This window comes from Schistocerca americana, chromosome 7 (assembly GCF_021461395.2).
Source record: "Schistocerca americana isolate TAMUIC-IGC-003095 chromosome 7, iqSchAmer2.1, whole genome shotgun sequence".
NCBI lineage: Eukaryota > Metazoa > Arthropoda > Insecta > Orthoptera > Acrididae > Schistocerca > Schistocerca americana.
In genome coordinates this window covers 197,087,478-197,159,566 of record NC_060125.1, presented here as the reverse complement: position 1 = coordinate 197,159,566, position 72,089 = coordinate 197,087,478, and positions in this window count along the sequence as shown.

Sequence of the window (72,089 nt, the reverse complement as noted above, 5' to 3'; positions counted from 1 at the left end):
TGAAATAAAATCAAGGCTCTTATAGTTCAGTCAAGTGAGTTGAAGAAAAATTACTTTCAAAGCATGTAGAAAACAGTTGTGATTGTGCGTCATGTTACACAATACATTTAAGTATAAGTCCATTTGCTGTAATTGACCATCTGTTCACAAAGACAACGCAGCGACATTTCGTTGGGCAATTACAGTGTTGCAATTTACGGGTCATTTGGGGCGGCAACAATATGAAACAGAGAACATTCTACACCTAGTGGTCCGAATGGTATCGACTTTAACGATAAGTGCTAGAAAGTCAGTGGTAAACCTCTCACTTAGTTACTATAGCTGGTCTATTGGAGGTTCATAACACACCATTTACGGGGTTTTCAAGTTAATAAAAAGACCTGGTAATTTGTGGCCCTAGGTGCCACATCATATTGTTAGGTTTGGCCCTTGAGCAAAAAAGTTTGACGACCACTGTCTTAGAGGATGATGCACGTTTGAATGGGGGCACCATGTCCATTACTCCACCCAAAATTAACGCAATCAGTTATGATAAAGAGACAGTTTTTCTAAGCACATAAGACTGTACGCAAGGAAATCTTCCAGTGCAGATCGAATAATTCGTCGCATTGAAAATGATTAGTTCCCACGATTCAGTGTTCCCGAGTCGTTCACGTCCGATAATGCTTCAAAATTTACACGACACCAATGGCGTGCATTCCTTGTTCGCCATGGTATCAAACAAATTTTGATATCCTGATTCCAGCCCCAATCGAATCCTACAGCAAGAATCTTAGAGAATTTAACAGATTTATAAGGACGTTCATTCCGAAGAAGCAGTCTATGTGGATATACTTCGTAACACCTTTCGAAGAAATCGTAAGCCACCTTCCCCATCTATCGACCGGATGCACGCCTCATGTCAAGATCAAAAGAAAGGGATGAGTGGACAGACTCTCTTCCAGAGTTACAAGACAACGAATCGCACCTCGATACAAAAATCAGGCAAGCTTTATTATCATTCAAAAACGATTGCTAACCTCCGAAAAAAGGCACTAGATAAGAAAGTAAACAGAGTTATCGATTTCAAAGAAGAAGAAAAGGTATTAGTCAGGACCCACTTTCAACCATCCCTGTTGTTAAAGACGAATCGTAAGTGGCAACACGCTTATGAAGGTCCTTTCCAGGAAACCACACATAGGTAGCTATTTGTTATCTGACTCTGCCACGAATAAAATCAAAGGATTGTTCCACCTTCATGATTTAAGAAAATTTTATAACGCCAGGAATGAAGTTAATTTAAGCTGTAAGAAAATTGTAAGGTATTGGAGATCAGGATTAACCAATGAGTGACAAGAACTAAACTGAGCCGACTACGAACGTTAACTGGTGCTAAAAAGAAACATTTTGTATTAAAACAACATGTCTGGAAAATAAAATACAGAATAGGCTGTAGACAAGTAATTATTTTAATAAACTTTATGCAAGCAGGAAAAACATGTCCCAGAGGCGATTTCCAATTAAGTTAAAAGTTACTATGTAAGGAAAATGGTGTACTCGAGAGATATTAGCTCCGAGATACTAAAATGAGGAAAGAGGAAGGAGTGAATAATGCACGTCTCTCGCCTAATAGTAAAATGAAAACGATTATATGCTCTTAGTATTAGTAAGTGAAATTTAATCGAGGACAAATCAGTGACCTGTTTTGAAAGAAAATAATTAACGTCCAGACAAAGAAGGAAAGTAGTGTGAAAAGATTTGATTCCATGAGGTTATTCCCTAATTTAAAACACGAAGTTAATAAGGCACCACCCGTTAGCACAAAGCAGTCGTTAAATTTAACTTGTCAGTTCCAGCACAGTGCTGCGCCAGCGAGAGAATAACATCTCTTTTGAAGTAAGCCGATACCTAAGATTAAGTATGAACAGATAGATAACGCAGAGCAATCATTTTTTAAAAAAAATCTGACGCTAACCAAAAGTAAAAGAGTGATGGAATAAAAAGGAAGCTAATTATATAATACAAAATAAGATGAGGCCAAGCTATAAACAAAGCGAGGAAAAGAACGCACGTGTAACATGGTTTATTATGGCAACTTCACGGTACTGTATAGCCTCAGCGGTAACTGCAAACTCGCAAGCTAGCAGCAAATAGAATAAGAAGCTCGCCCAAGCTTTGCAGATTGCCACAGCAGCAGACAACAACGATCTATTAAGAGGCTTATAAAAATACACAAATGACAATTAATACCCAAATGCGTAATGCATGAACTTGACTTAGTCTAAGAAATGAACAAGAAGTAGTAAGAAAGCTGCAGCAAGTTGCATATTGAATAAATATACTTGAGGTGATAAATTTATTTTAAGTGCGCTCTGCAATGTTAATTGTTTTCTCTTTGATTATGTGAATCATGAATCCCATTCCTAAGTGCAAATCCTTTGAGATCCTTGATTCTATACATTCCCCAGGTTCAACTCGTAGAGATGGACTTGTGCTTGGCAAGTGGGGCACTACTTACGAAAACGAGTAGGTTCGCGACTCGCAAATTGCTTTTGCATTGTGTAATGTAAATTAATCTTCGACCCCGGTTGAGGAGTAATTTAAATTTCGTCGACGATCGGCGAATAGGTCAGCTTTGCCCACTATTCTTTTTCGACTGTTTGTATTTCTACACGAAAGCAAGAGGCGGATATATTGCTTCCAAGTCTGTCCTCGCGTTTGTTTTAAAGACAAGCACACACGAAAGAAACTTTGAAATAAACGAGGCACTACTCACAAGTCACTAAGTAAGATAAGCATTACAAACGTGTTGGACCTTCAAACTGAATAAACAAGCATGATAAAGATTACTATGAAGGAAATTAATTTGTAAAGGAGATTGGAATGAAGTCAGTCAAAGAAAATGACTTTTGAATGTGACCATAGGCGCAAATGGTAAATGGACGAATTAAGAAACAGTTGTTCTGATTCAAAGTGGCCAATTAAATTAATCCTAGATTTTAAGTGAACTCTTGTGAATATTAGTACGTAAGGCAACTTGTAGACACAGTGTAATGTTATGAAGTGAGAATGTCAACGAATACAACGTTCACGCAGATGCTCACCACAGTGCAAGTGAAGTTGTAAGTTCGATGATTTTCAGTGGCATTATTCTACTGCACAATACTTGTGAGAAAGTTCATCGATGTGTGCGACGAGTCACATTCCGTGTGATTCCAGACATGCAGAAAAGAACCACAAAGCCATGATCCGACGAACAAAAGCGACGCACGGCATATCAAACGCGATATCAATGCACCGCAAATATAAGCTCTGGTAACGTGCCCGCGCAGACTGAATAATAAGACCGTTCGCAACACTGGAGGCCGAAAGCCACCGTGTAACGAAATAATTCAAACATTCCACCGCCAACAGTCGTTGCTGTGCGCTACACCCTGTAGCAAAAACATTGTCAACCAGTACTGAAAACAATTTTTGTATATACCATGAACATTCTGAGAGACTCTAAGATAGAGAAATTAGCGTAATTAGTCCAGTGACTGATCATTTACAGAAATAAGTCACAAGGTCACCACAGAACACTGTTGAAATGCAAACTTTAACGAAAGGTCACGATTCAAATGACAAAAAGTACACGACAAAACGTCAAAGAATCCCATCGTCTCTATATCCCATCCCTCATGTATATAAAATTAGTTTTATACCCAATTCTAATATAAGACATTTATATGTTTCATATGTGAAATAATTCGGAGAGCCACTCTCCAGCCCTGAAAGTGAAAGATACAAACTTGCTTGCCGAAGCCGTCAGCAGTGGCCGCTCTACAATCCAAGTCTATGATAAATAGTGTATGCGTAACAGAAGTAAATGCATAATTAAATGCGACCGACCTAATGGTGCTCGACAAAACGACAAAGGAATAAATTGACGAGAGGACGAAAATATAATGAATACCATTAAAAACAAAGTTATATACCAGCTGTGATTCTCAAATTACTTTTGCCGTGACGAAAGATGAAGCATTATTTTTTTTTATTGTAATATCTGTAAATATGTATAGCTATAGCTTTAATTTTAAGAATCATCAAGAAAGACTGAAACCACGCAAGGACTGAAAGAAATACAGAACAAATTCACACTGATCAACGGTCAGTAATTGCAAATTGTAACGTCAGTTCTTTTATTATAGAATGAATATGAAATGAAAACTTTTTTTAATTACCTGTATGTTACATCCGAAAATTACAAATATTCTAATGGGCATGAGGATGAAAGTAATACTTTCGGTATTCCTTCCCTCCTGATCGGAGGCAGTATAATGTTGGTTATTTTCGCCTCACAAACAATTAGTATACGCTCAATAGTAAACTCCTGATGGACTGAAATTATCAAACAACAGTAGTGTAAAAGAAATGGACCGTCGCATAGCAGCGACAGAATCTGTTATTCTTTATCTTTGCCGCTCCGGAGTGGCGGCTGTAAATCTCTACGTACACGTATCGATCAATGATATAAAAAGAACTATGTTTTTTCAAGACATGTGAGGCCTTGAGCGCTTCACCTTTTACTGTTTCTATTCCTTGAAAGGCGGACGCGGACTTGCTGCGTTCCGCAATGTATTTTACAATTTGAGCAGAATAGTCTGTAAATGTGCTAATTGTCTTCTCAATCAGAAAACAAATAGTTTTATGAAATTAATTACGAGCAGTCACCATCAAGAGGACATAAATCTCAAGTATTGCCTGTGATGTGCAAGGCTTTTGTTAATACGCACCAGCTATTGTAACTGTAATATAAAAAGGTACGTAGCACTAAAAACGTGTGTTATATATGAAGTGTGCCTATTTAGACACATTATCCTTAAGTACCTCCATCTCCTCATTACTTGAACCTTAATCATTTTGTTCCAGTTTATCTCCAGAAATTAAGGTCACGCTGATTGACCGAACGCAGCATTGAGGCAGGAGGAACATTATCGTTTTCCTATCATTTCTGAAACAATTCTTTTCAATTGTGTAGTGTTGATTTCTTTTAAAGTCAGTAAATCTTTTGGTCCCATAGTGTCGATCCAAGTATGACTGCATCGCGGTCATGAAAACGCGTGGAAATGATAATGTTCCTTCCAACCAATCTCAAATAATTTAATCGGCTATATATATATATATATATATATATATATATATATATATATATATATATATACATATATATATATATACCTTCAGTCTGTATATATATAATACTACAGACTGAAGGTCATTCCTTCCACTTTATCCCAGTATACGGTGAGAAATTTGTCTATATCGAAAAATGGAAGGCAATGAAAATGGAGCTGACAAAGCTTAAGTCTGTCGTTATTTCATGGATTCAGTCAAGAATATACCTTCATGGAATTCATTATCTGCACGTGGTGACTAATACTGACGAAATTTGGGATAATATCATTATCACGGCGCTGTGAAATAAAAACCTCACCTTTTGCGCAAATTCTCTCACTGTTCTGAATGAGGTGTAAACATTTTACCCATCCATTCATTTTATGTAAGTTGGCAAGATTTGGTGACCACTGTCAAAGTAAATATTCTGGGTTGTTTGGCCGTGGCAATGTGTCTTCTATACAACTGACATTCAGACCATTCCCGCTGGGATCCTCTTCTGGATCTTGTGATGTTCATTGTAAGCAACACACCTCAAAGAATAGCCTGCCTTTCTCTTATAAATCGAAGATTTCTCGTATTTGTGCTGAATCACTGAGGGTTATTAGAGAAATTTGTGAGCTCCCTTTGGTCGACCATCGTCACTGTGTAGAAAGCGAGTTATACCGAGCTTTTTCTGAGGATGAATTATTGGGTAAACATTCTTGCGGTTAGCAAAAGTTGAGCGTCGTCAATAGATTCTTTGCACTTCTCGCGCACCGTGGCTGCGTATTCACTTCCTTGTGGCGGGAAGTCACGAAGCCGGAAGTCTACTGAGGCTACATTCGGTCTTGGAAATCTCAATCGCTTCTCGGAGGTTTTTCCCACACATGACGGTTGTCTTGGCCACCAGCCATACGTTGTTGAAATCAATGTATTGGTTCTGGTTCTCCTGATGTTCCGTCACCGTGTACTGTTTGTTCTTCTTTCTTAATATATTATTTTCCAGTCCGTACCGTATCTCATGTGTACATTCTGCCACAGGCACACATCATTTCATAGACTTCTTGGAGCACGAATTTTATCTCAGATCCCCACTTCCTCAGCACAGGCGCGAGAAACTGCCTTTCATAAGAGAACGTGACACTGGTGTTTGACAGTGTTCAGCTAACCATACACCACAAGATCCAGAGGATGATCCCAGCAGACGCGTCGATCCGTCGATTTTGTAGAAGAAATGTGATGCAGCCTACAAAACACAGAAGTTTACTTTTTTTTTACAGCGTTCTTCAACACAATGGATGTGAAAGTCTTACGTAGCAACTGTGGGAATATTTCTGCAAACGTAATTTTTATAACCTCTCTACACGCTTATAATTTTTTTATCGTCATCCCCAATCGAGAATAGAGTGTAGCCACGTAGAAACCTTTTCGCCTTGCAAAAGAATCACCTGTTATTTTAAAAGTATTCGTTTAGAAACAAAACTCTCGTTAATTTGATCGGCGCCTGAGTATTTTCATCAATAACGAACGCTACCATTTTGCATATTTCAGTAGTCAACAAGTTTAACGATGTGTGAACAGCTCCTCTTCATTATTCATAGAGTGCTGATGTTACACCATATTATTATAGGCTGAATTGGAATCGCTGTCGCTAATTGGAGGACTCCATTTCCCGTAATGCGCTCCATCTACATAATGCGGTAACAGGCAGCTTCACACCAATATTTTGAATTTACGTTCGTAATCGCTCCGGGATGTGGAATGTAAATATACGTTCGTCTCTCTCTCTCTCTCTCTCTCTCTCTCTCTCTCTCTCTCTCTTACACACAGACAAATGGACACACACATACACAGAGTTTTTCCTTAACAAGAGTACATTCGCAGAGAGTGAGAGCACATGCAGCTCATCCACATTCTGAGCGTGCTCTAATAGTCCCGAGGTTGAGAACCGTAAACCCAAACAAGAACTCCAGTACTATCAGCATTCTACCTCAGCTACACAGGAATTACTTCCTCCCTTTTCAATTCGTCTTCAAGTTTGACTTTAGGCATCTGCACATGAACTAAGTTCCGTACTCATATCTGATGGACTAGAATATTGCCGACAAGTTGAAATTTGGTTGTTGCGAAAAGTATTTAAAGTGAAATGGACTTACAGAATGAGGACGGTGTAGTAATTGTAAAAGACTGGTGGAAATGGTAAGAATGGGGGACAGGTTGTAAACGCTTTCCATGTGTATTGGTAATGCTTTATTAGAATGTTCCGTCGCACTGTCTACACCAGCATATGACGTATTACTACGAAGCGCGTTGTGCGTGGTGCAATTCTATGTTCGTTACTGTCCAACCTGAGCACGACATAGTTTATATCAGCCACTGACCTGTCGACGGTACATGGGTTGCAATCACTCAGTGTTCACACTGCAACAAGTCGTAGCTGCAAGTGTTACCTACGCAGGTAGTAAAGCGAGTTTCGAATATCATTCCCCAATCTCAGAAATTAATTCACGTAAGTGTTTCAGTGAAAAGTCAACTGGATTGTGCATTTGGAAAACGGTTAATCAGACGTGTGTGGCCAAAACTAATACTTGACTGTTTTTTATTGGGCCAGGAAATTCGGAATTTGTTGCAACACAGAACCACAATATAGGTGACAAATACTTTTGACCTAATGTCCGTTTACCCGTTTCTACACAAGAGGCACAGTTTAGTCTGGTAGTGTTATCATATTTCCTCAGTTGCGCCTAGAAATACTGCAGGTGACTGCATTTTTCACTTATTAGTGGATACAGCACACCTGTCTAACGGTATTTCCATTCGATATTTCACGACGCTGAAGCCGCATGTAAATTACATTAGCTGAAGCCTTACAACGTTCGCCATAACACGAATTTGTTCCGATACGGTACTGTCCCTCTAACGTGCGGGACTCGACCAAGAATTCTCTATCCTGTAAGTGGTCTACTGCATGCAGCTGACATGTTCCGTCGCTTTGTCTACACCAGCATATGACGTATTAATACGAGGCGCGTTGTGCGTGGTGCAATTCTATGTTCGTTACTGTCCAACCTGAGCACGACATAGTTTATATCAGCGCTTCGGCTGTAATTGTGGAGGTAGCCTTAAGCGCCTATGTAACACATTTTCGTTTGAATTATGTCACCAACATATAACATCTCATTTGACAGATTTATAAGGTCACAGAAATTCGAAATTTGGCTCAAATCTGCGTACAACCTTCCTCTGTAATGCATCAAACAACAAGGTGTCGAAAAGCGAAAATTAAAAAAAAAAATCACCACAATTCAGTCCTGTATCATTGTGGACGTGTCGGCGTACAGGAAGGTCACCACACCTCCTCTTAGCCGCATCGAAGCCCTTCTGTTGGCGCCTTTGCAACGGAGATCAGAACTGGGACGTCCAGTATTGAAACCATGTGGTTTTCTTATGCGTGGCCGAGGATATCATTTCGGACACACTGCTGCTCGAATCGACACGAAAATGGTTCAGCAGGTGTCATAAAGGACACATTTCACGATCTAAAGCGATAGTTTGCAGCGTGATGTGTAACAACACCATGTACTTAGCAATCTTCGATACTGCTGAAAGCCCCAGAACCTTCTCAAAGGACTTCGTGGGACTACAGTCCCACTGAACACGATCTCACTCATTTGAAAGTAGCGTGAGCGAAATTTTTGTTCTGGTATTCTGGGTGGAAAAACTGGGAGTCGTTCACAACATTTCGACAATATTTAAATGTGATCCGAAACACTAAAGGGCGTTTATGGCTTTTCATCCCTCCTTTCTCGCGCCCTCCTGTGGAGTGTACAGGGGAGGTTTCAAAATTGATTCATGTGTGAGTAAAATTGTGTCTTTAAAAGATCCCAGATCCGGTAACACCACTGGTGACGCCGCGTACTTTGAAAATTTTCCTGCACGCAGTGACCTACTCAACGATCCGTCGGCGCCGGCGCTAAAGACAACTCTTCCCTCTCTCGTCACCCTTTAGCAGAGAGGCAGTACACCGCTGCACGAGCGCCTATCGGGGCGCATGCGAAAGGTAAGAGGAGCCGAAAGGACTGCCTACCGCGCCGGCTCCTGATTGTCAGCGAATGGTCGTCTCTGCAAAGACATATTATTAAAGTATTCAACAAAAATGTGTGTGCCAAACTGTCCGCGGTAGGGGGGGAGTCTTTTACAGATTCTTTACGGTTTTATTCACATTTTTATCAATATAGCAGCATTTTACGCCTCCCTCCCCCCCCCCCCCCTTCCGTCTCCTGCCCAACACATGTGCACATGTCACTGTAGGAATTGAACGAGGTGAGAATGAGGAAGCGTAAGCAATTTTTTTCCGTTTTAGTTCACATTAAAATTTCATCGAACTCTTTTCAGCTATCTCTATGGATTTCACCCCATACAATTCAGCAAAAAATTCTGTCAAGCTTCACACCAAACTCAGTGCTTTGGTAGTCTTAGGTCGTGGCGGTATAGGCTGTGGAATAGAATCAAAATCAAACTTCCAGCGGCGCCCGGTCTGTAGAGGCAATAGGTTCTCAACATCGCGGCCTGAAGGAACCTGGTATTCATCGCTTAGCATCTTCGAGGAATGTGGAACTGGTTACGACAGAGGTATCGGGCTGTCATAGGCGGGCTCACCATGACGTATGGGTGCTTTTCTGGTCTGTTCGATTAGTGGCTATTCTCATCTGCATAGTGGTAGACTGCTGTGACATTCCTGTGGATAAGAGATCGAGTTGACATTAAGGACTGTAAAATTTTATTTCAGCGAGATTTTCAGGTTGTGTACTGGGACTTTTGCTCTGATACGCCTTGTGTATGAATTTTTATTACCTTAGTGGTTTATTATATTGGCCTACAATTGGAACGAGGTGACCACTTTGCCAATGCTAAGCATCCCTTGATGTTGGCGTATTCTTACACGTGTTATCTTTTTCCCTCACAGCATTTTCGTACCTCAGCTTGGTCCTTAAAGGAATTTCAAATTGTAATTCAGGTGCATGTCTGAACCACGAGTTGCGGATTAACGTCGTAAATTCCACCTTGCACCAGATTATTTTACTGGATGAATTTTTGTATTTGGGTTGGCTTTGGTTTCCCATGTTGGCAATAAATTATGTAACCCCACTAATGTAACCTTATTCATTAATACATGTCTACTGGGTGACTAATGACGGTATACTGCTCGTATTTGTCTTAATTATCAGCCTTAAAATTGTTGTAGGTTGGGTTTTTGCTGCAGTGTCTGAATATGTGCTTATTGTAATACAGCGGCTCACGCAGCAACCAGTCTGTTTCAGTGCGTACTGGATACCGCTGTCTCAAGGTTTCGACGCAGGGTTGACTAGATCATGAGCAGCAGAGCTGATTGTAGCAGTGCATCAACGCCTCCACCAAATACATCGTTAGTTGAAAATTCACAATTTTAGTTATAATTTTGTTTTAAGGCTTCAAGTTTAAGAAAAAATTTAAGATTCGCTAGTGTTTTCGAGCCCTGCTGAAAACGTTAGATTGTTATTCTATCCTTAAAGGAGACCATTCTCGATCTCTCGGAGTGCTTGGCGTTGAAATGTATATTTCGGATGAGGTCATTTGGTAATCTCTTTATAGCAGTCCGTATCTAAGGTTAACTGTTATGTACTCCAGAAGCTTTTCATTGAGATTTCTCTAAGAGGATCATCGGTGATGGGTGCCAGTAAACCTGAGGCTGTCGGCCAAGCATGTTTCACTAGCGTGCTGTCCTGGCGCTCATGTGCGGCCACGTACTCTGCTCTCTTGTCGCTACACGTCCGCGGCGTTCTGCGTTGACCGAGGAGGAGCGCCAGCCACAGTTCCGAGTATTTGCTTGAAAGTATGTCTGAGTATTTTCCCTAAGGTAGAGGAATTTAACTTAATTCGTGGTTGATTTTAAACTGCAATGTAAGTTATTATTTATTTAAATCAAATCGAAAGTTTTTACACTCACGCTCATAAATTAAGGATAATTGCAGAATGTGGTGCCACACAATGTGGCACTACACAAAACTGGCGCTAACAGCGTAGGTATATAGGGAACACACACGACACAGATCTGTAAGTCCACGGTATTGGTGATAAGTTTAGAAAACCGTCCCGAAACACATGTGCTACAAAGCGCCACTGTTTCCTGCGCATTTACCCCGACGTCAATATGGGATATATCACCATCCACATGTACACAGGCCACACAATGTGTTGGCATACTCTGGATCAGGTGGGTCGAGCAGCTGCTGGGGTACAGCCTCCCATTCTTGCACCAGTACCTGCCGGAGCTCCTAAAGTGTCGTAGGGGTTCGAAGAGGTCCAGAGAACCTCGATTGAGAGCATTCCAGTCGTGCTAAATGGGGTTTAGGTCTTGAGAACAGGCAGGCCACCCCATTCGCCTGATATCTTCTGTTTCAAGGCACTCCTCCACGATGGCAGCTCGGTGGGGCCATCGGTTGCCATCCATCAGGTGGGACTCACTGCACCCCTGAAAAGGCAGACATAGCGCAAAATGACGTCCCGATATACCTGACCTCTTACAGTTCCTCAGTCAAAGACATGCAGGGGTGTGTGTGCACCAATCGTAATTCCACCCCACACCATAAAACCACGACCTCTATACAGGTCCTTTCCAAGGACATTAAGGGGTTTGTACGAGCTTCCTGGTTCACGCCAGATGAAAACCCGGCGAGAAACAGTGTTCAGACTATACCTGGTCTCGTCCGTGAACATAACATGGGACCACGGTTCCAATCACCATCTACTGTCTTCTTGACAGGAAGGGCTCTCCTGTGACCAGGGGCCAGTGGAATGCACCTTGCAGGTCTCTGGGCAAATAAACCATGTCTGCTCAGTCGTCTGTAGACTGTGTGTCTGGAGATAACTGTTCCAGTGGCTATGGTAAGGTCCCGAGCAAGGCTACCTGCAGTACTCCGTGACCGTCTGTGGGCACTGATGGTGAGATATTTTGTTGTGGTGTTGTACACTGTGGGCGTCCCGTACTGTAGCGCCTGGACACGTTTCCTGTCTGCTGGAATCGTTGCCATGATCTTGAGATCACACTTTGTGGCACGCGGAGGGCCCTTCCTACGACTTTCTGTGTTTGACCAGCTTCCAGTTGCCCTAGTATTATAACCCTCATAACGTCATCAATGTGTGTTCTATGAGCCATTTTCGACACACAGTCGCCATTAGCAGGTCTGAAAACGTCTGCACACTTACTCGTTGCACCGTACTCTAACATGCACCAACACACTTCTGCGTATGCCAGTGCCACCGTGCGACGACCGCAGGTCAAATGCACCGGATGGTCATACCCTGGGGTGATTTAAACCAGCAAACCGCCCACCAGAGCATTGTTTTACCATGTATCAACATTACCCACAAACCAACCGCCCGTAAATTACGTGAAGTGTGTGACTTGTGTGTAGGCATGTAGTGCCAGAAATCTCTGGAAAGCTATCAAGTACTTGTCGAATCCATGTCACGCACAGTCACTGTTGAAGTCCGTTCCGGAAATTGAACTACACGGTTTTAAGTAGGCGTTAATAATATTTTGGCTCATCAGTGTAATTTTCATCTTCTATTAAATTTTATGACAAATCTTATGTAATTCGTAACGAAGATTGGTTCATAAATTGTTTGTATTTATTAAACCAGTGAATGAAGCATTTTAAATCCTTGAGGCCCAGTTCTTCCCGTAAAGTATTGTGGCCACTTAGGATGTAATGATTTCCCTTTTCAGATGGCGCCCAGGCAGCGCCATCCTTGGGCCCGACAAGCACTGCTCAACCTCCGCCAATACTGACGACAAGGCACAGCTCCAGCGGCACTGCTTCGCATCAGATTACTGTTGCTACTGAGAGAGGTAGGATGACAGTACAAATGCAGCGTCGTGGATCAGATGAACTGCGAGGAAACTAAGTGAAAGGAAGGCGTCTGCAAGGAAAAACTGCAGGGAACAGAGCGAGAAAAAGAATATGGCTTGATATACGAGACGATCTTGAATGTAATCACCAGCAGAATAAGGAAATGCCACAGAGCAGAAGAAATTGGAGAACACCCAGTAGATTCCTTCCGTTAGGCGGACATACGAATAAATAAGAAATTAGGTCTACATAATCAATCTAAACCATTAATCATCAATAGAGTGAGAAGCCTCAGTGGTTAAACCATAGCACATGAACTGCAGAGAGCAGCACTTAAATTTCTTCCCCGTCACATTTCTTCACTTTTCTGTGACTCTTTCAAATCAATTAATTTGAATGTGTAGGGATTTACTTGAACAATGCCACTACTTTGGCTCTCTTTCATCTTCCTTCTTTTTATTATTTTATTTGATTCACAGAGCTAAGGACATAATCCAGCTTTTTTCTTGTCGATACAAGTTAATGGAGGGTAACTGTACACACTTCATTTGTTTATAATACTTATACCGTTGCCTATTTTCGTAAAACTAAAGTGTAGTTTTTATTTGTATATAACAGCTATACCGTTGATTATTTTCGTAGAACTAAGGGGCATTTTGATAAATGGGAATTTGAAGAATATATATGAACAGTAGAAGCAAACTTTTCATAATAACAACTTATATGCCACAGAAGTTTATTCAAGTTATGGAATGCGAACACTTAGATGACATATGCGGGTAAGTGTACACATGTTGTCGCGTAAGTATGGGCATTTCCACAATGGATTAATTTCTTTTAGTTTCATTTCAGCACTTATATTTTACAAATTGTTGTTTACAGTAATTACAAATAAACTTTCCGTCACATCCTGGACAGGCGTAAACAGTTTTCTTGCTGTTCCATCCCGTTATAATCTGCTCGGTCCAAATTGTTGCTGTTGTGAATTTGAAGGTCTCTTGGTTTATGCACACTTTTTCGCTATTCTTGTTGCCTTAATCTGTTGAGGATTCGCCTATCTGAGCAGTTTTGCAGATTTTGCCTAAAACTCTTCTTCTTTTTCCTTTTTCTCTTGCTCTTTTAACCTTTGTTTTACCTCAAGTATTTCCTTATTAGGGGGGAGAATTTAGAATCTCTGAGTTCTGATTATGTCGTTTCCTGTTGTTAAGGTTTTGGGACATTTAGGGAGGGGCTGAATGTTGGTGGTAGGTAATCGAGGTGAAACGTGGGACTAGCGTGATGATTTCTTTGATCAGTGGTAACTGACAATGACCCATTTCGACTTTCATAGCAATTTCTTCTGCTTCTTTCTCCGGTTGGTCACTTTCATCACCATACTCAAGGTTCCGGTGAGTGCTAGTTACTGACTCATCACGATCTTTCACCGCTGGCCAGTCGACTTTTATTGTTCCGGCTGATAAGATACATTCTTCAGAGGACACATCCATATTATAAGGATAAATCCCTGTGTCACGGAAAGAAACTCGATCTCTGACACTTCACTCCTTTTCTCTATCTTCAGACATCAACAAAAACACTCTTTGAGTGTGTTGGCGTCTGTAGAATAAATGACTGGGGTAAGTAGTGGACCCTTATTCTATGACGGAGCACAATGGTGTTTAGCTGTACACAAAATGTTTTTAATTCAGCATTATTGTCAAAGAAGTACACGAATTTACATAGATTGTAACATGACAATGTTAGGACAGTTGTCAAGATAACGCATTTCGTCCTGTTTAATCTAAATAACTCTGAACACAACAATATCAAATTTTATCCAGAAGGTTCTCTACAAAATTATTCTTACTACTAGTTCGTGAAGTTGGCCAATATTACAACAAATCATCCGATTCCATTTGTAAGTTCGGTAATATTTAGCATGACAATAACGTCTACGGAGGATGGTTAGTTTTTGTGACAAGCTGAGCAAAAGATTACTCCTGGCTACTCGAGTTCACAGTGGACGCCAGTTGGTGAACCAATAAGTTTACACCTCTGCGAGCAGTATTTACCTTAGCTGCGACGAGCTGTCAGCTACGTGGCCGCTCTCGTCCTCTAAAAGTCCTATAAAAGCTAATCATAATCTTTGCTGATTTTATCAGCAGAAACTGTCTAGGTTTCTCATTAGGTGAGAAAACATGCACTCATCCCTAATCTTGAAACTTGCCGGTACGCACGTGCATGGATGAAGCAGCATGCATATTACAATCCCCTCTCAGTTCTCACAAGAACAATTAACCACGTGGCTGTTTCGTTTCTCAGCCTTTGGAGCTCAATGACGCTACAACTAATATCTAGCTGAATGTCAGGCGAAGTGAATACAGTGTTCACACAAAATTCCTCCTATGCGCCATGCAAAGCGTGATGCGCACTGTTCTGCATTTGATTGTGGTCCAGAGGAGAGTCCCCTAAATTTTAGGTCTTGTGTCTCTCGTAAAAAAACTGTCCCCCACGTCGGCCCTTTCGTGCTCCACTTCATAGCTTTTTCCCACCAATAGGGGCATTCCTTTCATCTTGTGGAAACTATGTCTGTCAATCGGAAAGGGCCTACCATCGAAATTCGGCACTTTACTCCTTCCTAGTCCATTTCAGCCAATCGGACATTTTGTGCCCGCTCCAGACGCCTAAAAGTTACACATGTACATCACCTGCATACTACGCGCAATTCACGTGGTCAAGTGTGTCGCCAGTCTGTTTGTATCCATCTGGAAATTCCCCAACGCAGATTTCTAAAGATTCTCTTCGTAACACCCCATTAGCCCACTACCTGCCCTCTTTGATGAGTCACCCAGCGTATTCATTGTCCCTCGCCACGGGTCGCTTTAAGAGCATTCCGTTGTACTCGGGCCGCGATGTCGCAACTCGCATCTGCTCCCAAACTAAATGTTTCCTCCAGGAGCTTTTTTCGTCTCTTGCTCATTGACATGCCGGATTTAGGTTTGGTGTGTTAATACTTTCGACTGAGTACCATCCCTTTGCACTCCATACCGTACATTTTAATAGGCAAATCTGCTCATGTCACATATTCACCTTCCCGTTACGATGTATAAAATCTCTCACGTAAGGTGCGAACTTGACTTTCATTTAATCTGCCACCTTACACATATTTCCTGGTCGTTGCCGCTCTTTCAACTGCTGCACAGAATAGAACGGACAATTACACCCGAGTAACCGCTCTCCCTGATTTCCTGCAAAGCTATTTTGAAACACGTATGTTGTGTGGCGGCGATGGCGAGGCATTGCAGAGTCTCTGACCAGAGAGCTATTAGTCGTTCCTTGTCTGCGCTTGACCGCGTGAGAGTTCAGTTCTGTGGCAGTCGAGTTACGAGACAGTTCAGTTGCGGGTTAGCAGTTGTGTGTGAGCAGTCGGCGGGCGTCGACATGGCATTCTGGTCAAGATTCAGAACAGACACAAACAAATAGATTCTCTTACAATACGGAACCTGTTCCGTCATATAGAGACGATAATTTTGATTACAAACATTTTCTGTCAGTGAGAAAGTTTAAAGTGTTTAAAAATGACAGAACACAGATTCACCCACTGGATTGGATACAACAATTTAGCTTTGCTTTTCCACCGACTTGGCCCGTAACACATAAACTTGAATTTATTTGCAGTTTTTTGGAAGGCGAACCGGCAACTCGTATGAGACCGATCGCGAGACAATGTTACTCCGTAGAAGAATTCCAGAATGCTTTTCTGTCAGCGTATTGGTCGAAGACGACACAGCGCGGAATAAAAGATCAGTTAATTAGTTTACCAAATTATGAGAACTCAAATTTTCCCAGTGTTACGCAATTTTTTGGGCATATGGTCCAACAAAACCAGTACCTAAGTGAACCGTACAGTGAATCTGCACTTATCAATTATGCATTTCTAAATTACCACGATCATTAAGAGTGTCACTTCTAAGGGGTCAGCAAAAAGAAAACATTTCGGCATTCAGAGATCTGTTACAGCACTTGGAAGTACAACAATCTGATTATTCTTTTGTAAACAAAAATTTTTCTTATAATAATCATGGCCAACAAACTTCCAGTAATTACGATCAGTCACGTAGTTTCAATAGTAAAAGTAACAGACGCTTTAGGAATGACAACCACCAAAACTTTAATAACAGACAAAATTCCAATTATCAATACCGTCAAAGATTTCAGCAACAGGAACCACATTTTAGTAACAATAGAGGTTTTCCACCACAACAACATGAAAGCCAGCCGGTTGGAATACCTAACCAACAATGTAATGCACAAGGTCAACCTAACTTGAATGTTTCGCCGCGTGCACGTATAGTCCCAGATCCAACAAATAGTAACTAACGCACGGCAGCAAAGGAACAACTACGTACAGAAAACACAGTATTTCAATTCCTATCGCAATGCACCGTATAGGAATGATTATCACGACAGACGTAAAAACGATGAGCACAATTATCAGCGTACATGTAATAACGGTCTTACCAACAGCAAAATCATCCGCAAGAACATATTCTCGTGAATGAACCCGACAGTAGGTATCATCCAGAGCGTAACACGTCTGGAAGAAGTAATAGAACAGTTCAAATAGTAGAAATGCCACAACATCCTCCTGATAATAATAACACGTCAGATAGAATTTGACTAGATACAGTACAGGTAGCATCTTCCAGTAATACAAGCACTACTTTAGACACGCAGAATGTTGTTCACGAAAATGTAATTACTTTTGACGATATCAGAGACACTCTTTTGGAGGAAAGACCAGTTGTTCAGAAAACTATTTCACTTCCTGTCATCGAAATTAAAATTGGTTCATCGATATTTTCTGCAGTAATCGATTCCGGATCACCTATGTCAGTAATAAATGAAGAAACTTTTAACGAATGTAACAAAGAGAATACCTATCCTACATTACCATTAGGCAAAACGAAAGTAAATGGAGCAGTATCGAGTAAAGGAGTAGACGTTAAATTACAGACACATTTATCATTTTGTATTGCAGGTCATACTTTTCACTCTAATTTTTGGATTGTTCCTTTATTGACAACAGACGTTATCCCAGGTACGAATTTTCTGGTACAACACGACGCAGTTGTCGATTTTCAGAATTCCTATTTAATGTTGAAAGATGAAAATATACAATTTGCTATAGAATTTCAGCACTCACTATCTGCGGAAGAACAAACAATTAATCGCACAGAGGTCATTTCCGTATCACGTGGCATAGACTGTAATCCCACATTGTTCACAGATACGTACGTACACAACTATAATACTCCAGACGAAGCTGACTACGACGTAATGCATATGATTTCCGATAAAGTTAAACAAAGCAGTGCAAATACAGACGACGAACGCACGCAATTACACAAAATTCTTATACAGCAAGCTCCAGTTTTTGACAACATTCCTGGTACTATGTCCGGATTTATGTATGAATTTCAAGTCGAACAGCACGACACATTTAAAGCTAAGCATTATCCTATTCCGTATATTCATAGAGAACAAGTTAAAAAAGAATTGCAGGATATGCTTGACCAAGGAATTATTGAACCAGCAGTTAGTCTGTACATAAACCCGCTACATATTGTTAAGAAAAAAGATGGCTCACTTCGCCTCGTACTTGATTCACGTCACATTAATGACATTATTATTAATGAAACAGATCGACCACAGACTTTAGAGGAACTTCTACAAAAATTTCATGGTACTGCTATTTATTCCACATTAGATCTGAAATCGGGATTTTGGCAAATTCAACTTCATCCGAATTGCAGAAAGTATACAGCATTTCTCTGTTTTGGCGACTGTTATCAATTTTGCAAATTACCATTCGGCGTAACTATTTCTTCTGCAGCTTTTATTCGCGGTTTGAACACAATACTTCCGACAGAACTTAAAGACAGAATTACGACGTACGTAGACGACATTCTTATCGCAGAAGCTAACTAGTGTGAACACAATCTGATTCTTGAACAACTGTTGCAAACTTTTCGTGCACAAGGACTCACAGTTAATCTCAGTAAATCGCACTTTGGCAAAACTTCCATAAAATTTCTTGGACATGTAATTTCAGCACAAGGCATTGCACCTGACCCGGAAAAACTTCAAGCTCTACGTGACATTACTGTTCCTACAACGAAGAAGCAATTACGCAGTTTTTTGGGCTTAATTAACTTTTTTCGTAAATTTATTCATCACTCTGCTTTAGACACACCTAGATTATGCCAGTTAACAAGTAAAAACAGTATTTGGTCCTGGGATAAGCAAGCACATTCTGAATTCGTGAACCTGAAAGAAGCTTTGTTGAATGCACCACTTTTATCACACCCGGATCTTACCAGAAATTTTTCCATTGCCACCGACAGTTCCAACACTGCTTTAGGCGTACACATTTTTCAGGAAATTGAAGACGACGGCTCAACAGTAATTAAAAACATCGCATTTGCAAGCCGCATTCTGTCACCTGCTGAACGAAATTATTCCGTTACAGATTTGGAAACATTATGTGTTGTATGGGCTTTTACGAGATTTCGGCACTTTCTTTATGGCAGACATACCACCGTCTACACAGACCACAGAGCGATACAATTCTTACTTTCGGCTAAATTCACTCACGACAGATTAAGCAGATGGAAACTTTATTTACAGGAATTTAATGTTACGATTGTCCACATTCCCGGCACACAAAATGTTATAGCAGACGCACTATCGCGTTCTCTCAGCAACAATCAGCAAGACGTAGCAACCAACTTCTGCAAAGCAAATTTCAGTGTCATGTACATACAGCAAATTGCATTTGAAAATTTTATTTCATCGTCATTACAGGACATAGCAAAAGAGCAAAGTAAAGACAATGTGTGGAAAGAAATTAAACACCTTTGGCAAGATAACAATAATGTTACGATTAGAAATCACTACACTGTACGCAATGACATTCTGTTTCGCCGCTCTCATCCAGACAGCAACAATTGGTTATTATGCATTCCTGACGAACTTGTTAACAAATTAATCTGGTACACTCATTTAAGCTACGCACATTACGGAGCCAGAAAATGTTTTCTTATACTGAGACAGAACTGTTATTTTACCAACATGGAAAAACGTATACGACGAGTTTTAGCGTCATGTAACATTTGCCAGAAAGCTAAGTCAGACACCACTTCACATATTCCTCCATTATATCCCATTATACCTGTTAAATTAAGACATATGGCCGCAGTAGACATTTTTGGTCCAATTCCGAGAACTAATAGAGGTTATTGCTACATCTTTGTCGCTGTTGAACTCACTTCAAAATTTGTTACTTTCACTCCGTTACGTCAAGCTACTGCTAAAACTGTTTCGAAAGCATTTGTAAAACATTTTCTATTTCATGTAGGGCATGTGATGAGAGTAATTTCTGATAATGGATCACAATTTCGTTCTGCTATATGGACACGCATGTTACGAACTAGAAACATTTCTCCGATCTATATATCCAAGTACCACGCTTCTTCGAACCCTTGTGAACGATTAATGAAAGAAATTGGTAAACTGTGTAGAATATACTGCCACAAAAGACATATTAATTGGGATACACACATACTCTCATTCCAAGATGTAATTAATTCCATTCCAAATGAATCCACTATGCTATCTCCGTCTGTTATACTGAAAAACGTTGAACCACCAAACAAAATTAAAGAATTAGTAAACTTCCCTAACTGTCGTCAACTAAGACACCACGAAATAATTGACATTGCGCTGAACAACATCAAACGTGCCGCAGAGCGCCGGAGAAGACAGCAAAAACAGGTTTGTACACGCCGAGACTTTCACATTGGACAGAAGATATTAGGACGAACACACTATTTATCCAGCAAATTAAAAGATAAGTGCAGTAAATTTGAACTTCTATACGCAGGTCCATATCGGATTCGCAGTACTCCTCACCCCAATGTAGTACACGTGGAAACTCTGAGAACCAGAAAATCGAAAGGAGACCACCACTTATCCAGCATAAAACCCTTTATTGAGTGAACATACTTTACGATTTATCACGCTGTAATGGTATTTGCTAATTTCTATGAACATTTATGCAATTATATTCACATGACTAATTATTGATGATTATCGTATTTTTTCTTGGTAAGTGCCTGGCAAGGTAAGGCTAGCAGGTCGCTTTTCTTGTCGTTACACATCAGACTGTGCACATTTTCCTTTTTTTTAAATGTATGTACGATTGTTTTCATGTTTTGTTTGTATGCATTGTGAAATAGTTAAGGTATAATGCACCAGTAGACTTTGACATATTTTGCCCTGTGATATCTCAACATCGTGACTGTTTTACATTTTTTTTTTTTTGCTGCTGCATTGTGATATTCTCAGTACATTTTTTGCCTTTGAACACTGTCTATGCTTTTGACGTATTACATTTTCTGTCATTTTATGCTGTATGCTTAATTGTGTTACCATTAACCAGTCATTATTTAGTGGGTATATGATTTAAATGCAAGACATTAATCTTTGTTCATCATTTTCAGAAAGAATTAACGTATAAAGGAAATAAATTAAACAGAAATGTGAATTTCACCTACGGAATAAACGAAAGAAGACGCAATAACTTTATGAGGAAGAGTAAATGGATCAGGATTAACAAGCATTAACAAGAATATACTATACTCATCGTAGAATAGCAGTCTTAACTAATTTTTTCTTTCAGAATACAAGGCGATTGATGCAGGCTGTCAGACAGAACTACACATCTTAGTTTTAGTGATGAAATATGCTAGAGATAAGGAATAGTTGTATAATGAGTAAGGAAGTGATTTTTTTTTTGCAGATGATAATGAATGCTGATGAAGAGTAATGATGAAGAATATGCTACTATGAATAATGAGGTTTTTCTTTGCAGGTGATGATAATAATGAAGTTATGATAATATGGATAATGAAGTTTTTCTTTACAGATGAGGATGATGTTGAAGTTTATGTATTTATGCTATGTAGTTATTTAAGTATTTGTTGCAGTTTGTTTTGACAGTATGTTTTATATCGTATGGTATGATGACTGAAGGTTTTGGAAAGGACAGCTATGGAACACATTTTTTTATACACATTTCACTACCTGTTAATTCGAAGTTCACTATTTTTCAGTATGGTCTGCGTTTCTTCTTTCAGCTCAATAATCCATTTTGTATTTTTTTTTTCCAGGAGAAGTTTTTCATGATACTTACTAAACTTGTTACTTATTATACCTGTTCTAGTACTTGCATTTTTATATTTTACCCATTTGTGTCTATAATTTATAAATGTGATCACATATACTACCTTGTTACTTAGCCTTGCTACAGCTGACTCATGACGAATGACGTTACCTATCCTCATTTGCAGTAATAGGTCAAAAGCAAATATTGTTATGCCTCAGCAATTAATTATTGATCCCAACGCAATGCATTGCTAGCACACAAAAAAACAAAAAAAATGTATTACCAGCCCCTAATAATGCTACTAGTTTAAGAGAATTCTGAATAATTCTGATCTGCTCTGAATAGTATGTCACTTCAGTAATGACTTCTTAATGATACAAAAAAAATATATAAAATAATGATTTGTAACTGGCTAATAACTGCCACTGTTTATTGTAATGAGACTACTTATAATGCCCATGATTATTAATACTATGACTGTAATTAACTGATTTTCAATAATGACTTCTTAATCATCTGAATAATACTGAATGATGAACAATGTTTTATACTATTCAATACTTGCCGGCCACTGAGTGCCAATAATTAATATAACTAAATGAATTATGACTTTTCATATTTTGCTAACTGGCCACTGAGTGCCAATAATTAATGTCACTAAATGAATTATGTTATTAATTATGCCATTTATTAGCTCCTGTTTTCAATGATGACCTTTGGTGTTCTATAACTGGCCACTGAGTGCCAATAATTAATATAACTAAATGAATTATGACCTTTCATGTTCTGTAACTGGCCAATGAGTGCCAATAATTAATGTCACTAAATGTATTATGTTATTAATTATGAGATTAATTAGCTTCTGTTTTCAATGATGACTTTTGATGTTTTAGTAACTGGCCACTGAGTGCCGATAATTAATGTAACTAAATGAATTAGCTCTTGTTTGCAATGATGACTTTTCATGTTTTGGTAACTGGCCAATGAGTGCCAATAACTTGTATAACTCAATGTATTATGCTACGCCAATAATTGACTCTCCTTTTCAATGAAGAGTTCTGATGAACATTATTCTGTCATACTAAATATGCTTTGTAACTGGCCAAAGACTGCCGCTGTTTATTGTAATACGATTACCCATGATGCCAATAATTTAATTTTATTAACATTATTCTGTAATACTAAATACATGGTACTGAAATGTTCAATAACTGGGCTATGAATGCCGCAAACTACTAATGTAATTCCTAATCGGGACTAGTCTGTGACTTAATGTCCTTCACCTTCTGACCTAACTACCTGGAATTACTGTCATATCCATTTGTCTTGTCCATCCTCATGATCATGGAGCACTATAGTTGGTTTTTGCACTAATTTTACGTTGGTGTGCCTTGTAAGAGCGTGGTGTTGACACGACATGCTGTCCACCACCGTGAGCGATGAAGACGTTATTATGGTCCCACTGTTTGGTGTACCTGATGTACTGCCAAAATGATAACAGGAAATATTACTACGACATTTCAGTGTCTCGGATACGCTGATAAATACTTCTGGGAAAAGAACTGCAAATTTTCTCACTTGGTGTTGTACTTCTGTGGAAAGATATGGACTTTCAGTGCAGCTGCGTGCAACCTAAGTGCTACTACCATGACGCAATCCTTCCTATTCCTTCCCTAATTCTTGTAAAATGAAAAAGTCATATACAGTGCATGTGCACCTATGTTATGTGTTAGTATGTTTTCTACTGAACTTCAGTGCCTGTGCACTTTTCTCATTTTTTAACACGATTTGTACTCATTCTGTACACTTTTTATGATTTCCTGATATGTTCAACACTTCAGTGCGTATGCACTTACGTCATTTGTTACTCATTGTATATACATTTCGTCATTTGCTGATACATTCTCAACTGCAGTGCATGTGCACTCATGTCACTTGTCAACATGATTTTTTGCAATTCTGTTTATTTGTTCTGAAAATGCTAAAGAATTTTTTCAGTGCGTGTGCACTTTGTTATCTATCAAATAATTTGTATATACATTTTTCTGTTTTCCTACTATGTTTTGTACTCGCATTTTGTCTTTGTCTGAAATGTTTTGTACTCGGTGCATGTGCACCACATTTAATTCATGTACTACATCTGAATATTCTGTAAATTGTAAAAGTTGATTAATTAAAGGAAAAATGTTGCCGCGCTTGGCAAGTCCAAATGACTCACCATCGCTGCCAAATTTTTGCCCCCCCAGTGGAGGGTTATGAAACACGTATGTTGTGTGGTGGCGATGGCGAGACATTGCAGAGTCTCTGACCAGAGAGCTATTAGTCGTTCCTTGTCTGCGCTTGACCGCGCGAGATTTCAGTTCTGTGGCAGTCGAGTTACGAGACAGTTCAGTTGCGGGTTAGCAGTTGTGTGTGAGCAGTCGGCGGGCGTCGACATGGCACTCAGGTCAAGATTCAGGACGAGGTATATTATATTTAAATAAGGTAATGAAGCAGCATTGTGCTCAGCTAATGATGTAAATTAACTGTAACTAATTTGTCCAAGAATCGCCCCAATAATAATTTTGTTTTCAAAGCAATTTTTTAACATAGAATCCTTTAATGAAAGAAATATTTCCCTTGCTATTCCTTAAAGAAAAGTTTCCCTTAAATTCAAAATTTTTGCAATGAATTTCCTCCAAGCTATGGCGAAAAATAAGAGCAGATGCAGTTTTACTGAGGTAAGAATTTGAGTTTAATCAGGGCCTAAGAACGACATTTCGGTCTATTGATGTTTTCATTGTCACTGAGATTTTATTATCACTGAATTGACTTTCATTTTTTTGTGAGTAACTTATACTTGGGTCAGATAGCTAGTTTTCATTTAATTGTCATTGCATTTAAATTTATTTGCTGGGAGGTTACATTAAGTTGTATTCTAGTTAACATTCAATTATTGTGTTTCAAAATTTCTCTGGGGAGCTTACACTTAGCTCTATGTCTATTCTCATTTAAAATATTATTATTACAAAGTTTCTCTGGGGAGGTTACAATTTCTCAATTTCATTAGCATAAAATTTCTTGACTGGGCAACATGAGACATTATCAACACATGACTTGCATGACATGACGGACTCATCACTACAATATGATGTTGTATGCAAAATTCTATAGCTGAGACTGCACATTGAGGGATATGGTTATCAAGAACCGGTAGGAAGGGATCATCTGCTGCAATCAAACTAGGAAAGTTCAGAATTCATGTAACTTGATTCATTCAGCACACCAAGAAATCTTAGTGCAGCATTTTTGGATAGCTCTGGATTATTGTGCTTATGAGGAAAAATCAATACATGTAGTATGAAATTTCCAATGGAACTGAGGCCGCATACAGGTGTTACTCTTTGACCTCACTCTGCTAATTTAATTTTCTTTACAGATGCCTTCCGCTGTTTTGCGAACAGATGAAACTATATACATCAAGAAAATTTTCACACCACTTTGGTTCCAAGAGTTCTGGAACCTGTTCAGAAAATGGGAATAGAGATCAACATAAGCCTCATTTCCGCCTTTTTATTGCTCATGCTTGTTGTACTACCATACAGTGAGACCTTCAGAGGTGATGGTCCAGATTGCTGTACACACTGGTACCTCTAATACCAAGCAGCACGTACTCTTGCATTGATGCCTGCCTGTATTCGACGTGGCATACTATCCGCAAGTTCATCAAGGTGCTGTTGGTCCAGATTGTCCTGCTCCTTAATGGCGATTTGGAGTAGATCCCTCAGAGTGGTCGGTGGGTCATGTCGTCCATAAACAGCCCTTTTCAAATTATCTGAGTCATGTTTGACAGGGTTCATGTCTGGAGAACATATGGCCACTCTAGTCGGGCGATGTCGTTATCCTGAAGGAACACATTCATTAGATGTGCAAGATGGAGGCTCTAACTGACGTCCATGAAGACGAAAGCTTCGCCACTATGCTGCCGATATGGTTGCGCTATCAGTCGGAGTAAGGCATTCATAAATACAGCCGTTACAGAGCCTTTCATGACTGCTAGCAGCGTACATCGGCCCCACATAATGCCACCCCAAAACATCATGGAACCCTCCACCTTGCTGCACTCGCTGGACAGTGTGTCTAAGGCGTACATCCTGAGCAGGTGGCCTCCAAACGCGTGTCCAACGATTGTCTGGTCGAAGGCACATGCGACCCTCTTCAGTGAAGAGAACGTGATGCCAATCCTAAGCAGTCCATTCGGTATGTCGTTGGGCCCATCTGTACTGCAATGCATGGTGTCATGCTTGCAAAGATGGACCTCGCCATGGATGTCGGGAGTGAAGTTGTGCATCATGCAGCCTATCGCACACAGTTTGAGTCGTAACGCAACATCCTGTAGCTGCATGAAAAGCATTATTCATTGCTGTCAGGGGTCCTCCGAGACATAATCCGTAGGTGGGGGTCATACACTGCAGCAGTAGCCCTTAGGCGGCCTGAGTGAGGCATATCAACGATAGTTCCGGTCTCTCTGTATCTCCTCCATGTCCAAAAAAGATCGCTTTGGTTCACTATGAGACGCCTGGACACTTCCTTTGTTGAGAGCCCTTCCTGGCACAATGTAACAATGCGAAAGCGATCGAACCGCGGTGTTGACCATCTAAGGATGGTTGATCTACAGACAACGAAAGTCATGTACCTCCTTTCTGGTGGAATAACTGCACCCCCCTCCATCTAATAGGTGCTGCTCATGCATGGTTGTTTACATCTTTGGGTGGGTTTAGTGACATGTCTGAATAGTCAAAGGGACTGTGTCTGTGATACAATATACACAGTGAACGTCTATCTTTAGGAGCTTTTTTTGATGTGTGTACTTTAATCCGCCGTAACTGCAAGTTCCTTGGTTGATCTGGGAGAAGCATCATCAAACTAGAACACATTACATGACACTAAGGAACAGAAGTTTTTGTTTAATATTGAAACACCTCTTTGCCCCTGGAGCACTGGATAATTTAAAACTGTCACTGTCTGGCAAAGCATCACTTGACTCACTAATTAAAAAACCATTCTCTTGAGGTATGAGGTTCAGCCTCCGCTAAAGTATAATTCCATCATAAAGTAGAACAACTCGTTACTCCAACACTACGATGCTGACTCCTTCAGATGAGGTGACGAACTAGGTATGCTCGACATGTTATAGACGTCAGTGTGAGGGCACCGCTGTGCTGAGAGGGAGGGTGTATTTTCTGATGTGTCTCCCACTGGTGGTTGCAGGTGCGGCGATCCCTAGCTAGTGTCCATGGTATCAATTCATGTTGCCGACTTTGATGTGGCATCGTTATCTCTAGACGATATGACATCCACTGTTGCCACAACTTGTGGTGTCTTACATATAGTCTTATAGTCTTATATATAGTCTGCATAGTCTTATATAACAGGACGGTAGACACGCCAGTCTCGTCGACAGTGTACAGCCTGGGAAGGCTTATACACTATTTCTGATTCAGAGAATATCTTGCTACTTGTAACTTGTTTAATTCCATAGTTCTTCCTAAGTTGCAGTGGTCTGGTATGCGTTCAGAGACACTAATTTTGAATCAAACTGTACGTCCAGTCTTTTCCTGCAACCTCTAGTTAACTGTGAAAGCGACTCTGTAAGCCATTCTGGTCAGAAAATTTACACATCACTTTCATGTGTTTTTTTACAGGTCATTCAGCAAAATCTAGTATCGAGAATTCTAATACACATGTGTTTGGCTAGATATGCTATCCTTTGCTCATTGAACACTTTACTGTGTCTGCCCATGGAATTAGCTACACAAAACTAAATAAAAGAATAATTAACACCAATTAAAAGAAAGTAATTATATGAACTGTTACATCTAAATTTAAACAAAGTGAAAGACCCCAGTCAACCGAAATACTACTCACCAACTCTTTCCAAGTGTTGCTTCACTTCAGTTAACCTTCATTGAGTCCACAGCTCGTGGTCTCGCGGTCGCGTTTTCGCTTCCCGAGCAAGAGGTCTGGGGGTCAGGGATTTTCACCTTCCTCGAGATTACTGGGTGTTTGTGTTGTCCTCATCATTTCATCATCATTCATGAAAGTGGTGAATTTGGACTGTGCAAAGGGTGGGAATTTGTGCGGGCGCTACTTACCCCGCAGTTGAGCGCCCCACAAAACAAACATCAACCTTCATTACAGCAGCCTTCTGACATTAATACATTTTCTCCTTCATCGTATTATCCTTGTCTGAGACGTGATTTATCTGCCGTTCTTTTGCATACTCCCATTTTACTTAAAATGCTTCAACATAAATAGTTACTCTCACTGTACATGAACAATGTTGTTTCCACATACATGCGGTGAGACGCTACTACCCCAGTCTACAAAGTGCACTGCCATCTTGGTGGTTATGTGCACGCAGCCTGAATATGGCACGCACACTTCACAGACCGTGCCAGTGTTACATTAGATTTCACATAAATGGAACTGGTTACACTTCCGTCGGGTTGCAAATATCAACATTCTGATCAACAAAAATGGCCTTCTCCTTCGTGTTAACATCTGTCACGTTTATTTATTCTGACGATTTTGAGATACTAACTAATTTGACAGTAAAATTACAGTCAAGATAGTGAAAAATGATGTCTTACCTGATTCGCTGCAGTAATTGCGTAATTAGTTATACGATTACATTTACTCTTCAGACCACGCACTACTACTCTAGATAATTAGCAGTTATTCAGTGTTGCCAACAGCTGAAAAAAAAAGAACTACGTACACTTATGGGCATACACACGTTTACGTTGTAGTAACATTATAATTAGGACGAAAATATAGAAAATGTGATTACCACGAAGTTCTTAAATTAAAATAATTGCTTCTGCTGCAGCCAGACTTTTCAGGTAGGCCTTTGATACTAGCCAAGACATATGGCTCATCCTCTGAGGTAATTCTGCAGCTGCACGCTGCTATAGTAATGGCACAGCACCTTGCGATGTGTCACTCTACCACTCTATGGTGCCACACAACACGACATGCCTATAGCTGAGTATGTGATGAGAGCTCCCTACGAGTCATAAAGAATATTGCCAGATATAGTAGAAGTGTTTGCAGCTCATCTGGTAGCATCATACCTTCAGTGCCACGAATTCAACTGGTGCTGTCTCCTTGTCAGTCATTGGTCGAATGCACTGATCAGTGAAAGCAGCTTCTTCAAGCATTGTCACCAACAAGACAAAGCTGCTGATGTATCGGCTATCTGTTAATCCTGAGGTTCCAGCATTGAAATTGGATCCAACAAGGTGAGGCCTCTCATTTGCCATAAACACCCAATACGCCAGTCAGCCTGCGGGGGCCCAGAGTTACCCTTGCATGCCAACATGTTTCTGCCAGGCACCGCAGGTGGTATACGCCAGCTGTTGGCCCTGCGCCATAGGAGCTGACATGCTAACTGATAAGCAAGGCCGTGACGTCACCAACCACTGCTGCGCTGCCTTAGCATTCTGCCACTGGTGACGTCACCCACTGTCTAAGAGTCATGACCAGCTCCTCAGTCGCTGTCGTCCAAGTACTGAGTACAAAGCATCAAATAATAAAGAATTTTCCTGTTGAGTTATCAGTCTCCATGCTTGATGCAGTACTAGAGAACGCATACCACAACTTCCCACACACACAGCTCTGCAGCAAGAATCAGACAGCCCACGGCATCTCATATTTCATGAATGTTTCTTACACACAAAGTTTTACTTCGATTATGAAGGCAAAAAATGTAAGTTCATTAACCCTCGCAACATCAAGCCATCTTCAGTAACGTGTATCAGTGTATTACCGACGGGAGGGAGGGGGAGGGGGGGGGGGGGAGGGGGGGACACCTTATGCCCATCACAAAAAATTCCAAAAATAGATAACATTCATTAATTGTTCTTGAATTAGGTTAATAATATACTTCTGAAAGATCTGTTGATGCATAATCAGGATCCAGAACGTTAATATTTCTTTTAAAACTGTTTTCAAGAATTTATTTTCTGCTTTTCACTTACTTCATCATTTGAGTTTAATAAGTCTAATTATCTTAAGAAAAATAGTTATAGTGCTAATGAAGTACACTTTACTATAATTAACAAATGCCACGAAAACTTGAGGTAATATACAAATTGCTCAGATATGTAACTTTATTTTGTAATTTTTGTTTTTCACCACTTTCTTCAGAATCTACCTCACATTGGAACATATGAAGGCTATTTTGCTGTGTTTACCACATGTGTATCTCTTACTAATGTTGCAGATTATTGTTGTTTTGTTCACTTTGTTGCACTTTTCTGCTTTTGGACGACTTTCACTAACACACAAATGATATCTACCTTTACCTCCATGAGCTACCTCTGCAACAAAGTTCTTGATTTTCCGTCCGAGAATACCTTCCATACTTGAAACTACAGACTTTGCCAGTCCCGCAATGTTTGTAGCCCTTTCTTCAATGTATGGTTTCGTGAGCTATAGTCCCACTTATTGAAGAAAAAGTAGTCACTCATTAGGTTTTTTTTTATTCCAGTCTGGGAAGTTCAACAAAAATAGTGTATAACTATTTACCGCTGCTATGTCCACAAGAGTATAGAAAACAGACAGCAGCCACCTTCTTTAGCCCTCTTAGCTGAATATTTCCTCATCATTTGATGTGTCATGTCAACGCCATCTTCAGTCTCATTATAATATAAATTTATAACTGTTTTCTTCTTAGTGTCAGTTGGTAAACCAATTGCCGAGTCATAATGTTGAGATGATAGAAAGAGCAGATTTATTTAGGATTTTTCATGGGGGATATAAGAAGAATTGTGGGTAGAATATTTCCAGTACTAGTATCACTGAAAGCAAATTTACTAGTAAATAATTCTCGTCTTGAAACATTTTTCAGTTCTTGAGATATATGTTTCCTATTAGCTTGTAATGTTCCCACGAGAGTTAGCTTGTCATTCCTTCATAGATACTCGGCCAAATCAATCGAAGTGTAATATTTGGCTGTGGTGATATTTCGCCCTGAATTATGTACAGGTACCACCAGGCATTTGACGACAGTTGTGTTCCGTCATTTCTTTTCCCAGCATAAGCCTCCATGCTGATAAAATATCTGGTTTTACCGTCTGTGAGCATGCATATACGTATACTGTATTTACCAGGTTTTTCCTTCACGACGACCTTGAAGGGACGCCTGCCGTGGAACAATGACAACATTTCAATTATAACAGTGTGCATCCCGACAGAATAATATTTTGGCAATAATTCATTCATTTTATCAAGAACTTCTCGCATTGCAGCAAACTTATCACATTCCCTGCGATCGCTTCACGACTCTCTGTCATCAAATCTTACTACGTTAGTAAACTGCTGACATTTGATTCAGTGCATGGTAGAAGTATAAACAAACCTTCCGGAAGTGTAGGAGCATACATCTGTGTTAGATGACTTACTGTCGTTTCCCTTCCCCATAATAACAAGTAGCCCTATGTATGCCATGAATTCAAGTCTGTCTGTCTGTCTGGGGTATTTTCCGTCTCAATGCTTCATCATTGGTGTGCTTTACTGTGATGTTGAGAATTTCTGGAGACAAAAACTTTTCAAGTGATTCTCTTATTGTTTCAATTTTAATTTCGTCTATTACGCCGTCTCTTCCTGTCACTTTGCTTTGTGGTACTAGTCTTCTACGGTGAGGAGGTTAGGAACTATAAATATTTCCAGTGTTTCTAATACACTTGGTGCTTACTTCGCAAGCTGCGCCGTCATCAGTTCAGGTGACCAGAGTTCATCTTCAGCCTCTGTAGGTCTGTCCACATTCCCGCGCACGTCACATTCCTCTTCAGGTTCACTCACTACATCGCCAGTTTCATCAAAATCAATTTGAGAATCTGTAGATTCCTCCAAAATCTGTGATATTTCTCTGTCAATGACTGACTGTCGATACATTTTCAATCACAGTTGTATCGAAGACTGGACTAAGTGAAACTGAAAAGAAAATAATAAAAAACAAAAGGGAAATGAATCATTGTTGAGACCATTTTTGCTGTCAACCCAGGGAAATATAATGTCCATGTTTTCCAAGGTCTTGCAATGCCATTATTTGTGGAGGAAGACGATCGTTGTGGGAAGTCGCATCTACTATCAAGGGGGATGGGGGGGGGGGGGGGGGAGAGACTTTATGACCAGCGCCCTTAAACTTACATTTTCATATTAAGCTTAAACGAAAAATGTAGAACAATCATTGAAAAAGAAGACTTCATTAAAGACAATAAACATTTTTTACAAAAGTTTAAAAAAATTGAAATATCCATCCAGTACATTCATACGATAGAAAGTAAATTTAAATCTTCCTCTTGACCACAGTCGCACAGAGGCAATTGTTTGAGTCAACTACCATTAAACACCATACACTAAATAATGTCTGTGAAGCCCTGTCTGCAGCTGAGTCCACGATTTTAAAGTCTCATTGGTAATTTCGGCGCTATTACGGCGTAAACTATTTTCCTCACACACTTTTTTTCGCACCCCCTCATGATAACATTCCTTATCTTGCGGATAAAGTCTCCCAATAGTACCAACTTCTGTTTCTCTTCGCCGTCGTAAATGCCTCTTTCTCCCAAGAACGTCAGCTATTTCATTTCCTGGTATCTTGAGAGGTGGTTTCCCAGCGATAAATTATGCTGTGTGGGCTGTTTCCCGTCATAAAATTGATGCTGTTCGCTATTAAGCAGTATTCAACAGAGCGTTTGCTCCATCAGTGTTACTGTTGCATCTACGGCTTCTGAAGTCTCATCTTTCTTTCTAATTTCTTTTCCTTACGTCATGTTCAGCAGATGAGTACATTATACTCATTCCTTAAATTAACGCATACCGAAAGTCTTACTGTGGAAGCTGACTTATCACTACTCATCAGTTTGAGGTTCTACGTGCTACGTCAGTGGACGGCGATGGAGTAGGCTCATGAGAAACTTGCAGCATTAGTATTTAAATAATATATTCATACTGCAAACGCATTTTAAGGAAGTGAATTCCTATTCTGTGCTGAATGGGTTGTCAGATTAATGTGCAAAGTTAGTTACATTAACATAACTTAGCTTCAAGTGTAATTCAGAAGCCTGAAAGAAAACAGTGGGGCTGATTAATAACAAACCACTAAAATTTTTAAGGAATGTTTAGAATACGTTGTCTATGTTAAAGTTTATATTGCATCTAATGGTACCCATAAATGTAACATATTGCTTGTTGAATTTCTATCCTATTTTGAAAATAATTTCTCTAAAATGACAAGAAAATTCAGTACCGGACAGTCATTAAAGAAAGCTTGGAACAATATTGGTATCAGAGTATATTCACAATGAAAAAAGGGCATTTGCAAAATAATCAGAACAAGTAAAGGTCCAGAAATACTTTCATATTACGAACATTACAGTAACAATAACAAATTTGTAAGTAATCCTGGAGTACGCATATCTCTTCTGAAATTGACGTATCTGACAATAAAATAAAATGAAAGTGGAAAATTTAGGATATGCACAAGGAAACGAGCTACAGAAGGTGACATTATGTCTATCAAGGAGAAAGGGATTATTGCAGAAGGCAATTAAGGCGTGGCTGATACTTCTATTAATTACTTTTTAAAAATAGGTGAGCAAAGAATTCAGAAGAGAAATCAAAACTGTTCACCAAACAGGACATTAGTGAAAAAAGAATTAATCTAACTTTGCCACCAGAAGTGTGAAAGATCATTATGACTCTAAAAAGCAAAAGTTTCTATAGGTGGATAATAGCTACAATAACATACTATAATAATTTGGCCCTGTAATATGTAATGTTCTTAGTCACTTACGTCAAGTTTCATCAGTTCAAGAAATTTACCCTAATGGATTAAATTATGTAATTGTTAGGTCACTCTATAAAAAGGGTAGCTCCAAGTTGTGAATAACTTCCACCCTGTGTCACTCCTTAACTATTTTCTAAAATTTCAGGGAAGGTAAAATTTCAGAGAAGGAGGTGACTGACCAGCGTAATAATGAGATACTTATCCCACCACAGTCTGGATTTCGGAATTCTGCTCTGCTGAGACAGTTATTTTTACAATTACTTACGTCTTTGCCGGCCAGTGTGGCCGAGAGGTTCTAGGCGCGTCCGTCTGGAACATGGATGTATATGATGTCCTTAGGTTAGTTAGGTTCAAGTAGTTCTAAGTTCTAGGGGACTGATGACCTCAGATGTTAAGTCCCATAGTGCTCAGATCCATTTGAACCATTTGAACTTACATCTTTAACTGATAAAATGTCGCCAGTTACGAACTTCTTCGGCTTACCGAAGGTATTTGATTGAGTAAGACATTAATTATAATGGTGAAGTTCAGTTTTTATGGAGTTCATCGTTCAGCACATGCCTGGATAGCTTCATATTTAAACAACAGACCACAGAAAGCTACACTAGGCTGTTAGACTTATACAAGAGGGATTTCACATCATCTGCATAGGGAGCAATTAAAATTGGAGTTCTACTATGTTCGGTCAAACGTCTGTTACTTTTCTGTTAATGATCTACCATTTTATTTTAATCAGGTGGCAGATTTAGTCGTGTCTGCTGATGATGGATGCGTTGTTGTGCAGCTGACCAACGAAGGATCAAGGGAGAAAATAGTAAAAGGTCTTTTATGTGGAAGTCAGTGACTGGTTTTTCACAAATGGCCAAGATTTAAATTTTGAAATACAGTTAATCCAGTTTAGTACTGTCAGAAATATACACCAACAAGTAATAGGAAGCATGATAGAAAGTTCCTAGGAGTACGTTTTAAACTCGGATAGCCATGTAGTGATCTGCTAAAACGTTTAAGTTCAGCTAGTTTTTCCGTAAGTATAACTGCCGAATTTGGGTGTATAGATGTCAGCAAGTTAACACACTTTCATTCGCTGGTGTCTCAGGCGACAATATTCTGGAGTAACGCCCCATTTAAGTCAAAAGTATCCATTACATAACAGAAAGTGATTAGAGTTAGAATTCACATACATACATGCATCTTGCAGGTATTTCTATAATGACAAACTAGTTGCCATCCAAGAAAAGGAGAATGGGTTACGTAGTGTATCCAAGTAACAATGAGCCACACAGCATGGAGCCCACAGAAGCTGTGCCATGCAAAAACAGGATTTGATTTGAATTAGATAAAAATCAGTCTTTGTTCTGTATTCATTCCTGATGTAAGCAATTCATCTATGGGGCTGTGGTCCACCTTCCACTTAAGTGCGTTATTGAATCCTGCGATACTACAGACTCTATGTGCAAGGTACGATGTAGTTGCCTACAGGCATGGTCAGTGACTTCAAAATCCAACATCCCTTCCTTCTCCCTTTCCCACCTATCCTCCCACTTTCCTCTCCCAGCCAATATTAGAGTAGTATTAGAAAGTAACAACTAATAAGAGTACAATATTTTCGTGGGCATTGAAATGAAATCACACTGTAGCCCTAGAGCAGCCATCTTGACTGTGCTCAAAGGTACCTGAACGATATGATTTTTTTGTACCAGTTACAAATGTATTTATAAAACAAGTTATGGAACCTGAGGGACGTTCCACCCTACGCTCTATGTAGTCTGCCAGGCAGGAAACGGGGCTGCCTCCGCTGCTGACGCCCATCGCCTCGTGTTTCCACTGTCAACAAGCCCGAACTTGGCTCACATCCAGCCTCTCCGACACCGCACAGAACCGTGATATATTACTCCCTCTCCAGGGAGAGCAGACTTACTCTGCCTGGCGACTCATCCACCCAGAGCCCCAGCCTCCACTTAATCTATACTGTTCACTGATGCATGTCAGGAGTCACTATGTGCTTTACAAATCCGAAATATCTGCAAGAACAAATCAGCAATGTAAAAAATGTAATGCTTGTATCAAATCTTATTTCTTTCAAATGTAATATTACTCAGATCTCAATTACTCTATGCTGCTTGTTCTCTCACGTCGTTGTAAGACGAGGTGAAATGAAACGCAGCCCAAGGCAATGGTGCAATAAAATAAAGTCTTTGCACCCAAATGAAATTATCCGTCATAATAAGTAACAATTTAAAATACAAAACACATGTAGGTTTCTTATTATAATGAGAATATAATTATGTCTCTGATTATAAGCGAAAAGCCAGACTTGGCAACAATATAAAATTGTGTTGCTTCTTAAAATATTAAAACTTTTACGGACAAAACAGGCATGGCACTACTGCTCTCAATTGATTGTTCTATTACATTAAAAATTACATATTGGCACTAGTGACAGAGCTTACAAATTAAGCAGCCCTTGTTGAGGACAGAAATTTGATTCTTGTACCACAATTTGTAAGCACAAACCCCTTTGAATCAAATATTTGTACATCCGAAAAGTAGGTCTGAAACTTGTCTTGAAACAAATGGTTGTAGCTCGGTCATAAATCGCACTGAGGAGTATTAATACAATTTTAGTACTCTAATGTACATGTAAGGTATGCAGATATGTCATGATTCAGTTTTACTTGCTGCCTTATTAAGTACATATCGTGCCGCAAATGTGACAAATACAGGAGATAGCTCATGTACAAAAACTGCCCCTGCTGTGATCCAAATGGCGCTGTGGCCGACTCAACAACAGTATGATGCACCACACAAGACGGAAAACCTCTGGAGGCCGATGACAGCGGCACGAGTCGAAGAAAAAAGTTTACTGATTAAATGATACATTCTTTTCCTTTTCATTAACTTATCATATACATAAAACATACTACAACCCCAAAAAATTCTTTTGCTATGAGAACTCACTGGCCACTACGTCGAATTGCAACTGCAGAACACGTTGCAGGTGCATGAGCTCTTCCCAGTAGTTATACGGTTATGCGTTACACATAATTTGTGTCCGGACCCTAAAATGTTACATGTCTTTACTTTACTTAATCAAAAACGTGCGGCAGCTCCCTCTCAAAAACAAATCAACCTGCAAATTTACAAGAAGACTGTCGCCTGTGCAAATCACGTCCACAATAATTCATTGGTTTATGTACAGTCCTCGAACGTAGAAGAGACGTGTCTTATTTTCATATAAAACACAGTAATACCGTTTTACATAAAATGAACCAAAATTGCATTTGGTTGTAATAACAAAAGACCGCAATGTGCGGCATTGTGCTCAAAGATAAAAAATGTGGAAGCAAATGGGGAGCATACCATAAATCAACCTTAGTCAAGTCATTTACAATAGATTTACATAGTTTTACATACTGTGCTCTAACGGGCGAAATTACATTTATTTTTTTACATATTAAACCCATAGCGCTAATATTGCGACAACACGTTTAACATTGAAACACTTAGTCACTTATAACATATTTTCGTAGTTTTACATACTGTGCTCCAATAAGGAAACATTACATTTATTTTTTACACACGTGCATTGTTTGTATATAACTGTCACGTCAACTATAATTTTCTTTGTAGGATGGCTTGAAAAGTGACACAGGTCTCCGAAACTAGTAGCTTTTAAGAAATAAAAAAAAGATACTTTTCAGTGCAGCTTATGGCGGAGCTACAACCATTTATGTCTTTTATAATGTTCTGTTTTCTATACGAATGAGAACTTGGCATGAGGTCCAACTTAACCAAGCAAGTTACATAGTGAAAAGATTTATAGGACCTGAAGACGACAGTAAAGTCTGTTGAAACCGGATGTTTTAAATAAGGAAATACTTATGCAGACTTTCCTTTAGAGTGTTTTTAGCAATAAAACAGATCTATCATTCTGTCTTTTCAAAATAAGACAATTCAGTCGATATGTGTCAAACGCATACGTGCAAGGGAAAGGCTAGTTGTAAATAATTTGCTGTGATTGAATTTATTAAGCACGAACGGGCTCGGAATTAACGTTTATAATACAAGTTTAATGCTGAGTCAGCAGCAGTAATAACAGAGTTGTGAGATATCACGGTGTGCCAAGAGCAGTGGCCACACAATGTTAGGAAGCGCTAGGGTAGTAAATTACCGTGCGGCGATTCCGTGGTGCTTCCTGAGGAAGCTCTAAGAGTTGTGATATATGGCGTCCAAATCCGTAGCGTTTAACTGCTCTCACATCTGAGCTCGAAAATAATCTCCGCGCTATGGCTCCACTACCTTCAGGCTGAGTATCTATACAGCCCGTAAAAGGTACTGTAAATACCATCAACACGTGACAGTTCCATATCTAGAGGACAGATTTCCTTTAAGTGTAAATTCACAAACGGATGAATATGCTTCCGTTGTTGGTGATGTGATATTCTGTCTGAAAACTCGTTTGATGTAGCACTCCAAGCTAGCTTATCCAGTCCAACTTTCATCACCTCTACATAACTCCTTGTTCTGCCTGTCAGCTCTTGCCCCCAGCCCCTCTCCACGACACTTCCCTCCATCACCAAACCGGCCATTTCTTGATATGTCCGGCTGTGTCCTGTCAACCGATGTCTTTTTTTGGACAGAGTTTGCCATAAATGTCCTTTTTTCCTCAGTTCGATTTAGTACCTCCTCATTAATTATGCGATCTACCGTCTAATATTCAGTACTCGTCTGCAGCGTCCTATCTGAAAATCTTAGAGTCCCTTTTTGTCTGAGCTCTTGATCGTTCGCGTGCCACTTCCACACTTGACTACGTTTCAGACACTTCCTTACATAGAAACTTTTATTCCTCGTTTATAAATTTATCTTTTTCAAAACTGTACCGTTTTTGTTGCTATAGTCAGTTTGAGGTTTATCTCCTGTCTACTTTGCACATCATCAGTTGTTTAGCAGAATTCATCTACTACTTCTAGTGTCTCATTTCCTAGTATAGTTTCCCGGCATTGTTTGATTTAATTCGACTACTCGACTATCAAAGATACGTTACCTCCCCTCTCACAATTGTCTCTGGTTCACAACTGCTTCTCTTTCATGTGGTTCGATACTTACAACTGTGACTTTGTTACTGACAAAGTTGTAAATAACCTTTCGCTCCCTGTATATTATTCCAACTACCTCCAGATTTTCAGAGAATGCAGTCCAGCCAACATCGTAAGAATATTTACCTACAGCTGCTATAAACATTAGTTTGTCTTCCTCTAACCTATTTTCTGAGTTACGTTTTAGGATCAGCGTTGCCTCCTACGTTTCTGCATTCCTCTTGAACTCCTAACCGATCTTCCCCAAGGTCAGCCTCTACTGCTTTTTCCATTATTCTGTAAATAATCCGTTATTTGTTAATATGCAGACCTCTCAGCATACGCCTATTTTGAAACTGGAATTATTACATTTTTAAGGAAGTATAAGGAAACCTTACTTTTCACATACTCTTTACACACCAGGTAGAACTGTTTCGCCGTGGTTGGCTCTCGGAAGGTCTCAGTAATTCTGTGGGGATGTCATCTACTTGTTTCGACTTGGGTATTACAGTGCAATGCTCTGTTGGATTATTTTCGCAACGTCCTATCTCCATTTCGTCTTCGGTTCCTATAATATTGCCTTGAAGTTCACTTCCCTCGTACAGCCTCTCTATACATTCCTTCTGCCTATCAGTATTTTCTTCATTACTGGCTTCCGTGAGAGCTCTACACCTTTATACAGCTGTTTCTCCTCCTGAAAGGTCTCTTTTCTTCCCATACTCACTCATGCTTCTACAGTCTCGCAGTTGTCCCCTACGAATGCCTGATTACTCATTATGTGCTTTTGCTATATTATTAATACATAAAATCTTTTGTGTAAAGTGAGATGCTGGAACAGTTATTATTATTATTATTATTACTATTATTCATGTTTATGCCCTACTGTGGAAAGTCGATGTACTAAAAAGAAGTTTCAGAGCTTTTTGGGTTTCCTTCGTACGCACATCACTTTCATTCGTTCAGAATTGACTCTTTGCTGCTCGTCACATCACATCTTCCGGTGGTCTTGTGTTTTTGGTCTGCTAAAATTCTTTCTGTTTGACACTTCAGGTTGTGTCATTCTTGATTCCTTCATAACGGCCCCGAACCATTACATCGTTTCAATTTTAGGTTTAATGCCACTTTCGTAGAATAACACAACCTCTGTAGTTAATCTGGTAGGTTTCATTCTTTTAATATGCCCACACAATTTTGGCTTTGGGGTACACTTCCATTTCTTTCTTTGCCTTTAGTCTCTATTTACCTTCTGGACCTAAACTTGTCGTATTTAGTTCCTGTTCTCAGTTTTCGATTCCTTCATAATAACACTTTCTGTTTAAAGTGAGAGTTTTAGATCCCAGTTTGTGTCAACTAATTTCGTAACCAGTTTTTTTTTTTCAGGCCAACCTCCTGAATGGTTTTGCCTGTATATTTTAACTGAGCTCTCTCCCAGGTTCCCATATCCAGTTTTTAACAGCCTGGCGGATGGTTGTTGCAAGACACATGTTTTGCTTCACCAAATGATATTCGGACACCCACTCTTCCTGCTGCTTCATTAAGAATTTATATTTGTCATAGCACAATTTGAATGTCTCAACATAGATCCCTAGGTCACCTCCAAAAACTAAGCAGTCTGTCCTAGTATTTGTTGTTCCAAATTTGATTAGTACGATAATTTTAACCTCGCAATGTGATTTTGGGCACTATTTTAGTATTTCTTATCAGGGGCAGCTGAAAAGTAAAGAGGTGACTCTATTACCTTCTTCCACTCCTGTTTTTATTTCAACATGTTTCGAAATTTCTCCCTTCAACTGCCCTTGAATTCTGCAGCATTCAGTATTTCACTAATAATCCCAGTTGTTTTTGTGTTCCAGGCCTTGTTCTTTGTGACACTGGGAGAGAGACTAATATTCCACTGACTCATAAGACTTTTAAAATATACAAAGGTACGAACTTCCTTCTTATGTTACATTTCTTCAAGTTTGAAAATTAGTTTCTGAACTGAAATTTGTTCTGGGAAAAAGTATTTGGTCTAAAACCCACTCAGGCAGCAGATACCGCTTGTGACACATTAGTAGAGTATCACGACACGTAGTTAGGTTTTTCTGCATGCTTTTACAGTCTAACTCCTGAACTCCTTTCGTGTTTGTGTATTAAGGAAGTGAAGTTTCACGATTCAGTTAACAGTGAAACGTAAATTCACGTAGTCTGTATCGCAGCTGTAAGTTGTTTTCAACGCCTAGCGACAGTTGAAGATAGCTCAGTCTGGTTCCACGTGCCGTTTGTGATACGTCGGGAGAGAAACAAGTTGTCTAACGATACACCACAAGACTTTGCGGAAAACATCGTCCACATGGTTCCGCAGATTGCAAGAGTCGACAAGTGCGAGAAGTATCGCATAATGAACTTAACACGTCTTGCAGCCAAGGTGCTGACGAGATTATATGAAGAAGAATGGAAAAGAAAATTGAGGGCCTGTTAGGTGACGATCGGTTTAGCTTTAGGAAAGGTGATGACACCAAAGAGGCAGTTCTTTCGTTGAAGTTGACACTGGAAGGACGACTGAAGAAGAATGAAGACTCATTCATAGTATTTGTCGACCTATAAAAAGCGTTCAACAGTGTAAAAACCTCTGGACATTTTTTTGAAATTGAAATTCTGAAAAACTTTTTCGAAAATTTCAAATTTTGAAAAAAAGTGGGGTACAGCTATATGTACAAAAAGTAAATGGGACAGGAAGAGTGGAAGACCAAGAAGGTAGAGCTCAGATTAAAAAGGCTGAAAGACAGGGATGTAGTCTTTCGCCCCTACTCTTTAATTTCTACATCGAAGAAGCAATGACTTAATTTAAAGAAAGATTCAAGACTGATATTAATATTCAAGGCGAGAAGATATCAATGATAAGATACGCTGACTATAATGCTGTCCTCAGTGAAAGTGAAGACGAATTACAGGATGAGTTGAATGGAAGGAAGAGTCTACTGTGTATAGAATACTGAGAATAAATCGAAAAAAGGTGAAAGTAATGAGAAGTAGCAGAAGTGAGAACAGCGAGAAACTGGACGTCAAAATTGGTTACCATGAAATACAGTAAATTAAGGGATTCTGTTTCAATGGCATCAATATAACCTATGATCAACGGAGCAAGGAGGCTATAAAAAGCGGCCTGGCATGGGAATAAAGGCCATTCCTGGCTAAGAGAAGTCTGCTAGTAACATACATTGGCCTCAAATCGAGGAAAAAAGTTTCTTGACATGTACATTAGGGGCGCAACGTCTTATGATAGTGAAACATGCACTGTGGGAAAAGTGGAACAGAGGAGAGTCGAACTCTTTGAGATGTGGTGCTACAGAATAATGTTGAGAACTGGGTGGACTGATAAGCTAAGAAACGAGGAGGTTCTCCAGACTCGGAGTGAAATGGAATACAGGGAAAACACTGACAAGAAGAAAGGACAGGGTAAGAGGACATGTGTTAAGACATCAAGGACTAACTTTTATGGTACTAGTGGGTCTTGTAGCTGGGAAAAACGGTAGATGGAGACAGAGATTGAAATTCATCCATGAAATATTTGAAAATGTAGGTTGGAACTGCTGCTGTGAGATTAAAAGTCGCACAGGACAGGAATAAGTGGCGGGTCAAATCAAACCAGTCATGAGACAGAAAATAGCAGTAGTAGAATGAAGGACAGAGTGTATGCATGCTGTGTGTGGACGTAAGAGGAGCAGCCCGCAGCTCTGTAACAGCTGAAGACATTGTAGACCGTAATCAGCCGTCTGCAGGCCGCTACCTAGGAGTGTAGCGGCAGTGCAGAATATGGCCCGTCGCAGTGGACACCTCAGGTGTGCAGGTTTCATCCACAGGAATTACTACCCCTCAAATACAATAAATTTCCTTGAGACGAAAAAGCTGTCCACGTATCAGGAAGGATTTAGAAAGCACAGCTCTTGCCAACTCAGCTTTTCTCTTCGGCGGCGAGTGTTCGTCGGAAACAAGGGCAACGTCAGATATGCCCCAGGTGATAGAACAGCTTTTATTCTCTATTTATAGAAACGATCTGATGGATTGGGACAACAGAAATCTCCGGCTGTTTGGTGGTGTATAGGAAGGTGTCGTCGTTCATTGACTGAGGGCGTATACAAGATGAATTCGACAAAATTTGTAGTGGTGTGATGAATGGCAGTTAAAGAAAAATATAAGTTGATGTAGGTGAGTAAGAGAAACGATCTCGTAATGTTCGAATACACTATTAGTAACGTGCAGCTTGACACAGTCACATCAATAAAATATCCAGGTGTGACGTTGTAAAGTGATATGAAATGAAACGAGCATTTGAGGAATGTAGCTATGAAGGCGAATGATCGATTTCGGCGTATAGGGAGGATTTTAGAGGAGTGCGGGTCATCTCTAAAGGACACACTGTACAGAACACTAGTGCGATACATTTTTGAGTACTGCTTGAGTGTTTGGGATTCCTGCCAGATTCGATTAAAGAAAGACGTTGGAACAACTCGAGACGGGCTGCTAGATTTGTTACCAGTAGGTCCAACTAGCACGTAATTATTATGGACAGGTCTTGGGGCTCAACTGGGAATCACTGGAGGGAGCGCAATATTCTTTTAGTGCAACATTGTCGGGAAAGTTTAGAGAACCGGCCTTTGAATCTGACTACAGGACGATTTTACTGCTGGCAACGCACATTTCCCGTAACGACCACAAAGATAAGAGACATCAGGGCTTATACGGATGCATAGAGAAAGTCAGTTTTCCCTCGCTCTGTTTGCAAGTGGAACAACCGAGAATATGACTAGGAGTGATACAAGTTACCTTCATACATTGGCTTGCGGAGTGCGTAGATTTAGTTGTAGATGTTGGGGGCTATACTAGTTACCGGGAACTCCAGTGCTGGACGCATTATGGAGCTCCTGAGGAAAGTAACGTCCAGGGATGGAAAGAAATTCAATGTGCGCTTGTACGTCTGTTGGGGACTCTCATCCGAAATGTGAAGAAGGACTTGCCTGCGGCTATCAACGATGCAGGAAGCAGTCGTCTGGAGGTGTTTGCTCGTGTCGGCCACAACGAGGCCTATTTTGCGTTCTAAGGATATCCTCACTTCGTACGGGTTACTGGTGCAAGTGGTGAAGGATGGCTTCGATCGTTGGGTGCTAGCAGACCACACGGTTGCAATTTCGGGCCTAGAATTGATCAGAGTCCTTTGGTTATGAGCTGAGTGGAGGGTGTCAGCCAGATCCTCCGTCAGTACTGTGACGGCCTCGGCCGCACATTTCTGGATCTCCGATATGAGGTGGAGGATTCAACTTGACGGGTCTGCGGTGCACTACACCCAGTGAGCTACTCGGGCAGCAGAATATTTGTGGTCATGGGGGTGCCTTAGGGTAGGCGATAGTTTGATGAACGCTCACCATTCGAAATGATCAAAGCTACACTAGATAGCGTACAATGTAAGCCCACTTCAGTCGTCAAAGTTTTAATAGTAAACTGACGAAGCATTCGCAACAGAGTTCTTCAATTTCCTGCACTACATGAAAGTTATCGCGCTCAACTTATTCTCGGAACCGAGAACTGTATGAAACTAGAAGTTGGAAGCTCCCAAACACGTAACTAGGCATGTAACGTAAATCAGAAGAACAGGTTAGACATCGTAATTGGGTGAGTGTTCCTTGCATTGCATTCCCTATTGAAAATGAAATCGAGTGAAATTGTAAGGTTATCTACACACCAGTCACCAGCATGGGTGAATTCAGTAATCGAATCTTTTTAGCACCATAGCACCATAACAGTTGTATATTCATTCGCAGAAAATCTTTGCTCAATTGCGTGGAAATACCCTGACCCTGTAATATTAATCGGAGTCGACTTTAACCTACCGAGAATCGACTGGGATGTCAATGGATCTACTGTATATGTTACGGACAGGCAGTCTTAAGAAGTAGCTGTGAATTGAGGGGGCTCGTCATTAGGCAGAGATTGACCACAGCAGTTCGGAAACAGCTTGAGTGTTGTTACATTTGGAAGATGCAGCAGGATAAAGAGCAGTTACATCAGTATACCCACAGAGTTCAGACGTCCTGCTTGGCCTTGTTGATCGATTTGCCAGAACGAGAATTTGTGTCTATTGTTCTTAGGCGAATACGGGCGGCGGAGAAGTCGCACTTTGTTTTTCGTGATCGTCCTTCAACCTGGGAAGAGCTCCGTGCCACTGTTGTAGAGATATCTGCGTTGCCGCTTGCAGACAGTCTATGTCGTGAAGTTGACGGTCAGGACACGGGGATTGTCAAGGGAGATTCCAAACTGATTACATCGGCTGAGGTCGTTAAGAGGGAACCCCGGCGTTGCTTCAGGTGCGGTAACACGGCTCATTTGGTGCGCTCTTGCGTTAAACCGCACATTACAAGAGTCAATAAATGGCGCCGGGCTGGACATCGACCTCGGGATCGAGTCTTTAAACCTTGGTGTAACCGTGTTGTCGCTCCCTCATCACCACCCTTTCCTTATATTTGTTCTCGAGTAGATGAGGAACCCATTTGCGCTCTTTTGGATTCTGGTAGCTCCCTTTCAGTATTAAGCTTCGAATGGTTTTTTTTTAATTTGGGCATCTTACGAAACTTCGGTCCGTCCCTTCTCCGGTGCAGAGATGTTGGGTGGCCAGTGGCCAGGTGTTGCCTCTGCATGGTTGGGTCCTGGGGAGTGTATCGGTTGGGGATTTTTCCTGGCCTTTATCATCAGCCTTGTCAAGAAGTTGCCGGTAGATTTAATTTTAGGTTACGATTTCATCGATAAAACTGGGTTAGTCTTGGATTATTCTGGGCACACCATCTTTTTTAAGTTTGCTCCTGCGGAGCAGTTTGGTTTTTGTGAATGTGCTAAACGTTCTGTGCATTTAGATGCCGGCATCCTGGTGGTTGAGGCTGTGCCTAATGAGTTAGATCTCGGCCACCTCTCCCCACATCAGGCCTCTCAGTTACAGAACTTGCTACAGAGGTCCCGCGAGCTTCTTTGTGATAGGCTGGGGGTTACTAATGTTCTTAATTACCATATCCATCTATCTGACGATATTCCTGTTAGGCAGTCCACATATCGCCTCTCACCCCCTAAGGTTAAGATACTGAGAGGTAAAATATCCAAACTGCTTGATCAATGGGTTATAAGGACTTCAACATCTGCCAATGCTTCTCCCGTATGCCTTGCCCCTAAGGATCAGGGGCGGGATTCAGGCCTGTTGTTGACTACCGGCGCCTGAATGCTAAGGTTGTCCTAAAGTCTGTTCCTCTACCTGAACTTCATAACTTCATTACCTGGTTTGCCGGTGCTAATTGGTTTACTGTTCTTTATTTGAACCAAGCCTATTATCAGAGTCCATAAGCCGAAGAATGTAAACATGTTACTGCATTTTGTACTGATTGGAATCAGTTTGAGTTTAACATGGTTCCCTTTGGTTTGGTCCCTGGTGCTGCAGTTCTTACTATTTTGCTGGATAATATTCTTGGGGACTTGAAATTAGTGTGTGTATAATTATTTGGACTACTTGGTTATTTATAGCTGTTCGTTTCAGGACCATCTGGAGAATATCCAGCAAGTTTTTTTGAGACTGAAGGAAGCCGGGTTAACTGTTAAACCCAGTAAATTGACGTTAGCCAGGCAGCAGGTGTCCTTCTTCGGTCATCTAGTGTCAGGTCAGAGTATTCGCATCTACCAGGATGCGAATTAAAGCATTGGAGCTCTGCCTCCGCCCACTGATAAACGTGGAATTTCTAGGTTCATACGCATGGACAACTATTTTAGACGTTTTGTCACTAATGTAGCGGGCGGCCCCCTTAAACGAATTGCGCCGGAAAGGAATGTGTTTTCAATGGGGACCTGACCAGGAGGTCGCGTTTGAGCACATTAAGGTAGCTATTGCCGACCCTCCCGTTCTCGGAGTACCGGACTTTCATAAAAATTTATTGTCCGAACTCACGCATCTAATGCAGGTATTTCGCCTGTCCTCCTCCAGGGGTTCGAGTGACAGAGGCAGGCATTAGCCTATGCGTCTCGTCGGTTAAGTGGTGTCGAAGTTAAATATCCGGTCTACGAGTGGGAGGCGTTGCCCATTTTGTTCGCACTGGATAAGTACCGCTTCTACCTTGAGCATCGGGTATTTCAGCTAGAAACCGACAATCAGGCATTGAGCTGGGTGTTATCCAGGCCACGTAAAACTGGCCGTATTGCTAGGTGGGCAGTACTCATTTCTGCATTTCAATTTGAAGCTAAACACGTGAAAAGCACTGATAATGTGCTTGCGGATGTCCTCAGTCGCATGTTCACTGAATCTACATCTAGTGGGCACACCCGGGAGACAGAACGAGGCAGCCTTAGTTATAGAATGTTAGGTGAGATTCCCCTTCTATTTGATGATGTTGCTCAGCATCAGGATCAGGGCCCTACTTGGGCACCCATTAAGCAACGCCTCTTGGCTGGGGAACTGTCGGATGAGTATGTTATCAAGAAGGGCATTTTGTGTAGAAGGGTGGGACGTGATAAGCAATTCAAGAGCTGTTTGCCAGTAGCCATGGTGCGCCCGGTTTTCCGTTATTTTCATGATTCATTGGTGAGTTGGCACTTAGGAACTTTATAAGACCGCGAAAAAAATTAAAGAGGATCTGACTTGGCCCTCCAGTGGAAGCGTGCTGGACCCATAATCCAGAGGTCCGTGGATCGTAACCACACTCTACTACCAGTTGAGATCTGGTTTCCCAGGAGAGAGTGGATCAGGTTGTGGAAAGGGGCCCAAATTAGTTGCCGCTAGTTGCACAAACATGCAAACTTTATTTGCTAAAAACACTCAATCACACATACCCTTAAAAGTATTCAGAAACAATACGGCTGAAGGGCAGAACACAAGTTATTAAAATTGCGTTAAGGAATACACACGACTGAAGGCCTTAGTTACAAAATAGAAGAACTGAGGGCTTAAGGTCTGGATAACAAGAACTCCAGTAAGGAAATGTTAAAAGCTTTTAGACCAAAACCTTCAAAATTTTAATTTAAGTAGGCTGAAGGCCTAATGTTAAAATATTTCACATAAGATTCGGCTGAAGGCCATATTCAGACGGCTGAAGGCCCTATCTTAAAATATTTCACATCTTCGGCTGAAAGTCACATACTGAATATTAAAACAAACTAAATTAATACATGGCTGAAGGCCTCGCACAGTATTTGAGACAAAAGAAAATCACAATCCCAAACAACAGAAAAGTGGTGCTCAGAAGTGTTCCATGGGTTAGCCTGGGGAGGGAACTCCAACAACAGGTTAGGTGAGGCAGGCAGCCAAGCGTACCACTAAATAATCGGGTGGGAACACGACCTAGGGGCGGCTGAAGAACCAACCAACAACCTAAACAATTCCATTCCATCCAACCAACGGCACGACAACTGAAAGTATCAGCGAGGATGAAGATCGCAGCAGCACTTTTTCTTGATAGTTGGCATGTAAACACAGTCAAGGCACAATAAGCATTCAAAGAAAGAAAAACAACATGAAGCTGTCGAACGACACCCCATGCCAGACAGCATCAACCCGGTGAGGAAAACACACTGCCAGAAAACTACGCTAACCACCAGGGCAGGTAACTGGAAAGTTAACGACCACAATGCAGTAGATACCACTAGTGCTCTTCACTAATGAGTTACAATTATTTCAATAGTTCAACACCATACAGGAAAATGGCTGCAAAATTTGCTTACTCCAGCACGCCTTATGTTCTGCTTGCAGGAACAGGTGAGGAAGCAACAACTGCCAATGAACGAAGAGATGTCACAGCAGTTCAGGTTTCGTAACAGGTTAACTGATTACTCAACTCCAGTATCCAGGTTCGGTGGGCGACGAAGTTTGCAGCTCTCATAGCCAGTGCCTCACAACTCCAACTGCGTATGCACGCTGCCAGCGGCCCCGGCCTGACCATACACAGCGGAGACTTCCTCGCTTACCTCTTGCAACCAACCAACTACCCACACACACCACAACATGGAAAATATAGCGGTCACACCAAAGGTGGCACAGTAGTACTAGTATCGATAAACGCTGCTGCTGCCACTGATGGAGGCAAGTGAGCTATTCGTTCAGGTGGAGCAATAAGGTGCCACTCGATGGTGAGAAAACCCCAAAAAGTAAAAAAAAAAAAAAGTCATAATTGCAAGCCGTCCACGGGTCAATGTTTTCTGAAAACTATGTGGAGCAGCTAGTTTGAAAACTCACATGCAATGGAATTATTTTAGACCTGATCTCATCGGTACAGTAAGAGAAGAGATTAGTGATTATGACGTCATCATTGCAACGATGGTTACTAAAGTTCATTAATCCATTGGAAATGATAGGAGAATATTTAGCTGGAAAGTGCAGGTCAGCAGTTACTAACATTCTACTCAGACAGTGAATGAACATCATTTACTTCCAGTATCGTGGACACTGAGAAGTTATGGAAACTTTGAACTGACTGTGATTAGCGCTTTGGAAAAGTATTTGGCAAATAAGTGGATTAAGGACCTCACCGTAAGTTAATAACAAAATTAAGAAAAAGCTGAGGAAGCGGAGATTGTCGCACTCCCAGGTCAAAAAAGGACGTGGAAATGACGACAGACAAAAGCTAGATGAAAATCGTGCGTCCACACCAAGACTGATGCATGAAGCATAAAATTTCCATAGACAATATCTTAGCGAAGGACTTTACTGAGAAACCACAGGAAAATGTATAATTACTAGGCTGGTCGATGGTTTCTCTCCAGTAACTCGTCGACTAATCTGGCGTGGCAATAGAAGACAGCAAAACCAAGGGTGGAGTTTTAAATTTCGCGTTTCAATTTCATTCGCGTAGTGAAATCATATGGACATCATTTGGCCGACGCACAGTAGCAAAGGAAAAAGTTGAAAACGAATAAGACGCAAGGTCCGAGTGGAATCATGTTTCGGTTTTATAGAGAGTGCGCTTACTTAGGATGCATTTACCGTGAATCAGTAGCCCAGTGCAAAGTACCAAGCGACTAGAAATAAGTGTTACTGGCTCCTGAATATAAGATGGATAAAAGAACCGACCCACAAATTTAAAGACCCATGCCCTTAACAATGGCATGCTACAGAATTCTTGCAAATGTTCTAACTTCGGATACATTAAATTACACAGAACAGCGTCTGTCCACATTTCAACACGGATTTACAAATTATCACTTGTGCTAAATACACCTGCCGTTTTTTCGCTTGCTCGACATTTTGCGAGCCATGGATGAAGAGTAACACGCAGATACTCTAGATTTCTAGGAAACACGAGGCCCCGCTGCAGGCCTTTAATGAAGATCCGAGCAACCTGAATAGGTTTCCAGAGGTGTTAGTGGCTCAAAAACTTCTCAGATATTAGAGAGCTGTACGTTGTAGTCGACGTTGAGGGTTCGTCAGAAGCAAGGGTAGCGTCATGAGAGCCCCATGGAACTATGGTTGGACCGTGACGGAAATTGGTACATGTGATTTACTTCTATACACAAACAAATGATTACAGTTTCAGAAAAACTGGATGATTTACTCAACAAAAAGAACTTGACAAATTGGGCAAGTCAATAACACGATGGTCTACGTGTAGCCCTTATGCAAGCAATTACTCGGCTTGGTATTGATTGACAGAGTCCTTGAATTTCCTGAAGGATGAAATTCTGCCAAAATGGCGTGTTAGGTCGTCAAAATTGTGAGCTGTTAGAGGGACCTACCCCAATAACTGTAGCTCATCTGCAAAGAAGTCCGCTTATAGAGCGCTTGTGCGATCCATTCTTGAGTACTGCTAGAATTATTGGGATTCTCACCAGGGTGGATTAAAGGGAAACATCTAGGCAGCTTAGAGGCATGCTGTTAGATTTGTTGGTGGAGTTTCGATCAGCACACGATTGGTATAGTGATGTTTTGGTACATAGGTGTTTCGTGAACTCAAATGGGAATCATTGAAAGGAAGACGGCATTCTTTTTGCGAAACACTGTTGAGAAAATGTAGACGACGGGAGTTGAAACTGGCTGCCTGGCTGTAGAACGGTTCTGCAGCTGGCACCATATATTTCATGTAAGAGCCGCGAAGACAAGGTATGAGAAATTAGGACTCGTACGAAGGTATATAGACAATCACTTTTCCCTTGCTTCATTTGCGAGTGTTGTAGGAAAGAACATGAGTAGTAATGGCATACGGTACACTCTTCCGTATTACAAAGTGTGGCTTGTGGAGTGTATCTGTAACCATGGAAGTAGAAATACTATCATGCTCGAAAGTTCCAAGGGACCTGACTCGCGATCTATCTGATTTTTGCTTACAGCCCTCAAGCCCTCATAACTAACAGCCTTAAATGTGCTTCAATCACTTTTCGGTACATTAGTCTCAATATACAAAACCGTCACCAGAAGTGACCGCTAGAGAACAATGGCAGTAACTCCTGATTTAAACAAATACCACGATGCCAGAAACATCGGGAAACACTTCATTAGAGCTTCTTTAAGCTTGTACATTCGTATTTATTACAATAACTGACTCTTCTACAATGTTACCTCTCTCATTAATATCTGACACAACTAATGCCTGTAACTCTATGACATAAATTATTCTGTAATCCGTACTCAAAACTAAGTTCATTTGAGAATAAGAAGTTCTTGAAGAATGTCTGAATAAAAATTGTATGATAATTCGTTCTTGCTGTCTAAAAGGTCTTTTGAAAACTCCAAACCATTATTCACATGGAAAGTGTTTTCTACAAGCTGGTTAATGAACTATCCAGCTAGAAAAGCCATGATTAACAGACTCAAGCAGTCTATCATCACCATGAGCAACGTATCACTAGTAATTCCAGTATATGCATGATCGGATGTGCGTCTCTATGAACTGTGTAGCACTACTGGTAGGGGCAGAATGTGTGGACCGAGCATCCATCAACAAGTTTTTTTCATCTCATGACCATTCCCAGAATTCTGCCATCATTGCATCCAGCTACTTCCACCAAAGCCATTCTGGTAATACTACTATGCTCATGCAGTCGTACTTGTCATATGTTGCTAACATCAGTATCAGAAATTCCTTATCTCCAAGTCCATTCTGGAAATAGCGTCTGGTCACGCTCACAGTGTCCACAGCCCACAATGCCCAAGCTTGGCACCCAAGAAAGTATCTGACTTGCCTAAATACCATGAATTTGTCAACTTTGTTCATATTACTGATCTACGAAAATTCGTTTAAGGACTGACTCACCAGTCTCATTGGTAGATTCCATTTTAAGCTGCATATATTTGATGATGGAATACTGAACAAGTAGGTAGTATGTTCCTCGATAAATAATTAACAAGTAGCAGTTTCTTGTAAAGTATAAATAACAAATTAGGAATACACATTTGTTCAACATGAATTTTACGTTGAACACTGTCCCAAACCATAAAAATGACGTAGGCCTACTGGAGCCTACGTACAATGACAGCTTTCGACGACGTTTGCAATCAGAATTGTGGAGGCAATGCTCTCTAAAAGCTACATAGACTGCTTTTCTTATATTATTTTCCACGTCTAAGATGTCACAATGTTCTAAAAAATCTGTAAAATACGTCATCAACGCAAAAAAATGTGATGTTTGCATAAATTATCTACGACCGACTCGAAGTTAAGCACAAGAAAAAGCGCTGTAGGGCTCAAATCAATTACATTACCACAAGTGTGATGTCACAATATGCTAAAATGTGTCAGAAAATTCAGTATGTGGAACTGTATTTTGAGAACCTATGCTCACGTAAATAATAACTGTAACTGACTTCACATACAGCTAATTAAAGGACCATCACACGCACACACACACACACACACACACACACACACACACACACACACACACACACGCATAACACAGTTGTCTTATTAGGGAAGCAAGAAATTAAGTCAAAAATGGCTCTGAGCACTATGCGACTTAACTTCTGAGGTCATCAGTCGCCTAGAACTTATAACTAATTAAACCTAACTAACCTAAGGACATCACACACATCCATGCCCGAAGCAGGATTCGAACCTGCGACCGGAGCGGTCGCTCGGCTCCAGACTGTAGCGCCTAGAACCGTACGGCCACTCCGGCCCGCCAAAAAATTAAGTAATCGATCTGAGGAGGACATTATGTGTATTATCACGAAGTAACATTTAAACTGCCGAACGACTTGAACTGTTAATTAACACAGTATCACGGATAGTCGTCCGTCTACGTAGCGCAGCGGTAGCGTTATTGCCTGCCACGCAAGAGGTCCGCGTTCGATTCCCCGTAGGGGGATGGGTGTGGTATCTCCCTCATCATCACTGAAATGCAAGTCGCCGAAGTGGCGTCAATTGAAAAGAGTTGCAGTACGGCGTCCAAACCCTGAAGTGGAAATCCCGGCCAATAAATGCCATACGATCATTTCAATTTTTTCATTTTTGGAGAGCGTCGACCAAATTATGGTAACGATGAGAGATGTGACATATCTAGAGACAATGTCAGAGTCGAAAACTCGGAAATAAATGAAATGGCGTACCATTTATTGTGAGACATGTCGCACACAGCAGGCAGAGTGAAGCTACACATTAAATACTATTGAATCTAAATTGTCTTTATAATACATTAAAATACGTGCTTATCATTACATACAAGATCTCAGCGAAAATTTGAGCGAAAATAAAGTTCTATTATTTATAAGATTTCGCACGTATTACCAGCATAATGATGCATCAAATAGATATAATGCATAATGCCTAACACCAGACACAAGACATTTTCTTCAAGAACAATACTGTATGGTATTTGCGAAAATGCCAAAATCCATGTCAAAAATATGCGAAGTTACAGCGTACACTTTGAGGCTGAGAACCATTTTAATTCACTTGAAAAAATTGCAAACGACATTTTTGACATGGTTTTTGCATCTGCGGATGAACAGTTTTTACTATGTCAACGAGTGAAATAAATAAGTGAAATTTGCAACTCCGGCTGGTTTTTCGTTGTACTGATTAATAGAAGTTGTTGACCCACAGGTATCCAGGATGATGTAAGTTCGTGTAGAAAGAGAGTTGATAACCACAACTGTCCAGTTTTCTGTGGTAGTGAAAGTGTCGATAATGATTCTTCCGAAATGGTAAACTTTCATCTGCTATTAGGGAGGTAGAGGAAGCCAACTGACGAATGTTTTGGTTTGGAGAACGTGAAAAATCGTCTGGCAACATGAGTTACACGGGTATGCTCCTTGGCAAGAAGAATTTAAATGTCCTTGCAGCCATTAGAGTTAAAATCTGTGAGCAAATGGACTGTCAGTGAAGGTTAATGATGTTAAAGAAGGAGACTTTTGGTCATTTTTATATTACTTACGTAGTAATATTTCCAAGTTCGACAACGTTAGACACAGTGTCAGGGCAAAGCTACCGTTTCTGCTAAATGGGAATGACAATGTGGCGGCAAGGGGAATTTTAGGAAAATTCGGCAAAGTACTGGCTCTGAGCACTATGGGACTTAACATCTGAGGTCATCAGTCCTCTAGAACCTAGAACTACTTAAACCTAAACAACCTAAGGTCATCACACAGATCCATTCCCGAGGCAGAATTCGAACTTGTGACCGTAGCAGTGGCGCGGTTACAGACTGTAGCAACTAGAACCGCTCGGCCACTCTGGCCGGCTAAGAAGAAAGTACTGGAAATTATTCGGAGAAATATAGAAATACAGTGGCTATACGATATCAAGTAGAATTAGCCGACGTTAAAATGGACCTTCTAATGAAAGACCTGCCTGAAATAGTAGAACATATCAATGTAGACGAGTATTACCTTTTGAATTTAGACATAATGCAACCACGGATTCTACTTAGGAGACTACCAGAGAAATATCTGCGTGATTGTAGAAAACGATAAGACATTTAGGATTGACTGTTTAACGTGGTTGAGCTCCGAATTAGAGAAAAGATGCATAAAAACCACGAGCCCTGGAGTGTCGAAATGTGTTGGTAACTACCTTATCGATCTTATGAATCGTCCAGACATAACAGTATGGGAACTTTTTACATCTTCCTTGGCTAAAGAACATGGTATTTGTAGGCTGGAGATCAGCTACAGAACAGGTCGTGTGTTTCATCTTGTGCAAAGCTGTTAGAGAACATTAAGCATCAACAAACAGTATTTACAATGTGTTCCACTTTATTCTGTGCCAATGCTTCCATGCGGTGTCAGTTAACGAATAATTTCCAGAACAGCTGCTGTGTAGTGTTGAACAACTTTCTGGAGTTTATCTACTGGGGTAATAAGAAAACACGAAAATTAGCTGGTGTATAAGTAAGCCTTGCAGAAACTCAAACCCAAGAAAAGCTTATAACCTATATTCTGTCTGCATACAGCTAACATTGTCTACCTGTAAACTACGTTTGGGTTCTTCAAAGATGATGTACGGAAGTGCTATATTAAAGCAAGGGAGCCATACTTCTCTCAACCTAGGACATTGTTCTCAGCAATGCCAACATGTATAGATAATGTCAGAGTAGGACAGATTGCTACCTGCTCTGCTATTCCACAGGTCTTAAGAAAAAGGCTGCACGTATTGAACAGACTTAACTCACTCCGCATTACAATGCAGGAATCGTGTAACGTGCACGAAAACCAAAAGTGGAAATGGAGGTGATCGAAGCCAAAAAAACGAAAACAGGAGCATATGACTAAACAACAGCCATAAAGGCGGAATGTAAACTGTAGCAGGAAAATGTAGAAGCTATTGCAGATGTGCAAGGAAGGCTTTACACGTGGCTTTCAACACAAGAGTATGGAGAACATGGTCAAATGTGAGAAGTGCATGGTATCAGCATTAACTGTAAACAGCGATATATTTACTATATTAAAGACACACAAAAATCTATCTATAAATCTTCCTTTTCCATCTTGATCTGCTTAAAAGGAATGGTTACTTTATATTGAATTGCAGTGCACTGGATGTTGAACACCTACCACCAGAACAACCGTTTTCAGAGATTAAAACCAGAAGAACATCAACCTTTCTACATCTAGATATACATGCACAGTCCGCAATCCACCATACGGTGCGTGGCGGAGGGTACCTCGTACCACAACTAGCATCTTCTCTCCCTGTTCCACTCACAAAGGAAACGAGGGAAAAATGACTGCCTATATGCCTCTGTACGAGTCCTACTCTCTTTTATCTTATCTTTGTGGTCTTTCCGCGAAATATAAGTTCGCGGCAGTAAAATTGTACTGCAATCAGCCTCAAATGCTGGTTCTCTATATTTCCTCAGTAGCGATTCACGAAAACAACGCCTCATTTCCTCTAGAGACTCCAACCCGAGTTCCTGAAGCATTTCCGTAACACTCGCGTGATGATCAAACCTACCAATAACAAATCTAGCAGCCCGCCTCTGAATTGCTTCTATGTCCTACCTCAATCCGACCTAATTGGGATCCCAAACGCTCAAGCAGTACTCAAGAATAGATCGTATTAGTGTTTTATAAGCGGTCTCCTTCACAGATGAACCACATCTTCCCAAAATTCTACCAATGAACCGAAGACGACTATCCGCCTTCCCCAAAACTGCCATTACATGTTTGTCCCACTTCATATCGCTCTGCAATGTTACGCCCAAATATTTAATCGACGTGACTGTGTCAAGCGCTACACTACTAATGGAGTATTCAAACATTACGGGATCCTTTTTCCTATTCATCTGCATTAATTTACATTTATCTATATTTATATTTAGCTGCCATTCTTTACACCAGTCGCCGGCCGAAGTGGCCGTGCGGTTAAAGGCGCTGCAGTCTGGAACCGCAAGACCGCTACGGTCGCAGGTTCGAATCCTGCCTCGGGTATGGATGTTTGTAATATCCTTAGGTTAGTTAGGTGTAACTAGTTCTAAGTTCTAGGGGACTAATGACCTCAGCAGTTGAGTCCCATAGTGCTCAGAGCCATTACACCAGTCACAAATCCTGTCCAAGTCATCTTGTATCCTCCTACAGTCACTCAACGACGACACCTTCCCGTACACCACAGCATCGTCAGCAAACAGCCGCACATTGCTATCCACACTATTCAAAAGATCATTTATGTAGATGGAAAACAGCAGCGGACGCACCACATTTCCCTGGGGCACTTTGGATGATACCCTCACCTCCGGTGAACACTCACCATCGAGGACAACGTACTGGGTTCTATTACTTAAGAAGTCTTCGAGCTAGTCACATATTTGGGAACCAATCCCATATGCTCGTACCTCAGTTAGGAGTCTGCAGTGGGGCTCCGAGTCAAACGCTTTCCGGAAGTCAAGGAATATGGCATCCATCTGATACCCGTCATCCATGTTTCGCAAGATATCATGTGAAAAAAGGGCGAGTTTCGTTTCGCAGGAGCGATGCTTTCTAAAGCCGTGCTGATGCATGGACAGCAACTTCTCTGTCTCAAGGAAATTCATTATATTCGAACTGAGAATATGTTCGAGAATCCGGCAACAAACCGATGTTGAGGATATTGGTCTGTAATTTTGAGGATCCGTCCTTCTACCCTTCTTATGCCAGGCGTCACCTGCGCATTTTTCCTGTCGCTCGGGACTTTACGTTGGGCAAGAGATTCACGATAAATGCAAGCTAAGTAAGGAGCCAATGCAGTAGAGTACTCTCTGTAAAACCGAATTGTAATCCCATCAGGACCTAGCGATTTATTTATTTTCAACCCATTCAGCTGCTTTACAACCCAAGGATGTCTATCACTATGTCCTCCATACGGGAATCTGTACGAGACTCAAACGGCGGTATGTTTGTACGATCCTCCTACGTGAAAGATTTCTCAAATGCTAAATTTAAAGTTTCAGCTTTCCTTTTGCTGTCTTCCGTTGCCAGGCCAGACTGAACAATGAGTGACTGGATGGAAGCCTTCGACCCGCTTACTGACTTTACGTAAGACCAGAAGTTCCTTGGGTTTTCAGCAAGATCTTTTGCTAAGGTATGACGGTGGTAGTGGTTGTATGCATCGCGCATCGCTCTTTTTACAGCAGCACGAGTCTCTACTAACTTTTGCCTGTTCTCATTCTTCCGATCTTTCTTGTACCGCGAGTGCAACTGTCTTTGCTTCCTGAGCATTCTCCGAATTGCGCTGTTAAACCACGGTGGGTCTTTTCCGTCCGTAACCCACTTTTTCGGCAGATACTTCTCAAATGCGTGATTTACAATGTGTTTAAAATTTTCCCATAATTCTTCCACGTCTACCGTACCAGAAGTAAATGAAGTCGATTCATTTACTAAGTGGGGTGCTAACAACTACTTATCTGCTATTTCTAGTAAGAATAATCTCCTAGCCTTCTTGACCGACTTTTTAACTTTCGTAACCTTAGTCGTAATGACAACATCATGATCACTAATCCCTGTCTCAACACTGACACCGTCGATGAGGTCTGGTCTGTTCGAGGCTACCAGATCTAAAATATTTCCATTACGCGTTGGCTGTCGATTTAACTGCTCGATACAGTTTTCGGATAATGTGTTCAAAAGTAATTCACACGACGGCTTTTGTGTACCACCTGTAATGAATCCATAGACATCCCAGTCTATTCTAGGTAGGTTGAAGTCGCCTCCGACTAATATAGCATGATCCGGGTACTTCTGCGATACCGAGTGTAGACTCCCTTAGAATGATTCTATAACTGTCACGGTGGAACCTGGTGGCCGGTAATAACACCCAACAATTAACTTCATTTCTCCTAGCCCTGTTAAAAGTGTCCAGATAACTTCACTATCACACTCTACTTCGACCTCAGTAGACACAATATTTTTGTCAACTGTAATGAAGACACCACCTCCTACCGTGTCTAATCTGTCTTTCCGATACACGTTCCAACCCTCACTAAATATTTCAGAACTTCCTTTCACAGGGTTCAGCCAGGTCTCAGTCCCGAGAATAATTTGCGCGCCACACGCTTCCTGGAGGGCAGTAAATTAAGGAACTTTAATCCGAACACTCTGAAAATTTACTGGTAATATCTTGATAGCTGAAGTGTCTTTACACTGAGCGCGTCCTGATTTCCCTGCCTGCACATCGGCTGGTGAGTATTCAACAGGACACCTTGCACTACTGCCTAGCCTATGAAACCCCCATATGCACGCCACAAGTACTCTGCTACCCGAGTTGCCGCTTCCTTTGTGTAGTGCACCCCTGGCCTATCTAGGGGCATCCTACAATTCCCCACCCAATACCGCAAGTCAAGAAATGTGCAGCCAAGACCGTCACAGAGTTGACGAAGCCTCTGGTTGAGACCCTCCACTCGGCGCCAAACCAAAGGACCCCGATCCACTCTGAGACCTTTGATGGTAAGTCGTTTGGAAAAGCCGTAAACGTGAAGTTCTGTACGCAAATTCCGCAAGACTGTGCAACACAGAAGCTGATATTATACACCCAGGAGCTTGTGGCATGGGGGTGGTGGCGTTGTGCACTTGACCAGATGCAACTCCTGGGATGACTTTGGAGAAGTCCTGATGCTGATTTCAGCCAAATACGAAAAGCGCAATTGCATGAGCTTGGCAGGATTCATGGAAAGGCCTCGGTGCATACGGCTGGATGCAATGTTGGTAGAATTCTGAGAACATCATTGGTGATGAGAAAGTGGTGATCGATGCTACATCAGCATATTCTGCCTGTACTGGCAGTGCTCCACTACTGACGTGCAGTTCGAAAGTCACCATCTATCATAACACCAAGTCACATTAAAAATTTAAGTTATTCGTAAGCTGCTAGTTGTGCATGTGTTTGAAATTTAAACGATGTGACGAACTGCTCAGTCATGGACCTGCATTGAAATGCAGCGCCTGTACGTAATGCATCTAGGGAAAGGTATTTTTCCTGACCTGGCAGCGAACGTAAGACTGATTTTAATTGCTGACTAGGCATAAAGAGACGGATAGTATCCCGTTTTATCTGGCATCAGTAAATGTGAACTTAAAATTACGTGGCTAAAATCTGTGTACTGTTCTAGGACTCCTATACATCAACTTTTATCCCATCTAACTAATCAAGAAATTTGTTGAACGTGATTTTATTTACAATTAACAAAAGTTGTGCGCCGGATGCTGTTATGAAAGTAGCACTTCATCGCATTGTTAACAATCAAATGTTAGTTATCAAATTTTCTCATCAGAAGCGAGCTAAAACTGGACTGATGAGACATCTGAATAATTTCTGTCTTCTTGTGACTGGAGCATAGTACTTAGCACCGCTGTTTTCTCGCCACAAATGAACATTACGTACAGGTTTCCTTCACCAGCACTGAAATGTGCACATGTTCGAACTACAATTGTCATGACGAATAGTTCAGTGCTTAATGTAAATAGAATCTAGCACCGATCGTTGTTTGACTCCACACGAAGAGAGACGTCATCTATCGAATTGTCCTTCAACATCCCTTAGGAGTGGCATTTTCTAACTTTGAAATAATGTGACGACAAGTCTTGTGACTCACTGGGAGTCGAAACTGTCGCATACCTTTATTGTTGTCAATGGAGAGGCGTTACACAATTAGAATATATTTGCGTGTGCTCATAGTTGGGCTTCAAAAGAGGTGACGAAAATATTTATGCTGGACCATGATTCGAACCCAACCACACAACTTCGTGGAAGCCTTGAATAGTTCGGAATATTAACCAAACAACGAATTTATGGAATCGGACCCTTACGAAGGAGTCAGATCCGAGTAAGAATCCCAGTCCAGAACCAGCATATTCAACATCTGAAGCTCAAATAAAAGGATAAGTATGCTCTTCGCGATCCGAAATGGCCTTTTGTTTTCTAACTGAAATAAATTTGCTAGTGTAAGATAAGTTACTCGAGAGAAACATTCTACTTGCGCTACTTCTGCCTCTGTCATGGCACAATCTGACGTCTAGGCGTTATTAAAGCGACATCATGATTAATGTGCATTTGGAATCACGTTGCAGTTTTACGTTCTTCTCTTTACAGAACCAAAGGTGAATTACATTTGTTAGTGACTATCACAAATCATCACCAGAGTTGGGAATCTAACCGGGACCTTACGTATCTCAACACAGCATTAATCTACCAGACCACCAAACCCGACAGGTGGGAAGGTCATGATTTTATCGTAACACAAGTGTGCTACACGTGGTGAAAATTCTGACACCCTGACTGCCGGAAGTCGATTACAGTCTTTTCAATTCGTTGACTTCCTTGTTAGATCGTATCGTCATTAACCAACAGCCCTGCCTACCCAATGCCTACGTTAGACTGGGTATTTTAATCACCGAAATAAAATCATATAACTTTCGTCTACACGAACTGCCGACGCTGTAGGATGCTAAGAGTTCCACAGGAAGGGTGGCCTACCATTGAACTGCACAACCTGTTCGCGGCGAGCGATGTTAAGGGCAAAAGAAAAGCTTAACCATATTTTTTTCCATGATTTAGTAAAACGTATCTCCTCTGCCTCCTAACATAATCAATTAGCTGGAATCTCAGAGCTAATTTATTTTGTAACCTGCCAGTAGTATCAAAACCTTGGAAAAATATTTACCTCGCGGCTGCTTGTCCTTCTGAGAACAATGTCTGCGCCACCAGCTTACGGCCGCGTGACGCACATTGGCATTCAGAATATCATTTAATACTGTGGTTTGCCTTTCAGCGCGATATATTTTCGAAATACCGTGTGTACAGCATGCCCTAACAACAACGTTGTAATCAGTGTTCACTTAGCACATGGCGTAGGGTGTACTAAAAATGCAACTGCCGACAAAATTTGCCCAATGGTGCATAAATTAGTCGCGATTTTGTTTGGTTTTTCGATACGCAGATTGCTATAAATGTGTTTGTGAACTGTCAGTTTATATTTGCGGTTCTAGTACTAGCGACGACATCTTGAACTTTGCACATTTGAAGGTTATGATTAGTGTTGGTTGTGGGTTATAAAACGGAGTTTAAAAGGAATAGAGTTTAACACTGGTGACATTTTTTTCGATTTGGATTTAATGAACGGGTGAAGGAAGTGGAGGAAGCTCTACAATATTGTCCAGTCCCATTCATCCTCACATACCTTGAAAGGCTGATGTGTTCCTTGAGTAGGACTTAAAGTTTGCACTTTAAAGATTCGGCGGAAACAGCCCGAAATTTCTCAGATGATTAATATACACTATGTCTAAGCAAATGTTTATAAACCAACCGAAACACCATGAATTAAGAGCATGGGAAATTAATTGGACGGCCCAGGACGTCATAGCTGTCGTCATTTTATTTTTGTCATAACCTCTGGGTTATCAGAATATTCATATGAGAGTTATCAAGAAGATTTGATTAGAATGGATTGTTATGTTAGAAACAAATAAAAAAATAACCTAGCTCTCATTCTGACGAAGTGGATATGGTCCCACTGCAGCAGTTTGTGGAGATTATCCAGTTGCTGCCAATTATCGTTGCCCAACTTCCACAATTTTTGTACAATGGTGCACATTGTTAGACCTTAGCAGCAGTTCAGTTTGAAAGAAGTAATTAATGTGAATAATACTAATCAACACAATATTTAACTCACAAGTATGGCTATTCCATATAAATTATTTATTTACGCACATTTTAGTAATGATGTTGCATACTTAGTGGCACAATTAAATGGGTCTCACACTGGAGTTAAGCCTTTTATAGATGAATCCAAAATACCACACAAGGTTAAATTCAAAAGACAAATTTTTAAAGTTACCATCAGATTAGATAATGGGACTTGACGAACGCAACTCTGTATTGTTCTGCTGTAAATGCTATTAAAATGAAAAGAGTATTCGTTATTGTGGTAAGTAAGTTACATCAGTGGATATTTCCAAAACACAAAGAATTGTCTCCTGAGAGCTAAAATAAGGGTTTCTTACAGGTTCTATGAGTAGAATTACTTTAAAAATCAATACAATGCAATAATTTTATTACTGTTCTGAATTGTCCTGAGTAGTGGGCATTTGAAAGAATGGGCACTCCACTATAGTACTTCATTCACTGTTGTGAATTTTATTGATCTGTAGGTGTTGCACTTTGATTTAAGTTCACTTAACGCGGGGTAGCGCCGTCACAAAACAATGACCGAAGATAGGAAGACGTTAATGTCCTGTTACATACATATCAAAGCTTATGTTTATATATCAGTTATATTGTCTCAAAGGACTAATACACTGACGTGACAAAAGCCATGAGGTACCTCCAAGTTTCGTTACGGACCTTCTTTTGCTCCGCGTAGTACTGGAGATCGACGTCGCCTGGACTGAACAAATCGTTGTAAGTACCCTGCACAAGTACTGAGCCGTGCTGTACCTACAGCCGTCCGTAACTGCGAATGTGTTGCTGGTGCAGCATTTTAAACGCCAACTGATCTCTCGATTTTTTCCCATATATGTTCTATGGGAAACATGTCGGCCGAGCAGGGTGGCCAAATCATTCGCTCGAACTGTCCAGAATGTTCTTCAAACCAATCGCGAATAGTTGTGGACCGATTACATCGCGCATTGTAATCATTAAAAATTTTGTCGATGTTTTGGGGTATGAAATCCACGTCTTCAAGCACCCGAACATGACAGAGGATCCAGTCCATTCCGTGTAAACACCACTAGCTTGCACACTGCCTTCTTGACAACTTGTTTCCATGGCTTCGTGGGGTCTGTGCCACACTCGATGCCTAACATCAGCTCTTAACAACTGAAATAGGGGCTCATCTGACCAGCCGAAAGTTTTTCAGTCATTTAAGATCCAACAGAAACTGTTCGCGAGTCCAGGTGAGGCATTTCAAACGATGTTATGCTGTTAGCAAAGTCACTAACGTCGGTCGTCTGCTGCCATAGCCCATTAACACCGAATTTTGCTGCTCTGTCCTATGCTCGTTGCACGTTCCACATTGATCTCTGCGATTATTCCACGCAGTGTTGATTGCCTGTTAGCACTCACTACTCTGCCCAAACGCCGCTGCTCTGGGTCGGACATTGTGTTGCCCTTCGTGGGAGGTAATATCTGAGATTTGGTATTCTTGGCACACTCTTGGCACTATCGATCTCAGAATATTGTATTCGCGAACGATTTCCGAAATGGACTGTCCCATGCACTAGTTACAACTACCATCCTGCGTTCAAAGTCTGTTAATTCGCGTCGTGCGACCATAATCACTTTCGACACCTGCTCCCATGAATCACATGAGTACAAATGACAACTCCGCCAATGCTCTGCTCTTTTATACCTTGTATAAACTATACTACCTCCATTTATATAGCCTCGTGATGACTGGGTGTTGTGTGATGTCCTTAGGTTAGTTCGGTTTAAGTAGTTCTAAGTTCTAGGGGACTGATGACCATAGATGTTAAGTCCCATAGTGCTCAGAGCCATTTGAACCATTTTTTTCCATTTATATATGTGCTTATCACTGTCTCATCACTTTTATCATGTTAGTGTAAATGAGTAGCTGGGTGGACTACAGTTTATTTGTCTAAAAGTAGGCAACTTACATCTGCTGACTGTATTATCTCAAAAAGCAAAATAAATCATGCCATTTAGCGAATTATAATTCTCTCATTAAGTTTCCCTTAGTTTACGTCTATGGTCACAAACGTTTTGTTAACAGATTACCGGTTTCGGTCTATAATGACCATCATCAGATCTGTGTATAAAACAGATCTGATGATGGTCGTTTTAGATCGAAACCGGTAATCTGTTAGCAAAAATTTTGTGAGCGTAGACGTAAATTAAGGGAAACTTACTGTATATACCGGTCACTGTTTTACTCGCGACAATTTCGCAGCTTGTGTGACAATTGACCCAGTTCCACTAAAATGATGAACTTTCATTTCCTGCACTGAGATGGTAGCTGACAAGTCTTGAGTACCAATGTGTCTACAGCAACACAGACGTTGATGTTTACTTTTTACTATTAGCTAACGCTCTATGAGTTTTCCCGATAATATACTGCTATTTTTCAGATTCCATTCTGTCTGCTGCTCACTTACGAAACACTGGCTGTATCTGAGATGATGTTTGTCGTAGCATAAAATTGCCGAAAGTTAAGAAGCTGGGCGCCATCTATAATTTACCGTCATAGAGATATGGATAAACTAGCCATACCATAGGAATGGATGATTGTAAAACTTTTACGTAAGATCTTTCATCTTTGATAATTACCGTGACACAGTTACGTCTTGGAAACACAATTAGGCATTAAATACATAATAACAAAGTTAAATATAACTTAGGAAATTTTGCTTAGGTTTACAGCATTTGGTACAGAACTTTAAATACTGAGGTAATTGTAATTATCAGGTGAAATCGATATAAAACTCAATGATGCATTCTATAGATGCGTTGAATTAAGCCTGCCCTGAAGTTGGTTTCCAATAATCCCCGTGGGCTAGCAAGATTTATGTAGCAGCACTGGAGTGATATTTTGAGAGCCATAGCAAAAATATGTTCCTACTGTGGGAAAAGCTGAGGCTTGGAAACTTCACAAGACTTGTTTGACAAGGCTTTTACCGTCGATTTACTCTCTGTAATGGAGGTGAATTACCCTTCCAAATACATTTCAATTCTTCATTTAGTTTTTATGAAATATTCTGAACACTAGTTATGTAAGAAGTAATAAGGAGAAAATTTAATTTTTTCTGTTGAAAAGGATGTCATTTTACTCGCAAATTACAATAATTTCTCTCATGTTCCGCCTTGTTACTCAACTGCTGTTCTTTCCGACTTAGCTGCTACTTTCGCACTGACAGAATGTTGCTGGCATCGGTGTCTCTCTAGCTCTGTGATAACGCGTTCGTTTACTAATGCGAATGCAACATTTGCCATAGGGACAAATATAGCTAGAAAAGTGGTGAATGAAAAGTCAGTTATTTTTCCTCCTACCCTGACGGAACTGAAAAACGCCAAAATGAAATTCAGTAAGGCAATTTTAAGTAAAACTGAGTTCGTACTGTGGTTTTCGTGTCGACTAATAGACAACATTTGATAATCATAAGCTGAATCATGGAATTACTACTATAATATTACTACAGTTTTATTTGTGATAGTCGTATTTATTCGTTTCTACGAAATTCTGTGTCGCATATTTCCACTATTTTTTCGATGATGATTTGGAAAGGTAGAAGCATTGTAGTTTCGCATGACGCAGTGCTCTCCTTTAGCTTTGCTTGTCACTTAATTTTTGGAGTAAAAGGTGAAGTGCCAGTCTGAAAAGCTGATAACAGGGATCCAGTAATGTACGTACAATTCTACAGGCAAATCTGGTGATTTATCACTGTGACGAGAAAGCAGTTCACGTTGGAACATGTTACCTAACTGCAGAATGAGTATACACACTACAGCTACCATAAAGCCATGAATGTATTGTCTCGGTTAGCTTAGAATGGTATCCTGTTGTTTCATTTGTTGTCTCGATTCTCTTAACTGAAAATGTCAGTAAGCGTTTCATAATACTGGGAATCTGATGCATTTATAATGACGCATGAGAAGGTTGAAAAAGTGAGTACTTTTTGCTTTTGGGTTAAAGCCACAGAGCTGTTGGCTAATAGTTACTCGATTGACGTATGATGCTAAAAGCTGTTGACAACTCCCCTGCAACTATGCTTCTTATTATTGTGTGAGTAGCCATAGTTCACTGCTTTGGGAATACCAAGTTACTTCGGAAAATATGATCTGTAAGTTCCTATAAACGAATTGGTGGAGAAGAAATACTTTTCGGTCAGCTTATTATTCATAGTAGAAAAGTGATATCTCTTTAAGAACGAAACCACCTGTGAGAGCTTTAGTGAATTAAACGAGCTAGGAGCTGAGGGTACGCAAATAGGAAGCATCCATTTCTATAGATTCATTCATGACATACGCTACTTTTGTCGCCTGTCCTCTAGTTGTTGAGGTTGCCCGTGACGTCATGTGAATTAATATTCACAGTGAGGAAATTATTTGAACTTCATAATTTATGAGAAATGCACGCTGTGCAGGCTGGGTATGGGCGGATTAGCGGAGGTGTATGTGGTTAATGACGGTGGATAGTGTGTCACTCTTGTTTATCGCCTCCACGACAAGGAGACTGTCGGCTAAAAAGAAAATATCCACAGACATTTGTAACTGCAGGAAATATTGCTGTGATTAGTTATAATTTGATAGTGTTCTGTGTGGCTTACAAAGATGTTGATGCATTTGATACACTGACAAAAAATCTATTCAACGGAAGAAATTAAGTTTGTTATGAATTGTTAAAAAATCTGGGTGGTCTGAATGAATCCCAAGCATTTTTCGGCACTGTCTTTCCTTTTATACCACGGCATTCACAACAATGAGTGTTGTTGTGTGCAAACACCACTCCCGCTACGTTTTTGAGGAAATACTGTCATTGGATCCTTCATTACAATGAGCGATAAAATACTATCTTACTTACTTTTACGTACCAGTCAAATGTAACAATTACTTCTAGATAATTCTGATATAAATATCCTGGTAACCTAGGGACTACTACAAAAATAGTGACAGCTATGGCATGGACTATCCAATTAATTAGCCCCGCTCTTAATTTATGTCTTTCTGTTGGCTTATGCACATTGGCTTACAATTTGTCAGCTGTTTCCTCCGCGTCTTTGAAGCGCAAACTTCGCTCCTGGATTGCTAGTCCGCTGAAGGTTCACATCGGCCACGCCGACGTATTCGTCCCCGTTGAGAGGATTAAGAGGACTTCGAGACATTGTAGAATTTGTCTGGGGACCTGTGATAAGTGAGTTATTTACTGGAGTGAAACAGAATCATCCAGATAAATTCAAAGTGTATTTTCTTGGTATTTCAAATAAGCATTCTGAACGATTTTCACTTACGGTGTATCACTTGTCAAATGCATCTTTTCAGTCGAGGAAGATCATTTCACGCAGAAACTACAACTAACTGTGTCTCTTCTTTGCGAGTTATCTGACTTAATCAGCGCTACGACCACAGTTGCTCGCTAGGTCTGTCCTGTAGAGCCAATCAATGTTGCATTGGTTCTAGGTTTCTGCCTTGCAGGAGACCAGCCTTTCTATGTTTTACATGACAAGAGGTACAGCCGTGAGACTTTCTTAATGTGGCAAATAATTCATGTCACGAAGCGAGATAACAGGCTGACGTGGTTTCTGATGAAAACTCCGTTTTCTGACCCATAATCAGAGCAACTCAAGACTTTCAAATCTGTAACGTTCAAGATGTCATTGCAAGAATAACACTAGCGCCACAAACAAAAAATGACAATTGTTAAATACACTTACAACAATCTGCATACCAACACTTCAAATACGAATTTATGCATCAGTCCCCTTTCTCAGCGTAAATTAAGTCTGCAGCGGTGAACTACCTTCTTAGTATTCCCTGTGTTCATATGCTACGTGAGCACTGGTTAGAATTTTGATGTTACTGCGTGTTGTACACACAGGCAGCCACGACCTCTTTCAGGGAAATGTTTTGCCAAGATTTTGATAATTGTTTAGCCAAGATTTTTATATTACTGGCAGGTTACAATAATGTAAATTATCTCTGAGATATCTAGAAATCGATCATTTTCGCAGAGAGAAAGGTTAGGATTTACTAAATTTCGAAAAATAAGTCGGGTTCCGTAACATAGTATTCTTTTGCACTGTGCGAAGTGTACCACGAACAGTCAGTGGACTCATTTCGCATTCTACAGTTTTGGTACTTTGCGTATATGGTCGTTATGCGATTTTGTTTCATCGATTGTAAAATCAAGTCTAATTTACGCCCTTGGTACGGAATGAAGTTACTGAAAAAGTTCTAACTGACTGCAGGCAGTTAGGGTGTCAGAATTTTCATTAGGTGTAACAAACATAAGTTACGACAAAATTATGACACTGCCACATGTCGAGTTTGATGGGCTGTTGTATTAATGGTAGGTTGTAAACGTGACGTCTGGGTTCGATTCCCATCTCTGTAGACGGTCTGTGGTTATCACAAACCAATCCTCTTCATATCTGGTCCGGCAAGGAATAGAACACGCAATTCTAGCGACGTTCCGTATTCATATTAGCGCGATGTCGCTTCGCTACCGAATAGACTTATGGTTGGCTGATATGCCGAACGTCCGTCACCAGCAATGGTTCTAACACTGGCAGCTTCATTTCATTTAACGACCCAATTACCGCTTAATGAAACAGGGCGCTTGTTTCATATTTTATTTGAGCTTGATATGTTGAAAATAAAAATACTCCTTTGGACCGGGATTCTAACTCACATCTTCTCGTTGGCGGCATCTGATCCCTTTATGACGATACAGCTCCATCAATTTGTTATTTGATTAAGATTTCATATTCCTGTAGGTTTCTACGAGAAATGAGTGTCTGGGTTCGAATCCAGGTCTGGACTAACAGTTTCTGTTTCTTTTTCAAGCTCAAACATGAGCATACCTCACTGCTGGTGGAAAACAATTTTGATTTTTAACGTCTCTCTATTGACAACAATAAACATATGTGACGGCTTCGACTCTCGGTGAGACACAGGTCTTTTCTCCATACCTTTTGAAATTCAGATAAGCCTCTCCTAACTATTGATGAGAGAGAATTCTATAGTTGACGTTCATTTGCGTACTGTCAACGACGATATGTGCCGGATTCGGTTCTCAATCGTTACGATGTTTGTAATTGAGACATGCGCGCATCAGACTTTTGATGAAAGAAACTTGTTTTTAATTTCCATTTGTGGCTAGGAAACAACGGCGGTAGGTGCTGGGCTCGAATCCCGGGAAGGCAGAAATTATTCATGTGTCTTGTCATTCCTGTATCTGACATTTGACTGCTCTTTGTTTACAATGCGATTAGTTACTAGATTCGAAGCTCCGCCTAAACAAAATTTTATATCATGCCATTTCAGTTTTGATACTTGTGACTCGAAACCTCTTTAATATCTTACGTGCTTAGTTAAGAGGAACTATAGCTGCTGGATAGGAGTCCCAGTCAGTTAAAGAGTAAAAAGATTTCCATCATGTAATATCAAGATCATATTTGCTAAATGGTACTGGATAGCAATGCAACTCAGTCTGCATTCGAATTTAGGTCAGATATGAAAACTTTACTTAGACAAGACTGTCTATAGGTGCTGTGTTTTAATCCAAACCAGAACAAAACTGTACGCCATCGCTTTTAAAGTTCATGCAGATGCAGAACTACTTTCTCCCAAATAATATAGCTCTTTAATGCCAGTTTGTATTAGAAAACAAGAGCGATACGTCTCTTCTAACTGCACATACATCTACGTGCCATCAGGAATACTGTAAAATTACTAGTGGTGCATTGTAGATAGTGATGACGGACCGCTTCTTTCTGTTAAACGCGTTTTTTTCTGACAGGTTAGTTGATCAACCATCTTACAGAAAACCTGTCACCAAGGTAATGGCGGCTAAGAGGTGTTCGAGAACCTTTTAGAAAGCACGAGTGATTAGAATTATCATTTACTTTTAAATGAGGTATGCTTGAAAATTTCCTCTTCGCGAATGAATTTAGTTTTGAGTGAGGATTATTAAATGCTTTATGTCTTAGAATTAAGGGCACTGGTTGTTTCAGATACTAATAATAGTGGTAACATTTTAGATAAGTTATTTATTTTAAATTAAAAAAATCTGAATTTACAAGCGTCTCACATGTAGTAGAGTGTTTTCTGATGTTTGTAATATCATGGCAAATGATAAAACAAACAGTTACTGACATACAGAGCATTGTTCTCTAGTGATCGCTTGTGGTAACCGTTTTGTATAGTGAAACTACTGTACCAAACCGTGATTACGGTACCTTCAAGATAGATGTGTTATATGTGCTGCTCACAAATCAAGGGAAACACTATTCAAGACATTCGGATACTTTTGAGTTTGATAGTATTTTATATTCACCTATTCAGCCTACAAGTTCTCCTTGTCATCAGTGCAGGAGAAACTGAGATATAATTTTGTGTGGGAGAAGCAGAAGAGAAGTTCCTCTATAACTGTAAAAATAAAATCTGTCTCCATCTTTTGTAGTGAGAGCATCAATAGTATGTCTTAATCGGGTGAAATTTAATCCTTTCGCCAAATTATTGCCTAAAAAGTGTAATTTATTTCGAAGTTTTTGGACCAGCTGATTTCAGAACTTTTGCATTACTGCCGTGTTAGATGCTTTGTTATTTTTTAGCCTTTTAACTAGCCTGGTAGTTTCATTTTCATTTAGTGGTCGTGAATCTGCATTGGTCTCTACGTGATTATAAAGTGGAAATCTTTCTGTGATCCCATAGCAACTCAGAAGTTTTTAAAAGGTCTTTGGAAAGTTCTCTGCAGTTTTATGGTTGTTAAGTTCCAAATGTCTATCTGTCTTCATCAAGAAGAGATTTTGGGACTGATAGATTTTTAGCTTCGTTTTAGATGTTTTAGATAAGTCTTCGTTACGGTCTTCTTCAGCCTCATGGAACTGACTATTTCCATATTGCCTGTTTGTATAATTAATTCTGAAGCTTCTCTTCTATTATTTTCAATGTGCATGTTTTGATTTCTTACTATATGATCACAATCTTTATTCCAGCAAAGACGTTGTTCCCCCTTTTGTAAAGAAATTTGATTTTGAGATGATTTAATGAACATAGGTTTGAATTTTTTCCCATTTTGTGCTTGCTTTTCTTTTTACATCTGTTCCTAATAATATTAGCCGGACTTTACTGTATGGCGTTCTGGAACTGCTATTTTCACGATTCATGGATATTGCCATTATTATGTCGTTCAAGGTACACCTCAATTATTCAACTAGGAATGTGTTCTGAACACTGCCACCTGGCTGCAAACCAGAGAAGATATCATGAATAATATTTTCTTCAGTTGTGAACGAAATGCCCTGATGGAGTGTATTTTTAACAATTATTTTGTCTGTTTTACTTTTGATCGGCCTGTAACTACCCAAATCCATGGTGTTCTTGTTTGACAAT